Consider the following 72,089-nt stretch of genomic DNA (forward strand, 5'->3'; position numbering starts at 1 on the left):
GCGCGGCGAGGCCCGGGCCATCCGCTAGAGGGGGGTCTCGCCATGCCGATCCCGGCCCCGCCGCGCCCCGGGCCGAGCCCCGGCCTCGGGCGGGCGAGGTGGAATTAACCGTGCAGATGAAACCGCCTCTGCACCGCCCGAGTCCCGGCAGACACCAGCGGGATAATCGAGTGCCGCTCCTGGCAGCCCCCCACCACCCCGGCCAGGCAGGGAGAACATCTCCGCGCCCCCCGCGAGTGGCGCACACCGCCCCCTTCCCAAAGCACAACCCCTGAGGAACTTCTGCAAAAACCCCAAACTGCAGCGTGCAACAGGAAGAAAACCGCAAAAGTCACAAGTACCGCGAAGTTCTCAGACCGGCCAGAGCAAGAAACGTGCCGTTTCGAAATGCTCAGATGATCCTGGAAATTGGCCTTGGGTACATACAACAGAGGAAGACAAGTAGTGTAGAAAAAGAAGCATGATCCACACCAGTCTGATCCGTGAAACACCTAAAAGGTCTGTTTTGCCACTGCACACGGACTTCTATGTCCTATTAACTGTCAGTCACAGCAGGGCAGCTGTTTACAAAATCTTCGACTGGCCAGCTTTGTGATCCATTAGCTTTGTGTCACCTATGGTGATTTGGCGGAGGGTAAAGAGGCACCGAAAGGAAGTTGAATCATCCTCTCTGGACCTTCCAGTGTATTAGCAAACCTGAAACATGGGGCGAAGACACCGCAAATACACATTTCATCCTACAGGGATTCCATTTCTTTATATCCCTTTTCTGGGAACGGCAGTACACGAGACACCCAACACCATTTTATTATCCAGTTTGGAGGATGACCTGGATGACTACGCTGCCGTACGGGCGCCCTGCCTTCAGACAGCCCAGGTGCCTTGCTTCTAGCTTCAAGGCTTTTCTAGCATCCACTCTTCTGAAACTAGAAACTTTCTAATTTCCAGTCTAAATGTATTCACTACAACTTATAGCCATTTGTTCTTTACCATTATTACCCTTCAGATTAAATAATTTTGCCTCTCTGATATCTACCTAAAATGTCCCTATAAATAGCAATCAGATCATCATCTCTCAGTCTTTCTGCTGGTTTTTAATCTTCTCTCTAAATAGGTTTCCATTCTTCCAGCATCCTCTATACCTTCTACCCTGTGTGCACTGTTCTAAACCAGGTCTCAACAACTGCCTTGCACAATGATATTAATACTGTGCCATCTACTGAAAACACCTCACTCGATGCATCCCAGAATACATTAGCATTTTTAAGACCATATTACAGTGGCATCGTAGTTACCCTACAACCAATAACGTACCTGGATTCCTCTCTTCATAATCTCGCGTTTCATGAACCTCTGAGCTTACTCGCAGTTATTCTAATTAATCTTTAAGTGCATGACTTCTTGCTGTTATATTCCATCCCATTTCTGGTACTCCAGGCAATAGATCATCTTCAGCAATTGTGCTAATGCAGTTTAAGAAGATACTATGCCTTAAAAAATGCATCTTGTCCTATTTTTAAGATTATTTACCATCCAGCCTGCTCAGGTTTCCCCTCTTCCACGGCAGCTCACTCTGCACAACCCGTCCGCACCTTTGGCCATGTCAGAAGAGTGGCAAACACACGGCTCCTGTAAAGCGCTCGGCTCCTGAGCCTCTGTGAAACTTCCTGGCTCAAGGCTACCCACAAATTTCTCAGTATGCTCCATTTCTTCAGCCAAAACTACCATTGGCAACATGCTACTCTCCAAGAACCACAATGGTTCACCTGTTTCCCTACAACTTCTTACTATATTTTGGCACTTGTTTTTGTTTTGATGCAGACTCTGTTAGGCCATTTCTTTTACAAAATTAAACCTGAATGCTTCATGCAAAATAAGCCACATGTCTTTTAGGATCATCAGCCTCCCAATCATTAAAAACTTGTTTTTCTTGTTTACATTAAGTGGTTAAAGAGGGTTTCTAAATTTTCTCTATATCCTCAGTACTTGAATCATTAAGTCACATTCATTGTTAGCATCACACCACCTTTTCCTTCTGTCACTCCCTCATATTAAGGAAAACCTTTTCTGAAGCTAAGTTTTCAAGCTGTGTGAAGAGCATTAGATGATCGGTACCCAGGTGTGTCAGCCAGTGTCCCCTAAGCAGGATTCTCTGCTCCTTTCAGTGAAACATTCAGCTTGGCTTTGTTTTGCTACATTAATTAGGACCACGCTCCTATAGCCTGCAAGTGCCAAGAAGTCCCTCTGACTGCACTGAACTTTTGAGTGCACAGACAGCAGGCTCAAGCCGTACATCCTTGTGCTGAGAACAGCACTAGTGTGGGTTTGCAATCCTTTGCTTGTACTCAAACATAACCCATGGAGCAGAGCGTTCCCCTTTCATGAAGTGAGCATAATTCAGTTACAGGAACATCACAAGTGCCTGCGGGAGCAAAACGCAGAGGCGATTGCTTTAAGTTACAGATATATTAATTCAAATTAGATACAAGTTGGTTAAAACTTTTTGTCTCTACTTCTAGAGCAGAAGATTTGCTTGAGTAAAGATTGTGAGATTGGATCTAGTGTAGACATATGAGTACCATATACTGGTCTTACTGCAATCGCTATTTGTACCTTACGTGGGGAATCCAAGTGTGCTTCTGAAATCCTGGAACCTCTTGAGACCCTCATCTGCAACCCAACCCCTTAATGGGGCAAAAGTTGGTGTTTGTGAAGGAAACAGGGGCATTACAAGAGCTGCAGGGCAATCCAACATGGCCCAGGATGCCCAAAGTGGAGCTGAGACCAAGACGAGTTAGTCTAACTCTCTGCTCCACAGGCAGCTCAACACAGTGATTTGAACTCATTAAGTTTTCCCTGACTATAGGGACTTTATCAGCAAATGCTGTTGATGTTTAGCTGTTAGCTTAGAACTGCATGGCTTATTTGAAAATATACAGTATTTTAGTACATGCTAAAGAATAAAAATTGCTAAAGATTTTTTAACATTCAGTGCTCTCCACCATTCCCATGGGCATCAATGCTCAGCTCATACTTTTGGGCTAATAACTGGAGATACATGTTGAAGTATTTGCAGTTGCCATTTCTGTGGGCAATGAATCAGACTAACTCTGCCCCAGAAGATAATCTCCTGTGGGTGACTGAGTGACATCCCTGGACTTCTGCTTTGCTCTTCCTCTTTTCAGGCTTTGTTTAGTCTGAAAATTATGTCAGTTTTAAAGTTGGTGAAAGGCTCAGCTGATGGCCCTGTGAAAGACAATCTGTTCATCCCCAAAGGAACCATAATACAGACACAAGAGAAGAGCCACTTGGACTCCTCCCTTTGCTGTTGCAGAAACACGCTGGTGGCACACAAGGTAAGTGCAGTTCAGACCATCCATCTCCTTCAGTGGTCCTGTTAAAGATGCACCCCCCATTAGCAGCAGGTGCCAGATGTGCCAGTAACTTACGGTGTGGACATTGGGGATGTTAATAGTTATTGAGGCAATACTTTCCTTTGTTTCAAATGTTCAAGACAGCTCTCTTTAAAAGGCATTTCATTGGCATGCAGATATGCTTGGTCAGGTTCAGCTGTAGGATGGAAGGAAGAAACAGATCCGAGTGGTTTGCTCCATACCTTCCCTTCCCCACCTGCCTGCTTTCTGGTTTCGAGACTCCAGACTTGGCACAAGCAGGCTTCAGGGCCCATGTAGTTCCCTTATCAGTCATTTTAGTAAGTGACAACAAAGGCTACAGGGCCTTTAGTTAGATGCTCAGCTGGCAGCAGCAGTAGAAGTATCTGTAAACTGGTCCCCGCAGCATAGGACACCCACCTTCCACCTTCTCTCCAGCTTCTAGGCATGATCTTTTATGCTTGACTGCTTTTTCCACCTGCATTTTTGCTCTTTCTCATTTCACCCAACTTTTATTATTTCCTATTAATATCTATTGTACCTGTTGTTTGGTTTATTTTACACTACAGAGTAATTCCCAACATTGTAAGGAAAACAAGTTCATGAAAGAAACCTGGCTTTTACCAGCCATGATGCTGTTCACTTTACAAATGTCTAATTTTCCCCTGCCCTTTGTTTAGTCTATTTAGACTTAGCTTTTCAGAGAGGTTTTGCTTTAATCTGTACTTGTGCAACAGCTCCCCATATATGAGGTCCAGTGTTAGCTGCGTTCCCCAGGCTCATACAGTAATAATTAACAGAGATAACTGACATGAAGTAGACTCCTTCACAGCTTTTCTTGAACAATGGGAGAAAGTTGAACCCTTCACCCATAAAGGAAACGAGTCACCGATGAAGTGATGCAAGCCTCAAGCTGAGCCTTATGAGAGTTCAGTATTTCACATCTGGAATCTAAGTCCCCCTGCACACAGGTGCACACAGTCTTTCACACAGCTTAAATGCTATTTGGCAAAGGGGCATGTATAAATATTTTCTCCCTCCAGGCTACTAGCAGAAGAAGGCACTTTGAAGCTATCTTTGGAAGTTTTATGTTAATGTTGCCCCTATTAGGAGACACTGGCCACAGAAAGCAGTGCCATGCCATCCTACACCTTTCCCAGGGCATGGTCTCTCCTTATCCTTCCTATGACTGGATGTTAGGATACTTGCCAGGTTTTCATTGTTTTTTCATATTTAAACAGTTGAAGACTTTGCATGGGTAAGGCACATTATATAGGTCACAACAGAGAGGGAAAAACTTTTCAGGCTAAAGCCTGGGAGAGCTGGGGGAAGAAACTGCAAGTAATCTTGTACTTTTCCCCAAGTTACTTACAGGCAGATGTGGTTGATGCCCTTTCCCCAGTTCCCTATGTGTACCAAGTAGGAAATTATTGCTTACTTTGCAGATCTGTGATGCGTGATAAAATACAAGAAGATACAGCAAACCCTGTTCCTCCACTCTAGTTCCTTCCAGTCCTTCCTTTATTTTTCTTTTCTTTTTTCTTTTTTGGTAACTAATCTCCAGAATGTCATCAGGCCTCCTTCCATCTCCTGCTGCCTGTGGAAGCTCTCTCAGATGGTGCAGGTGAAACACTTCATCACATAAGAAACAGTGAAGCAGTCCCAAAGAGATCCTAGCAATGACCTGACGAGAAGCCATCGCCCATCTCTGAAGGTACAGCTGCATTGCGAGCACTTCCTTTAGTCCTTAAGTACTCTGCTGGCACAGGCTGTTCAAAACCCCAAACCCATGTAATGTTTTGAGCACATTACAGCACAAATGGAAGCTGTTTGCTTCATACATGGACTACATGCTGACATGCAGTAGGCTTTGTTTCTGGTCAAAGGTAAACTATTCTTCAGCAATTCGAGCTGATGCTTTTGACATTGTGCAGGTAAGAAGATGGTCATGTCACCCAAGTACTGCACAAGTATCACCTGCGTTTAACAGTTGTGAGAGTGCTGCTAGTTATCTAATGGATGTGTGAACTGCCACAAAATGCTTATTGACTGCAGCGAGAGATATTAAGATGCTCTTGGTCACCACAGCACAAACTTCATATGCAGAGTAGGGTTGGTGGCTGTGCTTAGAGTAAGCTAATCCAAAGCATTAAAAGCCGCCCAAGAATGGCCACTAGTATCAAGAAGATTTATTCAACCCCTCCAGCAGCCATTCACAAGGTATGGTTGAGGCTGTGTTGCTCTCATTAGAAGAAACCTACTCACATGAAACAAAAGTTCATTAGTTAATGAAGAAAATATTATTTTTTTTTGCTGTAAGAATAATATGTTATGTAATAGATTTGTTTCGTTTCACCATAAGGTCAGGCTTCCTGGAGAGGCTGGATAGATTTGGATTCTAATATTACAATCAGATTGCACTTCTCATTAACTCCTTGAGTTTGCTTTCTTGATTTGTTTTTAATTATCAACTGATTAAACAGGGTCGGATTTCACTGAGTGATGTTCACTTTGGACTTCTGCAAGGTTTATAATTCCTCCAGTTTCTGTGAGAGAAGTTCAGTCAACAAGTGATGTTAGCACAACAGGCAAATGAAGGAGAAGGATCATATTCTAGTGTATGTGTCAGTGTTTACCTTTCTTTTTCTATGGCATCAAGAGGATGAGAATATTCCAGAGGAGAAGGGGGAATTTCCTAACTATTACCTTCTCCCAGTACAATTTTTGTAGCAGGCACCTGTGTGAATATAGCAGAGGACCAAAATACTATCTGTGCTTGTGGCAGGCAGCACACATGAACATTTGAACATTCGGACACCACTTGCTCCCTCATGTCCCCCATGGCTCTTGCGTTTCTGTAGTGCGGGCCATCTCTGTATGCACACTACTCTAACAGAACCAATATTGGCTTCAGAGCAAATCAGATCCAGGCCCAATAAACTCAGAATAAAAAAATGAAATAGAGGGAAAACAAGTATGGTCACAAATGAGTGAAAAGTTGAGTATATAAATACTTTGTATAGAAGATACTATAAGAACTAGAATATTCATCCATAGAAAAGCAAAGCCCCTCTTTTTATATGATATTAATTTTGCTCTTTTATGGTTCCCCTCTTAACATTTCTATCTACTTTCCAGCTTCTCATACAATTCAACTTAAGATCTGTACAAGATAGTTACCATCAACACCCAATACTGAAGTACCCTCGAGTTCAATAAGGGCATACCCTTGCTAAAATTAACTTACAAATACTGCCTTTTATTGTCAGTATTTTGCTGTATTTGACTATGATCTTGCCAATACTGATTAGCAAGTATTGGCAGGAAGAGATACAGGGAATGTTTTGGGTTTTTTTAAGATACAGATGGAAAAGAGAGGCAGACAACATGCTTTTAATGCTAAAGTTTAGATACCACCATGAGATTGTGCAAAAACAATATTGTAATTTACCTAAGAACAAATACCCAATTTATTTGTTTCAATTTATGGGCAAGGTGATTTTTCCTCCCAGATTAGAAATGTGTATGTAGTTTTTGAAAATCCTGATCAGCCCAAGCACAGGAAACCAGATTAAGAAGACAGTTTATAAACAGCAGTAAAGCAGCCCATCTCGTTTCATTATGCAAGCCAAATGAAACACAGAAATTAAACTAAGAGCGGGAAAACAACTAAGACTTAAAACTGTGTTGGGAATACTCCAAAGACTCATTAACAGATGAAAAAGTATCATTATCTTATTAGGAGTACTACCACCCATACAGAAGCTCTGATCAAAACAATAATTAAACCACCAATAACAATCTCTCTGCATCATTAAATACTTTTGTACAAATAAATTAACTCTGCCAGCCAGAAACATCAAATGGAGATAATTTACCTCAACCAACTAATAAATCCAAACAGTCAGAAAGGCTCTCACATTCTTACCTGGGAACGTGCTATCATTCTTCTTCCAAAAAAAGCTTTTAAATAAATGATCTTGACAGCGCCCCTATAAATTTCTGTATTTACACCACCACTGATAAATCAATGAACCATGTGGCTTGAGATAACAACCTGTCCCTTTGCCAGTGGTGAAAACTGATTCTCTTCCAACTAACACATGCAGCTGGGTAGGAATATTTATTTCTGAGCAAAGTAAATGGACACTGAAGTGCAATTGTTGATATGCAGAATCTGGCAACAAATCAATATCGACTTTAAATAACCAATTTATGCCATTACTTTTTAATACCTATGAATCTTGTTAAAATCCCATAGCATGCTGTCCTGAAGCGGCAAAGCCTGCTTAATTTCTTTTGGTTTGTGGGTTTATTGAATTTGAGGCTTTAAGAATCCTGTTATTGGTGAGTGTCAGTTTCTAGCTTTTCTCCTTTATTGGCTTCCTTTGAAATATCTCCCAAGCTCTTATATCTCCACTTCAATTTGATTTTTTTTCCTGTGTTTGAGAAGGGTGCAGGTCTGAAGTTGGCATGTGTGTATTACTGCCTTGACTCTACAGAAGCAACCAGTACCAGTATTATTTGGGGTTTCAGGGGCGTAGATTAAAGCAGATATACCGAGCCTTTATTTATGTTCCTTTAAGCAATCTAAAGAAGTGTAATAAGCATATTAGACAATTTGCCAGATCATGCAAAACTGCATTCTTGAGCTACATAAATAGCAGTGCTCATGTATATATCATCTTGTAGCCTAATTATAAAAAATCAAAGATCAGGATTAAGAAAAATCCCAAGATTCCTGAGGTCAGAGTCAAAATTTAGACACAGAAATACAATGCAGAAACCAGGGGTTGAAATTCCTATAAAGCAAAAACTAACCTTCCCAGATACACCTCCAAGAATGGGTCAGGGCTGAGATACATCAGCAAAGCAGCACTTGTTTAGGGACCTTCATCCACTGCAGCCGTGCTGTACCTATTTAGGGGAAAGCAGAGTAATACAGTCTCAAAGGTGTGTTACTCTGGAAACTTTTACTAGAAGAAAGCTCAAAAGGGTGTAAAATTTCTGGTTTGAAGTAGATTAGAACTGAGGAGCCATATGTTAGCATGACGGCTTAATATGCATTTTTAGGAGCACCTCACAAGACAAGTTCAGCCTGTTCATGGAAGTGAGGAGACAGGAAAATGCATTGGAAGAACTGCAGAGAAAGAGAACTTTGTTTTCTAATGTGCTAGACTCTACATATTCTTTGACTAGCTACTGTTTTAGCCTTGATTTGTGAATATATTAAGCAATTGAACAGGTTTACATGTTTATTCATTTTCTCCCTTAATTCAACGGGAAGTTGTACAACAAATCTAACTGTACTGTCGTAGGGAAAAATACAGGCTGTGTCCCACAACAGATGCAGTGATCAGCACAGCCATGAGCATCTGCATTATATCTGGGTTCTTTAAGAAATGCCACCTAATCTTTGGAGCACTTGTGCATAATACAGTGAGAATCAGACCTCATGCCTACTGGTGTAACACAATTATTGCTACACTGTCAGAAAGCAGGCCAGTCCCTTGAAGTGACACTGAACAGTGAGCTATTTTGGGGCTTACTTTGTCTTCTTGTGTGTCATCCATCAGGAACTATCTCTGGAGAGAGGACAGTAGACCAGGAGGACCAGTCTGATCCATTCTAACAAACCCAATATTCCTAAATCATGCTCTTTAGTTTCCCAAATTAACTTACTTCATGGTAATACCCTTTGTGCCTAGAAAGATTTATTGTTTTTATTCAACCTGAAAATCTGCTGGCATTAGATATATTAGGATACCCACAGGTGGTTCTTTTGTCATCCTATCACTGCAGTGGGAAGATAGTAAAATAAATCAATAAAAACAATGTCTTGGTTGATGCTTGGGGAAACCAATCTGTGTTTGAATATATAGCTCAGCGACAGAGTGCCCCGTGTGCAGACAGCACTAGGTACCATGGCTTCCACTCGCTGGAGATCTCATATAAGGATTCGGGGTTTTATTTAGCTTTTTCTCACCACTCAGGTTTCTATCTACTTCTGTGCTGTTTTTAAAATAACAGTTTCTTATCTTTTTTGTTGTTGTTGTTGTTCAGATATATGCTAGATTGAGGGTTATTTTTCCACAAGGTCGTGTTTTCTGTCTTTGACTTGAACACAACATTTGCAGCAAGAGCCTAATATAAAGCTGATTTTCAGTTGCCACTATCCGATGTTTGTTTTCAAAGACTGTATGCAAATCATGCCAGTGCTGCCTTCTGCACTTCCTCCATTTTATTTTCTATTGAGACTGAATGTGAAGAGCTGCAGTCTATTTAGAAGATCATGGTTGTTGCAGCAGAAAACCAAAGCTATTTTCAAAAGTGAAATTTCTTAGAATCAGTGTATTTTCTTTGTGTAACAGAAACAAGTATGAGCACTCTGAATCTTTAGTTATCCTCCCAGGTCTGAGAAGATGTGAGGAGAAGCAGAGTGGGTATGGAAAGAAAAGCAGTTGTTTAGTAAATCCATTTATTTATGCTCTGTTAAGGAAGCAGAGTGGAGACTGCTGGGGTGAAGTGAAACATAAGAGAAACAAGTGGCAATTCTATAGCTGCATTCTCCAAATTATTTTTTCCTGAGAGCACGGTGGACATTAGTAGGCACAGGTACAGTCAGCCAGCTTCTGCAGAGAACAGCCTCCAGTTGAACTCGGTACCCCGAGAACCACACAGCTCCAGGGCATGCAGGGCAAGTTGTTGTTGCCCACCCTGCTTGTATGGGGGGAGTCATTCCCCACCACCTACAAAAACCATGCAACATGCCTTACACAGACATATATAGATATATTGCCTTGGATTATGTGTGTCTTCTGGACTCTAGACTAACTGCCAGAGGAGCATTATCAGACCTTGAGCTAACCCGAGAAGGAATGAAGCACTGTTTGTCAGGACCTAGCTATCTCCGTGCCCTCAGAAGAAGGGGGCTTTGTCCTACCCCTGTCAAGCCAATATTGAGTTCAACTCAAAGCCATTGATAACTCAAACCTGATAAAGCCATAAGTGAATCCATTTAATAATTGAAGCCACTGAAGGACCTCTACTGGGAAGCACAGCTTTGTTTCCTGGTATCCTATTAAGGGAAGGCTGGCACTGCATGTGCTGCAGATCTGGTTGATAAATTTCTGGTTTTATCTTGAATACAGCATGCAAGTGTATATCCAAAAAGCGAAATACATAGGGAACAAACAAAGGCTGTTTCCTACAGGCTGCTATGCCTACTCTACAGAATATTTTTCACCTCGTCAATCAAATATAGGAGGTATCCAATGGAGGTAGTTACACAGTAGAAAAGGGCATCCTGTTTTCCAGAGTTCTCAGGTCTAAATTCCCTGTGCTGCAGAGCCAGTTGCTCCTTCGTGTTTTTGTTACAGAAGTGAAGCTCTGCATCTCACTGTTAAGGAGACCATTTGTTAATTGTTTCCAAAAAGCCAAGAGTGAATATATAGCTATATAGCTAAATAGCTATACAGCTAAAACACACAATATTGTGTGCCCTACACAATATTCAGTGCTATCAGCTGCAGCACAAGATGCTTGTGAGGCAAGAACAGTTATGCCAGATGTTGGGTGTGAACCCGCTTGTTCCCACTGCATTTCCACTGTGTAGAGTTGTTCTAACTGTGACAGTTGTGCAGAGACCTTGCTGAGGCAGTAAAAGCCTGCCGATGTCCCAGCATATCTGAGACCTCCCCCAGGACCAGAGCCTTTGTGCTTTGTTTGCATCCAACATGAATGGTCAGGAAGCCTTACAGTGGGACTAGGAGCCAAGACTTGGTCACCTTATTTATGAGAAAGTCAATGCAGTTATGCAATTACTACTGTGAAGAAAGAAAAATACATTTTTCTTTAAAATTCACAATTTGCTTTAGTAAGAAAGAGTGTGGGGGTTTGATTACCAAAATCGATGATTAACGTTTCCTTTGCTCTTTTATGTCACCTGTATAGTCCGATTTCTAATTTTTTTGGTTCAAAAACTGGACAGCAGAGGGTGCCAAACCCCCAAGAGGGAGAGCACCCAGGCCCACTGAGCTCTCATACATCACCTTAATTCCCCCGCGTTGATAGCTCTACTCCAGCACGAGTGGTCAGGCCACATCGAGACACTTCAGAGCCACATGTTCCATCTGTGCTGATAGCTGTACTGGAGTGTATTATCTCATTTGGTTGTGTCAGCACTTCCATTACAGTTTATAACCTCTTACTTTGTGGATCAATCTAGGCTATTGCAAGCCAAGTTATTTTCTCTCTGATGTGCAATTGGCACTCAATGTTATCTCAGGAATCTGAAGCCATGTTTTGTTATCAGGATGTTGCAGAGACGACTCACTAAATTAAAAGCAAGCACTTGATCATACAGAGCCGAGCATAAACCCTCCCCCACCTTTAACATGTGGTACAAATATGACACAGCCATTGATGAACTAGATCTGTTTAACTTAACATCATTTGTATGCAGCTTTTTACTTTGGACAAAGAAACATGAGATTAAAACATCAACAGCTCTGAAATCCCGTTCTCATCCTACAGTGAATTATGAAATGAAGTGGTATTATATTAGCAGGCATTTCTTCTTGTTCTAATAAAAAGATACACATTCTACATTTTCTGCAAACACTACTCATGGGAATGAGATGGAAATTGGTCCTCGAGTAGTAACTAGTTACAATAGCTTCTAAAAGAGCCTACAAGTTATTCTGATTGTATTTAGGAGCCAAATCCAGAAACCTCTATTGTATTCAGATTCTTGTTCTTTGCTGGAGTCAAAAATTGCTGCACTTGGTCCAAAGGGCATTTGTTTCTCTTCTATTTCTTGCCAAATCCTGTCCTGAAGATGAGCATTGTCAGATGGTTCACGTACCTGATACATGTAATCACTGGCCCATTATTTCTACACAGGAATGGGATCCATCATTCCTAATTGAAAATTTTGCAGATAACAATTGATAATTTGTAAACACTTATTCACTTTGAATGAGTTATGTAGGCTCTGTTTACTTAATCTAGCTATTTGTCAGCTTTATCAGTCACTTATCAACAGAAGCAGAAAGCAGGCCACATATTACCCATTCATCATCCCTTCCTGTCTCTGGAACACGCGCAATATATATTGCACATGCCACAGCAGTGGTGAAATAGCTCATAATATAACATTGCCAGCAGAATTAAGTATAATAGTTACTTTCTCAACGCCAAAAACTTGTAGGGTGCTTCACAGTGGCAGTAATGTTTTCATTCAGTCCCAACACTTAGGCCTAACAAATTAAGTTATTGCAAATACGTCGCTGTTGCTGGCAGTTAAGAGAGGAGGTGGTGCAATGGGTTTCAGGCTGGACTGGGAACACCTGACACCCCTGTGCAGTAATGGGGGAGGACATCTTCTGAACGGGGAAAAGTGCAGGAAAGAAGACGCAGCTAGAGAGGTCCTGTGGTCCCTCAGGGTATATGGAGGTACAATTTTTAACATCTTTGTGTAGTAGCACATGATACTGAAGTCAATTTGTGTAGAAAGCAACCATTCTGAACGCATATTGTCACAAAAATAGCCTGTAATTGCTTGCTGTACAGGTAGTGTGATGCCCTCGGCCTGTAGTCAGCAGTACCCAGGACTGTACTCCCCTCAGGGGAGCAAAACTCAGTAACTTTTACATCTCAATTAAATTAAGAAAACTGAGACACCAGCACCATCTCACCTTTCCAGGTCTCCAGGCCTCACTAATCCTGTCGGTGCTCCAAGCTGCAGGGAAGCGCTTTGAGAGAAATGTGACTTTCACCCCAACTATGGCTTCTCCCTGCAGATATGGCCTCTGGGTGTCTGGCAGCCTCTCACTGGACTCCGTCGCTCCCTGCCACTCTGCCGAGCAGAGAAGGCTGCCTGAGATGGGCAGGCGGTGCCGAGGAGCCGCAGCCTGCACCACCCCACTGAGGGACGTGCTGAGGAGAAGATTTTGGAAAGGGACACGGGCTCTGCTCTCAGCGGTTGCCAACGGATACACCTCAGGCCTTTGAGGCCAAGATGGCTGCCTCCGACCTCCTCACCTCCTAAGGTAACAATTCCTCTCCCTCAATGTTCTTCCTCACAGACTGGCTCCCTTGCCCCTCTTCTCTACCTCATATTTAACCCTATGCATTTCTTTTCACCTCTCAGATGTCCCCTCCTTGCCCTCCCCTTGTCCTCACTGCTGGCAGGGCCTGGCTGGGGCTTCGTTCAGCCCAGAAACTCAGTACAGGTGCTTCTGTCACGGTTTCAATCAAACCAAAATTATTGTATGCCTTAACAAAAAGGACTTGCTGGAAAATCAAGGTTAGAAAATCACCAACTCTGCCCTTAATCCAGCAGTAAATAGTTCACTGCTAAAAAAAGACACACCACCAGCAAAACAAAGGCATTTGGCTCAGTACACAAACATGAGTAAAACACCAGAAAAGCAGTATTGTCACTCTGTAACCTTTTAAGTAAAGTCTGGCAGGAAGATGAAGACTTAGAAGAGCTTTAAAAAAAGAAGCCCTTTCTACTGGCTCTTTACAGGGAAGGTGGGAAGCTGTTGTAAGGATTTCAGATGTACTATGGCATAAAAACATTTCTGTGTGAAAAAAATCATGGACACACATTTTAAAAAGTTACTATTTTGTAGTTTCCACAAATTCACCATTACCTATCAGTTAAATATTTGCTGCTGCTTACTTTCCCCCCAAGATGTTCCTTTGTTTCTTCCTTTGATTTGGGGAGGGTAGTTGTGTGGATTACTACTGTGATTAGCAATTTTCTTTCCAAGGGAAAATGTGTTATTTTTAAATCCATGAATCCAAATGCCCGTTGTGATCTGGAAAAATAAAAGCTTACAAATAATTCAATAGTATCTTCAAATTTAGATAAGTCATTCAAAAATGAGCTAGTGATTGCATAGAAGATGACAAGCTGAATTGGCTCTGCTGGTCATTCACCAGTAGCCCCACAGTTAATCAGGAAAGGGGAGGAGGGTGTCTTGCAAATCTCCCTTGGGTATGTGTCTCCCAGGAACCCTCCTTTGGGTAGCCAGAACCGCCTAAAACTGATGCTCTTCAGGACACTGCCAAAGGGAATGTGGAACAATGTTAAAAATCACGGTTAATGCAGGCATGCAATCACTGATCCTTAGCTCAGTTCAGACACTGCAGTGTAGATGAGCCCTTTGGAGAGCTTAATACGTTAAGAGAATCCATTACTTTTTTCTGATTTATTTTATAATGGCTCATTTACATGCACTAAGAAACGGTATTTTTATACTACTAGAAAGGTACAGATTGCCTCTTTGCAGTCGTACAGATTTTCAATTTTAGACAAGATCTTTGAAAAATTGACAGTATTATGAAGTTCCAAGAAGCTTTTCAAAGTCACTTAGGTTTCTAAAATCTATTACGGTTATTTTTTCCTTCGTATTCCAAAGGTTGTATTGTTGGACTCATGGTACTAACGAATCCTGTTGTATATGTTGAGCAATATGAAAAATAGGGCACTAATGTTTTAAAGTCTCTAAAACATTTCTCAAATTGACTGTAAAATGTGGCATTTCTACAACACACGATTGTTTGGCAGGATATAAAAGCTTACTGGTTCTCATTTGGGTGATTTGCATAACTTGTTCATGGCATCATTTGTAAATATTATGCCTATCCCAAGCTGCCGCTGATAAAAGAATAAGATTGCTTTTGCCAAAGCACATCATACTATAGAGGAGAAAAAAACCTTCCTGTCTAAAAAGAGTAAAGCTATACAAAGTGAGTTAAAATTTTATACTGCACTAATCTCAGGAAATCACTTTTGACGTCTGTTAGAGAACATAAAAGTGAAAAAAAAATATTTTCTTTCATTATATGAAGTGGTTCTATGAGGACTGGGCAAGCCAAGGAGCAGTGGCTATTCCCAAGGAGCTGTTTTTTGTGAGCATGCTTCATACCAGCACCCAGGAAGTCCCTTTGCCCGTGCAGCAGAGAAGATAGGATGAGAAGGGTTTTTCTGATTCCCCAGGCTCACTGCCAATTAAGATGTAGTCAGCAATTCTGTTTCACGCAGACAGATGACAATTCAGTTTGCTCACTGACCTGTGTTGACTCTTTGGTACTAACAAAACCAAAACACTGCTACAAATCTATTTCACCCAAAGAGACTGAATACAGAGGAAAAGCTCATTTACTTAGCAAGGCGGGACAACATCCATATAATCATTTTAGAGTGTGATTTAATATTCATGACTATCCTAGAAGGTGGCAATTTTGACTCATGCTACAGAGTTCACTGGCCTGTGCTTGCTTAGGAAAGGTCCTTCAAGGGATGTTGCATTTCTTACAGAAAAATGCTGTGGTGAACATGATGCTGTCAGTCTTTGGAGGCTCCGTCACAGTCACCAAATAGATGGACACCTGGAAAGCACGCATGTTTGGTCCCCTTCACAGTCAAGAATATGTCACTGTGCCTGTTGTCGTGACCTCCCCGATTAAAAAGCTCAGATGAAGATTTTTGTCTCTATAATTATTTAGTGGGAAGGAAGAAGAGTAACTAGGATGCAGAGTGTAACTACGTCTGACTGTTTCTTAGAGTATCAAACTCACTATATTAGCAGCTGTGCCAACACCCTTGTGCTAATTTTTATGCAAGTAGTTGAATTGGCTCTTATAAACTTTTAGGAAATACACCAGGCACTGAGAGATGCTAATATCTCTTGATGCAAAGGTAACAATTTAACAAGGTACCATTTATACATGATCTGCGGCAGAGCTCTGAAGTTACTAGCATGCTGCTGGGCAGGGCGGGTAATATACTGCTCAACCTCACTAAACCTGACAGCTGGCTTAACTAAAGCGTTTTTCTCCCCTGCAAGGGCTATAACAGAGCAAATAGCGCAAAAAGATGCTGCGACTTCTTAAATCAGGGAAATTTAATGGCTTGATTTGGATAGTGCTTTTCCTCCTCACCTTGCATTTTTCTACTTCTTAAATTTAGCAAACCACAAATGAATGGCTTTTTTCAATCAGACCTTAAACTAGGAAAAAAAAAAAAAATTGTAAGTCAGCAGCCAAGGCAAAGGAATCCCCAGAGAAAGTGCTTGGCATTATTTCCTGTGGTGAATCTTTGCCTGCCAGGTTGAATTTGGGAAGAGGCAGAAAAGAAAGTTAGAATTTGCTTTCATCATGAAAGATGGAAAAAAAAGGGTAAGTGACTAATTACATCTATAAGATATACATATTCTATTCCTTTAGTATATAGATGCCAGTAATAACCTCAGGTATAGGAATACTTCTAAAGTACAGTGTTGGCACTTTAGCAGATAACAGCAAAAGAAAAGTATTATAGATTGTATTCTTTCCATCTCAATTGCAACAAGATTAAAACAAGATTTCAAGCCATTAAAAACACATTGTTTTGCCAAAGTAAGATTGGAAATAACTTCTAGGAACATAATACTGGATATACCTTTCTTATTTGCTACAAACCAAGATTATCTCAGGTAATGAATTTACACTGGTGAGTGGAGTTCAAAGCCACTGATTTTTGAAAGTAGATCTGACTACCTGGGCAGAAAACTTGAAAGTATGAAAAAAAATCTTCTTTTTAAAACAGCGTTCCTAATCAATAATGCTACATTTGAGTCCAGAAGGTGCAATTAACTTTTCAACCTGATTCTTGGAGCTCTGTATGGGTGATTTTTAGGCCATATTACAAGATTCCGTTGTTCTCTCTGCAGTAACAAGCAAAGCTTTTCTTTAAAAGCTGTGGAAAAAATGAGGTTTCAGTTGTGAAAGTATGAATTAATGAAAGATAAGGATTTGTATTTTAGAGTTTGCAAATACCATTGCAATATCTATACATTTATCCACTCTAAAGTCTGCTCTACAACAGAGCAGGAAAATGCTTTCATCTGCACAAATATTTGAGATTTGAGAACATTTTTGCCCCAATCTGCATTAAATACACAAATTCTTCCAAAATAGTCTATGTAAAATAAGATCATAAAAGACTGGTGTCTCCCCAGCAGACCCAACATGATTAGAAAATATTTTGTGTGCAGAGAATCTGGATTCAAGTTCCTGGTCCACTCATCTTAAAGAGGAAATTGAACCCAAGACCTTTACCTTAAATATCAGCAACTGGTTACTCAGAAGGTTGATCAAGCTCTCTAGGTTTAATCAGAATTGAACCGAAGAAATTATTCTTAAAAATCTGTACCTTCCCACAAACACTGGCTTTGATGAGTCCACATTCTTAATGAAAAAGCAGGATTATAAAAATGCTTCTTAATAACTTTGCTCTGGATTATACAAACAAATTTACTTCATGATCCCTACTTAATTACTGCTATATATGCGTATCAGCACTAGGTCCAGAAAACTCACCAAACAGATTTTTTTTTAAAAAAATGAATACTTAGCATTTGGCATGTCCAGAATCTAAACTAGCTGAGGGAATAAGTCAGCCAAAGCATCACTTCTGTTAAGCGATCTTGAGTAAAACCAAGCAACAGAAAAGCATGGAACCAACAGTGCTACAGCATAGTCTGTACCGTGCATTTCTGAACCATGAAATAGCTCAACAAGACACAAAAGGTTACTGCTAGTGCACAGCAACAGCCATACAGAACAGAAGTGATCCCAAGCATGATTATTTTCCAAAGGACATTTTCTGTGTGCTGGAACTAGCTCAGCAGATCGCTTCTCCTTCACAGTTTGAGCACCAGTGTTGGATTCAGTCCTTCACCAAGCCTGGGAAGATGACACAGCTGCAGAAAGGAATACCACCCTGAGCTGTCTGCACCTCAGATAGCTGCAGCTTTCAGGAGAGCTCTGAAACTTGTCACAGAGCCTCTGGGAAGAAAGTCTTAAAACAATTAGTCACTGACAGAAAAGCCCCTGCATATAGTTGCAAAGCCCGAGCTTATTGTGCTTTGACCATAACAAAATGCCATGACTGGTCACAGGACTTGGCTGGAAATATGGCAAGATAAAAGAGTTAGTAAAACCAGCTGAAGCTGTTGGTAACCTGGACTGGCTGACAGCACATAGCATTTACCTAGTAAACAATTTGATGCAACAGAAATGAGGAGTCGACTATTCAACAAAAAGCAGAAAAGAGCTGGAGCTCACAGTGGTTAGCAGGTATTGCAATGGCATACAGACATATCCTGGAAAACAAATACATTACTCTCCACCCAGTTCCTTCCCAGCAAAACTTAGTCTAAGCAGGCAGCTCAGAACAGAGCCATCCTCGGAGATAAAGTACCCAGTTTGATCAGGGCTGCCATCCTTATTAAGTGACCATGACATGAAAGACAAGGCTGACCAGGTGGAATGAATGATGAGATGATCATGGCTCCAGCACAAAGCGACAGTCATGTTTTTGAAAGACTTAATGAACTTTGAGCCATTCACAAGGAACAGGCATGGACCCTTCATTTGACTAAATCTCCCTCTGCAGCAAGGCTTAGGTGAAAAGGCAGCGGCTGAAAATCAATAGATTGGACTACCAGCAGGAGGAAGATAAACATAAATTGCACCTTCTGAAAGACAGTGTTGTGCATGTGTTAATCCCCTTCCAGTATATAAATCCAGGAGCTGTTGTGATTATCATGCTGAACAAGGAAAACCAAAAAATGTGATGGCAGAAGAGGCCCAAGAATCTGCTAGATGCTCCAATGAGATTTTTTTAAGGAGTCCCTCATTTTAATCTTTTTCTTTCTGAACATAGGATGGGATCTGATTATTTAAACACTGGCCAGAATGGAGCCCTAAATTAAGGAAGGAGAAGGAAGCACTGCATCACATCTGATGCTCTACCATCTTAAATCAGCTGCAAACACTGCATTTCTGTAATGCTCATTGGTGTTCACTAACCTTTGGGTTGACTGAGGGACCAAATAAATTGGTGAGCTGTGCTGTGGATGAAAGGAGAGGGATTAATCCTTTGAGCACGCCTAGAATCCCCTGCAGGTCTGTTGTGACAGAGTGGCTCAAAGCCCTGGGCATAACACTCTGTTGAAGAACAATACAACCTGAATTTTTTTTGAAATTTCCTTCTTATCCTCAAAATAGTTTGAAACAACAAAAGAAACTATAAGCATGTGAAAGCTAGGCTGGAAAGTCTGATTTCAGTAGAGCAATATTTGCTACCCTGACAGTTATAACACCACAGGTTATATTTTTATTATATTTGATTTTTCTGTTTTCAAAGGACTGACCACAAAATAAACCTTGACATAGCCAAAATTGGATGTTGCTAATGAAGCACCCAAGAGGACAACACGCTGTTCCTCTGTGTTAGCAGCAAATGATTGGTAATTAAATAGCTGTCAGTGGGGGGTGCCTGATGTATTTTTATTAACTTTTTTGTGTATATTGCATACATGCTCCAGAGTGACCAGCTAAGGTAGGTTACATGGCATTTGAAGCTGAATTTCCTGAGGTGGAAACCTAATAACCTGACAGAGCACAATATTGTAAGTGCTTCAACCTGCTCACTTTCTCATGGTGGGTGCACAATTAATTTTTGATCTGGAGAAGGCTGACTGACATTTACAGGCATTGCAGACACCTGCTTTAGAGCAGGGATTGCTTTCTGTTTCTATAAAGTGCAATACACAATTCAGCTAATATCAGATAAATAAGGTTTATAGAAAAGGTTGCAGCTGCTTAGTGGTCTGAAGCCATTTTTTTTCCTTTGATAGCAGAAAATGAATGTACCTAATACAAAAAGTTTTTGGTTTGGGAATTTTCTCAAGTGAGAGTGTTGTGTAGTACAAATGAGTTTTACAGATAAATGCCATAATACTTGATGCTGAAATCCAGAGATTAGCTGAGCCCAACCTGAAGGATGCACAGTTAAGGAGTGAACATTAAGAAAAAACCCTCATGTATTTCAGTTTTGTTTTATTACTGCTTAGTAGAAAGCATAAAATGATCCAAGAGAACAAAATGGGCGCACACTGTTTTAAAGACTTTAAGCTGTTAAGCAAGCTGATTTCAAGGGAAGATTGCAGGAGACAGACTGACTTTTAAAGGAAAAGAGCAACTATTAACATAATAGCAAGTAAGCAGAGATTGTGATGATTCACGAAATATCCTCAACATGAAACAGCAAATCATGTCATATTTAAAATAACATTTGATGAGTAAGGACTTGTAATCCCTGTAGGAACATGATCAGATATATAGGTAGGGTTGACATGCATAAGGAATCCCTTGAACACTGTGGCAAGGCCTGTGGGCTTTATTAGAAGTGCCGAAGGGAATATTGAGCATATGGTCCTTTCGACAAATGCTCTACTGATATCCTCCTCTTTCAACAAAAAGAAAGAAGCCACAGAGAGCACTAAATTCAGATTTTGTCAGTACTTCTCAAAGGACTGCTGAACTTGGTTTGTCGTTTATCCTGAAAGAGGACACAGTTTCCATTGGCCTGATTGTTCTAACGGATTGAAGGGGTGGCTTTCTTCAAGTCCTCCTGCTGCTGTGGCGTCACGGGAGGGCGGGCGCTGCCTGCTGCTGTGAAAGGATTGCTCTCAAGGAGTGCAAGGGAGTGGACAGCTCTTTGGGAAGTACTTTGTATGTCGTAGGCAATATATCGGCACCGCACTGTGCAATTTAATAATCTAATATTCCACTACCAAGCTGCCACATTTTCAACAAATCCTTGGAGAAATGTAGGAATCCTATCAAAACTGCAGCCTTATCACTCCTTGGAAATTTTCTGACGTGCAGCAGAGCAGAGGGCATGTCTTATATTGAAAATAAGATCAGACATTTCCTTTGTCTGACAGCCAACTGTGGTTAATGGGATTCTAATTTAATCAGAGTACAGAATGGGGCAGATGTAACATTGATAAATTATAACAGGGATCAACATGCAAGGGTAGTGCAGGTAGGAGTTGCTGTGGAGAGTGACAACTGCTGGAGAAACTAGAAGTATCCAAAAAGGATTTTGCATACAGCAGTAGGTCAGTCCCACAGCATAACAAATTGAAACACACCTGGATTTTAAAACTGCTCAGTATTATCTTACGTACTGTACTCTGACCAGCCCTACCCGAACATTCACATAATTTCTCAAAGGCGGCTGAGTTGTTTCAAATAACATCACAAGTGCACTTATTTTTAAAGCAGACTAAGCTGCAAACACATGGAGCAGACTAGTGCTCATCCAAAACCTTGTTTCTTGCTTCCCAGCTACAGTTTGCTCACCGAACATGAGTTATGCCTGCTTTCAAGGCTTGCTGTGTGGACATCTCCTTTATGTGCCTCCGAAAGCAGCCCGAAGAGTTCAGTAAGAGTTGCTCTACACCTTCCACTGTGTAATCCCTCTCCCAGAACTAATGCTTCAGGCAGACAACCAGGATAAACTGGAAGAAGATCCTTGCCACATCATTGGACCTCCTTGCCACTGGAGATTGTAAATGCTTAAGGGATTGTTGTAAATGTTTAAGGGATTCAAAACTTACTGGACAGATTAATGGAAGAAAATTCGGTCAAGACTCTTCAAAACAGGGACCATCACTGGTTTAGGAAATATTTATGCTGCAGATGACTGAAGACTGGGAGAGTATTTTGAGTAGGATCACCATATGCTTGCCCTGTCTTTATGCTGTTCACCCAGCATTTGCTACAGGCCGGAGACAGATTATAGTAGATGGGTCTTTTGCCTGATGATGCTTTATTATTTTCTGCAGTGATAGTAAATGTCCCTGTCCAAAGAACTCGGTGTTTTACAGTAAACATCTGGATCTGTTTTCTTCGCAGTGATTATTAGCTGACTCAGCTGCATAAATTAACCTAGCCAAACAGCAAAGGCATGCTGAGTGCTGTGTGGGTACCTGAGAGGTTCAGTGCTGCTGGGATGTTCAGGGATGTCTAGTTGTTAGACTTTAGCAAGGCATATTTAATATATGTAAATAGGCTTTTTACAATGAGTAATGTTGCCAAATTTTCCAGATTGCTAGCACTGTCCTCCATTAAACTTGGAGGACAAATTCACAAAAGACATTATTAGGGGAGGTAACAGTAATGCTAGTGAGTAAATTTGGTGATGCTCTTAATCTTGGGAAACAGAATGGATATCCTTGCTTCTTAGCAAGGTCGATGTTATATATTGTCATACTGCTAGAAATAGTCCATGGTATTGTTCTGTTTCAACAGAATTAGTCAGAATACACAAAATTAAGTAAAACCCAAAGAACAATATCATAAGTGCCAAAATAAAATATTCTACACAACTAAAACTGAAATTATGTTTCTTACAGGATAATGCAAGTGATCTAAGTCAGAATTCAAATTTCTCTTAAAATAAATATTTAAGTATTAAATAATGCAAAGACTTAAATCTACCATGAAGAGAACAAAACACTAAAAGGCCCACATCCCTAATGTAATTTATTCTAATCTGGCAACAAAATCTCAACCATCTTAAATATGTGTGGTGTGACTTCACAGAGCAGAGTTAAATTTCTTTAGATGCAAGAATTATGTATCTTAGAAGCCATCCTATATGGTCACTCCCCTTCAATTTCAAGTTGGTAAAAGATGAAAATTTAGAAGAAACTTTTCCATGGCAGTGTACATATTTGAATGGATCAAGCAGTTTCAGTTAGTAGCGTGTGAAGAAGGCAGTTCTAGAGAATTAATACTATGAGCATTAGCCGAAACAGATTTTGGATCTTCTCTCAACATTCCATTCATCTTGCTTAATATATTTCATGTTTTATTCATGATTTTTTGAGTTTGGTTACAATGCTTAACTAAATTGGTACGTTGCTAACAGACCTTTTAAAAATCCTCATGAACTCTTTCTCATGGCGGTATGATGCAAAATGTTATTGAAAAATAGCTGTTTTATAAACCTTGGGAAAGCTGTTTAATAACTGCAATAACACACTCAAATGTAATAACACACTCTATTGATTTGATTATCACCAGATAAACACACTTCTTGGTTGGCTGAATGTGCCAGGCATAATGCACGCACTGCAAGGAACTTGGAGATTTCAGGGTATGTTGTCTAAGTGCGCTTTGTGACCACATTACTTCAGAGTCTACTTCTGTAATTACCACCCTGTGCAATTTTTTGCTACAACAGGATAACTTTATAAGAGCACCAGAATCATCTACTTCAGCATATCTTTCACTTCAAATAAATGACCGTCAACAGATAGCCTAAAACTCAAGCTGGGCTCAATCAGGGTAGAGGGTGGCATTTCTAGTTTGAGGATCTCTCATCCTCACTTTTGGATTAGGATTCTGTGCAGAAGACATGCAGTAGTTGAGTAGGCAAAGTATTGTGGGATGGCAGAGCTGGAGGACCACCAAAGTAGTCCACAGTGCAGAAGTGCGCACTTAAAACATACCTTGACAGGCAGTTAACTCATTACTGCTACAGAATAGGAGCCCAGAGTCCCACCCTCTCCCCAGAGACTTGGAGAAAGACAAGGCCTTCAGGAAGGATCATGCTGGTGCAAGTCATTTCATGGAATGGAACCTCAAACTGAGTGTGAATCAAAACTTCTGCCTCATAAGCCTGAAGGCTGGCCTGGTCTCCAAAAGTAGCCATATTCTTAATCCCATTGAACAAGGCATGCCGGGGGATGGGCTGGTCCCAAGGAAGGAATTTGGCAGAGTCCTCAAAACGGACAGCTGTGTCAGCACACAGAGTGATGGGCTTTGCCTTTGTAACTACCAGTGAAGAAAGAAATCTTGGCATTCTGACAGACAGTGCCAGCTCAGTGCTCAGGAACAATCCAGATATTGGGATTTACTAGGAAAGGAACAGCCACAATGTGTCTGCATCTTGACAACCATGAGCTGTTCTGGTCACCACCCCTCTCAGAAAGGATTTACTAGAAGTAGAAAGGGCATGAAGATGGCCAATAATCATAGTTGTGGAATGGATTCTGATTGTTGAATGACTAAATGAGCTAGGACTGCTAATGCTGAGACTGAAGGGGACTTCTTCACCCAGTGCATAGTTAAGCTGTGAAGCCTATTGCTGGCTGTCGCAGAGGCTAAATTGGATATGAGTTCAAACAAAACAAGGCAAATTAATAGAAAAAAGTCACTAAGCAGATAAACACACAGATACCATCTTTGATCCAGGAAAGCAGAGCTGCAGCTACTTGGGCACAGGGAGAGTATTACTGATGCTTCTGCATTCCTGTAATCTTCCCTATGGACCCTGCTGTCAGTCTCCAGTCACAACAGGTACTGACCTGGATGGGCTTTTTTTTTACGTATTCTGGCTGGTTTTATGTTCTACTTGCAGCCTTTGTGCATAAAGCTCCACGATCACATGCTAAAATATGCCTTTACTCAGTTGCTTTACACCTGGCGAGTGGCAGAATAACCAACCACTAGGGAAGAAACATCCCCCCAGGCACTTCAGCTGTACATCAAAATGCAGATCATCTTCCCTGCTCAAAAACTTGACAACCAAGAGTAGCGCAAGGGGGCAATCTGGTGTGTGCACTGAGTTTCCCCAGAAGCAGCCCCGCAGTGGCAAAGACCTGCTGTACTCGATGGAGACCAACATTATAGTCCCTGACAGAGAGAAGAACGTTTGAGCCCAGGAGAGGAGAATGAGGTTCAGGAGGCTGTAGCATATGGGCTGGTGTTCTGAATCTCTCCTACCAATTTGTATAGCAAACCTGCAATTTCTGTGGTAGCCATGGAAACTAAGGTACTGGAGTACAATGAAACACATGTATGAATGCCGTTGCCACCACTGAGCGTACATCAGTCAGCATTTCTCAACAGCAAGGGCAAAAAGAAGCATATTTGTGTAATCACAGTTCAGTTGTGGCCACTGAAATCTAGATCAGGCTGCACAGATATCAGACCACAGCAGCTCTTCTGCTCTGAGCAGGGAGTAGGATGGTTGCTGGGATGCAAGGCCAGTGTCAAGGAAGACAACCTTGTCCACTCCAGAAAAAAAACCAAGGAATGAATGGGAAGAAATGTTTCCCGGCGAGCTGTACATAAAAGATAGAAATCTGCCTCATTTTGTCTCCCTTCACATTGCTAGTAATCTCTATGCCCATAAAAGTTTGCTTCCTGATGATTTTTCAGTCAGTGAGCTACAGAAGTCAATGGAGTCATCTCACCTGGAGTGACAAGCAAAAAATATGCTCCTGCCAGTCAATTTTCTTGTGAAAGAAATGTCTAGAAGCTTGTGAAGGACTCTCATTCAATGTACAGCACAAAGCTGTAAAGAACTGCAAACTAGGAGTCTAATTCTGTAAAATATTTAAAAAAAAATATTATTTCCCTCAGATAAGTTGTCTGTAGATCGCTTGCTTTTGTTTAACCACTGTTATTCAGGCTAGTGCTATGCTTCTGCCCAGACACATCAGGTGTGTTGGTTTTTGAGTGGGCTGTGTTGCATAAGATTTTAAAATTGCATAAATCAGGTCAGAGTTTGGCCAAAGGTTGCCCTCCCTTGGGATCTGAGGCAGACCTGAAAATGGAGATGTTAGCTTCTCAGGATGGTTTACACCAAGGAACTTGAGCTGTAAAATCTGGATAAGAATTTCAACAGAGAACAAACACTGATAACCCTTCAAACAAGTTGGATTAAAGCAAAAAAGACCCCAAACCGTATTGCTTAAATACCAAAAGAGACCATGTGCAGTTAAGTGACAAAGGGGCTTTGAAATAGGGCAAAGCATAAAAGATTCCTTGTAATTTGCAGCAGTCACTTGGCTTGCACCTATAGGAAAGCTGACATAAAAAGGTGTCTAACAGAGAGGTGATGCAGACTAAAACGCTGAGAGCGGACTGTCTGAGAAGGGAGGTGAGCAGGGACCAACAGCGAGGCAGCTCAAGGGTCAGAGCGGCCAAGAGCAGACAGCTGTGCTCAGCACTCCCAGCCCCACAGTCCACAGCCTTGTGGCACCTTCTCTGAAACAGAACAATTAAGATTTCTAATATTAAGAGGTTCTTAACATTCATCAAACTGAAGTAAGAGCTGAATGCTGTGGCAGGGATGCCAGGTCCTTGGCAGGGGAACCCATGCATCATAACTGTGTCTCCTAATTAGGGACTCCTGAGTTCACATTTTTAATGGGCACAAGCATTGTTACCTACTTAAATCCTAAAGATCAAAACTTAGCATTAAGGTAGACCTGTAGAAAGAAACTGCTATGTGCTCAGTTTTCATTTTTATCTTTTAAAAGGAAAGATCTCTGCCACTGATGCCCTCCTGTAAAATCTAAATCCTGGAGTCTGGATGTGACATTTTTTCAAGCATAAGTGTCACTGCACTCTGTATCTGTTCTCTAGCCAGTATGTATTTATATATTATATATTAACTGTACCTATACAGATGCCCTATAGGATATCAGTCTCACCAGTTGCCTGATGGATATCTGCAGCTTAAGAATGAAGACATTGTCTGATTTAGGATGCCAAATTTGCAAACATGACAGCTCTATGACTGGATGGTCTCTCCAGCCCAGCTGCCTTAGCAAACCGAGCCAGAGGTAGCATGGCGTGGTGGCCAGTGAAGGGACCCTGACTGGAGATTAATTTGACAGGCTTACAGAAGTGGTAAATCTGGACACCAAAGTATTCAATATGGGATCTCTAAGTCATGACAGACTCCTCCAAATGACTTTATTTCCACCAACAGTAATATTCCTGAAGCCAAGGTTTAAGTTCATAAACAGAACTGAAATGTCACTTATCTTCTAAATTCTGTTCCCTTTGCTTTTGCCTTTCTTCCTCTCAACACTCATTTAGCTGAGCTTTTACACCCTTGAGTACAATACCTGCAATATTTGGGGGGTTGAAGATTGTCTCATTCCCCAGAAGCACTTGCCCCATGAGATCCTGATTCCTGCCTGGCATTTCCAGAGATGTGTAATATTAAACAGCTGCACAGAGGACCAAGGCTTTGCCATAGGTTACAAAAAAATGACTCTGAATTTGTACGAGCCAAACTCTCAGCTGTGCTGAAGGGACAAGGAAAAACTACGGTAAATATTCACCGGCAGTTGAGGAAGAAAACTGAGCATTTAGTTCACTGGTCTAAGCAGAGAAGCAGAAGCAAGAATCACAGGTTAATTCTGCTCTGAACTTGAAAGTCACAGAAGCAAAAGGGATCATGGATCCCTTGTTAATCTTCTCGTTTACAGCTAAAATGCTGTGTGGTTGTAGCAGGAGGTATGTGCTTATTGATATCCAGGTTAGACATTTTAAGAACTACTTGGAAGAGCAATGGTGGGAGGGAATTACATGAAAACAAGTTCCTAATTGCTGTTCCTTTTCTGGTTGAGGATCATGCAGTGTTCGTGAGCAAATTAAAGTTAAGATTTTAGCAAATGCATAGCCCCATTGCAAATGTCCCATAATTTCTAAAGTGGAATAAATAATTTCCAGTGAATAACTCAGTTGCATTCTGCCTATGAAGCACATACAGATCACTCTGTCCTCAAATTATTCCTGGTCAATTAAACTTCACAAGTTTGACTTTACAAGCTGTGAATATTTGAAATTTGAGCTGCTGCTCAGGGGTGATATTGATTCTCTTCTCTCCCTGGTTGAGTGAACAAGCTTCTCTATGAACACTTGTATTTAACAACTGAAAATTCATCTTCTACAAGTACACAGGTGTAACTGAAATTTGTTTCCTTCATAAATTTTGGCTACTAAAATTCAATTACTGAATTTAGGGCTTAATTTGATTTTATTTTTGTATTACACAAGCACCTAGAGTCAAGTCCAGCCAAGGTTAAGGTACTCTAGGTACTACTGAAGCAGTCTGTATTTTGCAAATAAATGTCCTAGAGCTGCATAAACATTTCAGAAATGGAAATACGTTTATACCCAAAAGAAGTTGCAGAATTTTGGGGAAGTTGCATTTCTTCACATATTTTTATGGCTACTGAATAGTCACAGGAAGATTTTGCATACCTTGGGAGACTAATAAATTACAACACATGACACAGACTCTCTTCACAAAAGTCTGTTATGCAGTGTTCAATAGTAATTCAAGCCTCTGCTTAAGCATCTCAGCCCTCAGAAATGGGAACAATATTTTGTTACTTCAGGTAACCAGTTAGACATTTTAAATAGAAAATATGAGCTCAAATGAGCTGCAGCTGACCAAACTGGGTGTTTGTGACATTCAGCGAGTACTTCTGCAGTGAGGCTACAAAAGTGAGAAGCAGATTAACTAATGAAAATAGGACAACAGCACATGTGGTGTTAGCGGTACCTGGTTGCAGCATTAGCAGATCTCATGGGCTTGTAGCCAGCGGGTTGGACGTGCAGCATCTCGGGAAAGCACGGAGCTGGTACAAGCTCAGGTGAGCAGCTCAGCAGTGATTTATTGCTTGCAGGGACTCAGACACAGCTCTTGTTACATCTCTTGGACATGCCATCTCAGCTGAAGACAGGAGGCTTGCAACGTGCCTGCTGGATTTTCTGGAAGGAGGGTCCCCCTCCGGCGACCAGGCACACTATTTCAGGGTACAGATGCAGATGCAGCTGGGAGCTATGAGCACCACAGGAGTGATGCCAAGGACTGTAGCGTTTCTCAGGCTGGAAATTTCTGCGTTTGGAGTCAAATTCTGCAAATGGTATTATGTACAACGGGAATGTAAAGTCTAGACCCTTGGCATGTTTCTTTGTTATACCCTATACTTCCACTGCCAAGAAAGAACCCTGTGCCACCAGACTCCCAACTCCAACCCGATCCACTTCAGCTGGCTGACATGGTAAAGGCAATGCTTAATTTCAGCTGTAGTAAGTTTCAGCTAACCTCTTCTTCGACCTAAGCCTCCTAACTTTGAAACCTCTTCTCTAAACAAAAAAACCTTCAATCTTTGTAAATCCTACCTCTTTTATTCAGAATTAAGAGTTTTTGAGTTACTGAATGCAGCTGTTTCTGTCCTTGGCTTTCTAGTGACGTCAGAAATTTACCACACGGAAAGGCTACTTAATGCAGACTGTTTATAAGCTTAAAAATGGGATTTTGAGCAGCAGAAACATTGAGCTTTGGACAAAGAAATGCAGCTGAGAGAGTGCAAAGTGCTTGTATTTTAATTCTTTATTTAGATTCCTTCACTAAACAGTAAATGGAAGATGCAAACAGGTCTGGAGGTACATTAAGAAAAAAGAGAGCTCTTTAAGCAATAGGGTTTTTTGTTTGTGGAAGTGGCAGTTCAGTCATCATGTACTTGGTTCTGACAACAGTGAAATTTAAGATCAATGAGACCTGACTTACCAGGAAGACAAAGCAAGAATGAATCCCTGTGATGCACACAAGATACACGATATGGCTCTATTAACCGACCTCTACAGCTAGCTGGCTTAATCTATGATTACCAAAACAGCTAATGAACTGATAAACTCTTCCTATCCCATAGTCTGGAACACAGAGGTCAGTGTAAAAATTTGTGAAAGAAAGAAATAAACCAAGAAATAAACCAAGAAACCAAGAAAGCCCACAACACTACTTCTTTAATCCACCTCAGCTGGGAACTACTAGAGTAACTGCTGACATAACCAAGGTGCAGACATCATATGAGGCCCAAACATCACAGCAACTTTATCTGCATTGCTCTGAGACCCCATGAATCCCTGGCACAGAAGCTCTTTCTGCTCATGTTGAAATGCATTTGGTTTGTCTTTCCTTCCTTTCTCCAGAAATTTCTTCTTTGTTTAAGTTAGATAAAGGCAACAGGCTTGAAAGTACAACTAAAAGATACAGTCACTTGTTATACATATCATGCAGGAGCTAATCCAGACATGCTGTAACATAGCCTCGTGTTTCCTTTCACACTCCCTGACTTTAAAGCTTCCACAAATATTGTCACATAATCTTTGTGGCATTCAGTGTTTGTACCCACCGAGGTCACCAGTCCTTTAAAGCACTGCAACGAGCAGAGGCATTTCCTTCTTATTTCAAGTTATAGACAGGATTGGGCAGGACTTTCTTAGGTGGGACGGTCTCAGTAATCTCAGTAATATCCCCTGCCATAAGGATACAACAAAACTTCCTGGGAGCAAACCTGCAGCCCTCTGCTTCCAGTTGAACCCTTGCTGCTTCTGTTAAACTGAGGAGAAGCTCAGGCTCTGACAGGCTCTGAGCTCTCCCTTTAAAACACTCTGAAGGAGGTAACATATAGCAGAAGTATTATGGTCTTCTTGAATTCTCTCAGAAGAAAACCTATCTCTGCAGAGAAGTAGCATGAAAAAAAAAGCCACTTATACTTTATTTCTTATTTCTTACTTTCTTATTTCTTTCTTTCAACTCATACTTTATTTCTTCCCAATATCCATGTTCTTTAGCCTGCCAAAAAATCTCTTGGCAGCATCTTTCAGTCAAATGTACATCACAGCTTCCCTGTCACTGTTTTTTGGCCTCATTTAGGTAGTGCACGTGTCCGAGCCCAGGACAGTCCCTGCAGAAGGGGAATCCTGATTCAGTTCTGATGTGCTGCTCTTCTGCTTCCAAGTGTGCAGCTGATGTCATCCTGTCCTCATACAAGCCCTGCAATTTCACTCACATCTGTTTTGATTAAATTCACCAGATAGCCAAAACTCTTCTGCCCTTTGAATGTTATTGCCTCCCAATAACCTAATAAAAGAAACATCTGGAAATCTTTAGAAGTTTAGATATGTCCTATTTGATTTACTGTATGAAGGGATGAGGAACAGGACTGAAACAATAGGGGAGATTGAAAACAAATACATGGTTCAAACTTGAGAACTGTAAAGCCCTGCTAATAACACTGTGTCTGAGAAGTATTAACACTGAAGTGGCTCTGTGGTAAATGAGATTAATATAAATTTTCTATCCATTAGCATCTCCCATCTTTTTTTCTCCAGACTACATAGGACATCGCTGCTCACCACACCCTCACCTATATGCAAAAACTAAGCAGCTTCTTTACCGTACAAAATCATCCATGTGCATTTAATGCTACATCCAAATTTTTGAAACCTGGCCTCTGTAATGATTAAGCAAAACAAGTTTATGGGACTGGCTGCTCCATTATGAATGAGACACCAGCTCAGAAGTGCTCACTACACTTGATCTGGAAGGTAGGGACTCCTGACAGCAAACAGAGCTGCAGAGGAGATTTCTGCAGAAAAATGCATTCTAGCACTGTTTGAGAGCTAGATTAGGAAACACTAGACTGTACAATCCTGTGCGTGTGCACACACACATCTGTGCTGTAAAGGTTCTATAGTTAGTGAAATTTTCTGTCCTTACCTCTGCCCTTACCTCCTGGTTTTTTATAATTATTTTTTAATAGTTCTCAGTGAGGGAAGCTTTAGCAACGATTTGTTCCTTTAGTCTTTTATTAGTTTTCCCTACATCAGCTTGTTTTCCAGATTCACTCAGCCCTGCAGTTACTGCGCACTCTGAAAGTCCATAAAATCTTGCATAGGTTCCCACAAATGTGGTCTTTGTGATGTTTTTCTATCCTAATATTAAAGATGCTTCACTTTTAAACATTTTCCCTGTTTGGTCTGGGAATGGTCAGGTTAACATCCTGACTGCTTCATTCTTGCTCGCTTATCTTTTAGTTTCCCACTTGAATGAGCTTTTGCACATACCAATGCAAGGAGTAAAGATAGGAAAAGTAGTTAAACTTGAATTTTAAAAAATATTGTAGTACATTTCCTTCAGTGGAGCTACTATTCAAACACAGCTAGGTTTGCAAAGCTGTGCGGCAAGATGCCAGCAGCATGCTCCAGCTTCACACGTGAGTAGGAAAATGCTTTACTCAGAGATTCCCAGTTAACTTCACAGCTTGAAGGACTCTTTTCCCTCTTTAATTCAAGTACAGCTGCAACCTTCTAATCTGCACTGTAGCAGGTTGTGGTATTTTTAGTCATCAGGAGTAAAATAATTCTGAGCTTTTTTCCTAATTCATAAGCAGGAGCTTTTTTTGCTAATGTGTGGAACAAATAAGGTGATAATATATATTCTCTGAACACCAGCAACAGAGCTTTGGAAAAAATTTGTGCAGCAGTAAGGTTGACAAGAACAGTGGCTTTGCTTTAGTAATAACTGAACTGTTCTGAAGTGTGGCGGAGATTCAGTTAAAACAAAGCATGATGTGGTATGAGCTAAGTAAAACTAATATATCTCAGAAATTGAAACCTTATCATATTTTTATACCAAAAGTAATTAACTTCTAGTACCTTAATTTTCAAAATCTGAGTTTGAAACCCCAATGGGCTCAATTTTGAAGTGCAGAGCAATTGCCCATAGCAAAATCACTTTAATATGTCATAGGTTGGGAACTTAAGTCAACAGATATTTTGGAGAAGCTAATCAATAAAGCTATACCAACCTTTAGACCAAGAAGAAATTATTCTAGCTGAGAGATCAACTTATATCTTTCTTCCCATGAAGACTTAGCAATTTTATTTAAGTGCAACGTGAAGAGACAGACTCCCTGCAACTGAAGGAAAGGGGGTTAGATTTTGTTACACTGGGATAAGTCTAAGAGGAACTCCTATCAAATTCACCAAATAAACTTTAGCCAGGGATTAATAATGAAAGAGGAGATGTGGCAGATGGTGGTGCTCATGGAGTAACGTGGTCCTATTTACATTTTCTTCCCCTGAAAGGAAGCATTCAACAATAAAAAAATTAAGGCTCCTGGCAATGAATTTGGAAACTTCTTAGAATAATCTATTTAATACAGGAGATACAGAAGATTTATTTCCAAACTGGGATTTGACATTTACACTAGCAGGAATAATATCTCTAGTAATACTAGGGAGTTTGAAGATACAAGAGCTGTTAATATTTCCATTTCAGTACATAAACTTGTCATCAACTGGGGGTAAAGAAATCTGTTCCTCCATGGCATCTCACCACACTTAATTAAACAAATTAGGGGAAGGATACAAGGGAAAGAAAAAGGGGGAGGGGACAGGGAATGAATTATTCTTTTTTTCCCTGAGTCCATCCATCACTGGTTACAGTTAGCAACAAAAAATCAAATTAGTTGCACCAGTGGTCTGTTCAAACCTGACAATTTCTGTATTTCGAGTTTAAATTAGAGTAGAATCAATGGAAGTTTTACAAAGGTAAGTTAACGGCAAAGCTTACAACACACAGCATTCAATCTGCCTGCCAAGGCAAGGTTTAGCCTTACAGGAGTCATTAAGGTTAATGCAATCTATACTGATGTGATGGTAAAATGCTCTATTTTCATTACACCAGAAAGAAGCTCTGATTCACTGTGGTTAGGGCTAATTGACAGTTTCCAAATCACACAGTAGTAATTGTTTACAGTTGTAGAAAGGGAGTATATTGTTTTCACTGCTGGTTTACTTGATATATTTATCCACTTAATCCCTCTTCACTTAATTCTCTTTGATAGGTGGAAATAAGAAATAATTGAATTCTAGTATCTTTTGACATTCACTTTTCAGCTAAGAACCTGTTTTGCTTTTCAGCCAGGAATTCAGGTCAGGGCAAGAGCTTGAACATGACTGCCTCTTTCTTCTGAGAACAACCACCTAGTCCAGCTCACCCAGCTTCTTGATTTGGTTTGAACAAATCAAAAGCATGTTCACTGGCTCCAGAAAGTTAGAAGATGCATTCAGAGTGTCACAAGTTTTCTTACTAACAAAAGCAAAGTGTGTACTCCACCTGCTGCAGATCTGACTCAACTCTTCTGTCTCCTCATCCTGTTCTTCACATACTTGCTTGTAGCAGCCTCTATATTATGTACTCTCATCATCCATTGTTCTCCTTGGAAGAAGTCTGGTACTCTGTTGCCATTGCTGAGCGTTAGAAAACCCTGTACATACAGAAGAGCTACTTCAGGGCAGCTCTGATGTGGGACTTGGAGGAGGCGGTGGGTGAGTTGAGGAAAGAACCACAGCAGAGGCAGCCTCAAGATCCTGCATGGCTGAGGTATGGCATGAGAAACTTCCGTGAACAAGCCCAGTTTCCATGCAGGATATGGATCTAGGGTGATCAGCACTCAGGGGCTTTGTCCAGTCATTCCTTGCACTTGCAATGCGGTAGCTCCAGGACCGTACTGAGGCAATGCAGCTTGAGTAGGTCTCTAAGCAAGCTTCAAAAACCAGCAGTTTAGAAACCATTCTTCTCTGCCAAGCTCACACAGGACATTTTATAACATAGTTCTAGTTAGAGCAGCTTTCCATGCAGAGCAGAGAAATTCTTTCAAAGGACTGGGCCAGAAAGTTTTCACAGACAGGGACATCCTAAGGGACCAACAGAGCTGGTTATTTAAATGCCCCACTCCATAGAGGTTTTCTAATCTGATCTGGAGATCCTGCTGACAGCACTTGCTCGATGAGAGGCTGCTTCCTAAGGGTGGTCTGTTCCAGGGGCTTCAACAGGTATACACAGTGCATGCTTAACAAAGTTCATTTTCTGCAAGGGAAGCATGGGGGCATGCCTTTGCCTCCAGGGCAAATAAGATGATTACAAAAATAGGAAGGGAGGAAGGGAGGGAGGGAGGAAGGAAGGAAGGAAGGAAGGAAGGAAGGAAGGAAGGAAGGAAGGAAGGAAGGAAGGAAGGAAGGAAGGAAGGAAGGAAGGAAGGAAGGAAGGAAGGAAGGAAGGAAGGAAGGATCAATTTATATATTAATAGCCAACAACACCTATGTGACAGGGAAATAAGATTGTTATGGCTTGGCAAGGCTGTGGTAGATACGTGAACATTGCTAATACAGAAAGGAACCTTTAAAAAATATATAGGAGTTATCATCTATAGAGTCAAATATATTTATTTAACTAGTATAAAATCAAATTCTCATATGAATATAATGAATTCCGCATGAACTAAATGAAAAGCAAACATGTTATAAGTGCCGTGAGTCAACCTGGATGCTTCATGGTTTGTAAAACTGACCATATTGATATTCAATGTGATGGTGATCACAAATTCTGACTCACATTTTGATACCAAGCGATGCTGTGATGCTTTAGGATGCATAAGCCTGTGGTTGATCACATCTCCTAATTTGCTTAGGGCTTTTTATGAACTTTGAAATTAATTCAGGAAACATCAGCTACTGAGGAAGGCACCATGTGATACTACACCTGTTGAGCCAGGTATTTCATGCTGTAATAAATCCCATCTAGAGTCAGATGTTTCTAAATTGAAAAACAAAGGGGTAAAATGAAGTGCATAAAGTCAGGTCTGTTAGCTACTACCCTATGTGTCCAGGGTGCAATATTAAGAAAACAATAAATTGTCAGATACTGGACGTTAAAAGACGAACAGTCACAGGGCCCAGCCACTAAATCTAGTGAGAGTTCCTGAAAGAGATGATTAGTTTGGGGGAAGGTGCTTAGATGTCATAGGCTCAATTCTACAAAAAAGTCACCCCAGCAGGTGTTTCAGTAGCATTCGTGATGGCAGTGAAGTAGTTAAGTGAACCAGTGCTGAAGGAGAAAGTTAATTCTGCTTCTAAGTCTGTGAGTTAAGGTGTTGTCTGTTTGCACAAGAAGTCCCTGAAGCATCTGTACACACTTCCTCCAGCTACTGCTTTATGAATCCTGCAATTTTCTCTCCACGTGAGGCTGCAAACCTCTGTAACTCAGTCTTTCCCTACACGTGTGAGTTCAGCAACTTCTCCTCTCTTAGAGACAGTGATGGGGTTTGCCAGGGAAATTCAGCTCTCTTAAAGCACAGAATTGCTTCTTCCAAACACAGGCATTTTCAGAGTAATGGAGATGGTAGTGGGTCCAAATCATTTCAGAACCCCCCAAAATCAACATCTTGTGGCCACATTCCCACAGCTGCAGGGTCTCAGGCTGTACCTGTCCATCACGAGTCTGTCATTTAACACTGGGTTATTTGCCTGTTGTTTTAGGACCCCTGAATCAATGACTCTTTCAGAAGGCTGTAATGTATAAAACTTCAAAAAGTGTAAACCCACTCAGTTTCAGTACCCAGGACTGACAATAACTTCCTTCCTTTGATTATGGTTCTTAGTCTCTTATTTGACTCACTTAGCAAAGAACATGGTGACTAATGCATCCTTTCAATCTTCCACCACATCACATCTCTCAGCCTAATTACTGAGGACTCCCAAAAGCTTAAGGCAGCAGCCACTGAAAGATATGAGAAAAACAGTTCTTCATCAGCCAAGAAAACAAGTATCTAAGGACTCCTGTCTATTGCTGCCTGCATTACAGAAATTGATCTGGTCTAAGGTGAAGAGTTTTCCGTGGACAAGCTGTCAGGTCCCTTCTTGCACACGTTGGGCTTGAGCTGAGGGCACTGCTGATGCCTTTGCTCAACGGCATTTGGCTTTACGTACCAAGCTGGTTGCAGCCTACACAAACATGACAGAATGGACTCTCCCTGGAAGTGCCACCCCAGATATGCATTTGCTGTTTTTTTATTTTACTGTTAGCAAATTGAAAGAAGCAGAAAAAACTCCTTCTCTTAGCATTTCACCTTTATTTGCCTGAAGGAGAGGAGGGATTCCCATAGTGTCCTACAAAATTCAGCCCATGCAACAGAGGACAGCAAAGCAGACAAGGTGCAATGCTTTGTACATCCTCCCTTGGCCATACGGCACCTTCCACCATTCTTTCTTTAGACATCTTCAGCCTGGGAGTGTCTTGAGTGTGTGCAGTTAGTTACTAACATGAAGGGGCTGCTGGAGCTGTTATGGGATTGTTAGTAGTACTGAAAACAAAATAACTCACATCAGTAATTAATGAAGAAGGCACTGAACAGATATACCTGAAGTATTATTTCCAGACTCCACGTCATAGCCTGGATGGAAAGTTATGTCAGACTTTCAGTTTAACTGAAGTGCTGTAGGAGATTTGCATGTTTGTGCAACAGCATTCTCCTGGGATTACTTGGTCATGCATTATTATACTATCCTGAGCAGACAATATTGAAAGATATTTGATACCGTCAGGTTGCTTTTTTTCTATAAAGTTTTATTGTTATATAAAGGAAGCATTTGTTTTCCCTTCCCTAACACATTTTCCTTACTGCTCCAATTTGGTTAATTGAATGTTACCATTTTATTTGTAGCTGGTTTTAGAATGTCAACAAAATATCTGATATCTGTCAGAAAAACTCTGACTGTTCTCACAAATCACTACTTCTGTGAGATATTATCAGTGATATGTTCTCTGCCTTGCTAAGCTTCCAGGTAAAAACTACACATTTATGGAAGCTTTTGGGGTCTTTGATATTGTCCCACGCTAAAATACAGCCATCTGGAGGTAATTAGACCTGTCAATAATTCCTGGAGCTGAGTGAACTGGGAAGATGTAAACAGAGGCTTGTAAACGCCTCCTCTATTTGTCACAGCAAAGTAACATGTAGATATCTCGGCTCCACAGAGGCAAGTGAATGGCAGTACTTTCCTGTCAAGAATTAGCTGTTTAACTTGGTTCAGTGCCTGGCTGACCCGCAGGGTCTGCTCCCAGATCTGTGCTGTGTGGTGGCCGCAGCGCCTCTGCGGTGTCCAAGACCCCCAGCCTTCTAACTATAATCATGGTGATACTATAACCATTTTTAAAAAAAGCCTGTAAGGATGCTCTGGCTCACTGAAGAGACGCTGCTGTAGCTTCCCAGCTTTGGAGGACTCCCCAGCATGACAGATCCTCAAGGGAGCAGTTACACCAGCTGGAACTCAGCTGTTTGCAAATATCGGAGCCATATAACTTCCCGCACACAGGTGGCAATCAGGAGCACGGGAGCCTCTGTACAGCTGTGGGTACCGGGCAGCCGAGGGCGACAAACAGCACCGGGGGGGTGTGTGTGACACTAGCTGGCCAGTGGCACTGTCCCAAACCTGCTGGGAGGCTGGAGAGGGTGATGATGGATAAAGAGATTGTGTATGGCTGCACTGCTTTCAGGGGCAAAGGCGCTCCACTGTTCATCTAAAGCTTGGATGAACAGGACAAAGCCTGACAGCTCTGGATTTTGAGGGCATGTCTTGAGTCAGAGCCAAACAATGGAAAATGGAAAGCTGGAATTCAGACTCTTCCCATGTGTCCTCCCACCATAGAGAGGGAAGTTCCCAGCAGGGTGAACCCGAATGTCCTAGTTTCAGATGGAGGGGTAAAAACACAGGTTAAATTGTGATTTACTGAGGTCTGAAACACAACTTTGAGCTGAATACTCAAAATTTGATTAAAGTTTAAAAACTGAAGCCCTGGCCAGACTCTGCACCTTTAGTGGAGTGATTCAGTTAGTGGTTAAACAAACCTGATGGCAAAGCAAATAGCTGCAGATTTTTATATCATTTTGCCAGTAACTCTACAGCTTACTGGAGCAGTCCAACGCTCAGATACAGACAAGAGAGAAACAGTTCAGGCTTTGCAGGTTCATCATATCCTCCCCAAATCTCTCAGGCCTGAGATTTGTTAATCTTGTGTTGCTCAACACGTATGTGAGATCTGCAGTGGCTGCTATAGCTCAGATGAGCATTTCAGCAGCTCATCTTCCTCCCAAATGATGTAAAACTTTCCAAGCTTGAGCAATTTTCAAAATTCATCTCAGGTCTAGCTAAACACAACGTGCCACATTTTCATTTTGACACCACCAGATGCCTGGCCCTGATACACTACAAGATGAAACTGCTTTTCCGAGTAGAGTTTCACTCTGAATTTTTGCAGGTGGAGACTCAAGTATATTTTTACACAGTGGAAACTAAATAAATTAGAGTCTTAAGGGTGAGTCTGCTGGGTTTTGCACAGCTCCAGTGTGCCTTGATGTTTAATGCTTTCACTGTCATTATTCAAAGAAACTTGTGCTGCAAATTCCAGCTAATCCAATGCAAATGCAGAGTATATACATGGACCATCTCTAACCTTAATAAGCAAAGTATAGACTGCAGGGACTTTTATAACCTTGGGCAAAAAAGTGTGTATGAAATGCTGCAGCAAAGAGCTCCCGCCATTGAAAAGGCCTCATTGGCAAAGCCCATGATCTGATCTGCCTCATATACAAACCAGCAATCTCAGCTGGGCATTACAAGCACTGTCTGCTCATGAGAAAGAGCAAAGCTGCCTCTTGTGTGAATCCCTTTGATAAATCCTTTTTGATTCAGTCCTCTAGGAAGTGAGTACCTCTAAACAATTTGCTTACACTGTTTTGTCAGCGAGACTCTCAGTGTGGTTATGGAAATTTCAACTTTCAATCAATAAAATAAGACTTGCTTATCTTTGAAAAAGAATGAACTCAAAAGCAAATCATACCATACTCAACTAACTAAAGGTATTTGTGTTGGATCTCATGTAATACTATCAGCAAAAACAAATGTGCAGAGAAATACAAGAGGTGAGGATTGTTATAATTTCTTAAGATATTTCTAATGCACAGATACTTTTGTTGGAAGCTTCTTTAACAGGCTGAGAAAAAAGATGAATAAAACTCAACATTGACAGCTGAGACACCAGTGTTAATACAATCTGGCTGATGGGAGTGTGCAAGGCTACATCATGCATCTAATGCATGGTCTATATTCCTCTGCGTGCATGTGAGGAAAGGCTTTCAGGCTCTCTCACAGCAGAGCTTATCTGTGCAGCCACAAAACAGAGTGAGAAAAGACCCAGACTGATACCACTTTTAAAGAGAAAGATACATATACTGAAAAGACCATCAGATAATCAATGTGAAAATGAATCCTATAAGATTCCAATCAATGATCTTTACTCTTTTTCTCTAGTCATACTGGCCTTTATTTAAAACCCTTCCACTCCAGAACACGCAGTATCCATATAAGCTAAATACTTACCTTTGCTTGTGTCCCCCTTCCCCTTCCAAAATGCAGCACACTGATTAATAATGGGCCCTCCAGCTCTCTATCGATGTAAAGAACAACTTTGTAGTAGCTTCAAATCTAAAATACAAGTTTTTGAAAAACCTAGAGTGTTTGCATAAAATTCTGCAAAAAACCCCTGCCATATACTTAGTGTCACCTCTTGAAAATATCAGTCAAACCTGAAAATACAGATAATTGGAGACTCTTCTCAGCCTGGAAAGCAGCACCCACACACACGGGAGGTTCAGCTTCCTGGATGGTGAGACTCACATCATCTTTGCTCGCTTCACCGATGAGCTTCAGTTGTGCATCCCCGACACCTCACGCAGGTCCCGCTAGTGATGGTTATTTTCTTCCTGTTTCAAGGTTGACTGAGATTTTTAAAACAAGAAAATAATAAAGAAAAAATATTTATACGCAAATGCTTGCATACATATATACATTTACATGTTTGTACAAGAGGAGTTGTTTCCTGTATGAATTAAAAACCTTGTAAACAGACATTGAATATTATCATAACGGAGAAATGCTTCAAACAGGGTTAATCTCAGTATAAATTTATATAACTAAAGGACATTATTTTTCAGGAGGTGGTGAAAAAGAAATGCCAACTCCTTTAAATCAAACATTTAAACCATTCCTCATCAGAAACCTGCACTAAAAAACATTCAGCCTAAGTATTGTTAAAACCTAGCACTTTCATTTTGACCCTTCCTATCTAACTGATAAGTAATGCCTGCAGATTAATATCCACCGTAAATGCAAGAGTACCATATAGGTCTGCAGGTAGCTAATACCCCATATGTGCTTTTTCCCTCTCCTCTGTAGCCCTCTCTGCTTTGAACATGGTTTTTGTTATTGCTCTGTGAGCGCTTTGCACCAAAGCATTGGCGTACACTTGTTCTCTGAGCTTGGCATGGCCCCACTGATTATATTAAAACCCTTACAATTTACAAAGTGTTTGGATTCATTTGGTCGATCCATTTTTGCTGCCCAACAAAAGAGCTGAAATGAATGAATCAATTTTTAAAACAAATAGGACTTGACAGCAGAGACACAGATTTGTGTGAATGGCAAAAGGTGCCTAATTAAGAGCTCTAGGGATGACGAGGCTTTCATTTCTCTAATGAAAAGGAGCTTTGTGAGCTTCCAAGTGTTATCCAGCTCCAGCAGAATGGATCTCTTCTCCAGGGAGAAAAAGACAATTCATTTTTCATGCCTCCACTTAGTTACTGTTACTCATTTTGCTTTCTGTGTGAAACTTGGGTCAAAGCTTTCAGGTGACCATTGGTTTCCAAATGCTGAAACAGAAACCTGGAAGGGATGTTTTCAATTTCCAGGCAACACAGAGTGACCATTTCTAAAATCAAACTTACTCACTGTGTCCCCTAACAGCCTGCCTAAAACACTTGGTACTTTCTCTCTAAAAATGCAAAAGATCCCAGTTCTTTACTGTGTGTGTTCCAGTCATGATGGCAATACTATGGCTGGATATAAGTAAATCTGATTAACCAAGTACACTGGTCTCCCTATTGTCTTCCGTAATAAAAATATACAGAACATAAAATAAAAGGTTAATAGGCAGGATTGTGTCAACTATTTCACTGCTATTAGGAAACCAGCTAGGAGGTGGCTCTAACCAACAACAAAGCTTGCTCTGAACACTGCCGCTCATTTGAAGTCCCCCAAGGGGAAAAGTCAGGGTGTTTCCACATTTGATTACTCCCTGTACGATTAATCTGGGCTTGCTTAATCCTCACCCACAGTGCACTACATGCAACTGCTTTAGAAGTCCATTTCAGTATTTTAGAGGGTGCTAAAACTGAAGAAAGAGCCCTTAAAGCAGCAATTTACTTTTAAATTTTGTTGGTTTTTTATTTTAAATAAAGAAACAGGCCCTTATGTAAACTGGGGAGGACTTACGGCTGTTCCGGCCTACAGTCACAGTACTGTGCAGCAGCAATTACTGTGTTTGCATGGGGCTTGGGGCAGGCGCCAGGAAGAAGCCAAGCTGCTGGGTTTCCATCATCTTTGCAGTGCTTATAAAGACTTTTTGGAAATTGTAATAATACCAGCATCCAAACTGAGCCCGTGGTTTGCAGAAAGAATTTCGCTGTACTGTTCCATGAGCAGCATAACCCTGGGGGCAATGTTATTTACAGACCCTGGCTGAGGCTGGACTGCTTCTTAGCCCAAGAGAACACTCTGAAGTGCCTTCCTCAAGTTATTCAGAGTCTTTTAGCCGAGGCTGTTCTTTAACTCTCCATCATTCATCGATACTCTGTCTTCTCAATTCTTTTGCTTTAAAATGAGATTAGTCTAAAACAGCAAGACCCCTTTGTGTCTTAAATGTTCCTCGGGACTCAGCTGCTGAGGTGCATCTGGCACTGTTTTACCCAGGAACAGTGCTGCAGGGACCCACAGCAAAGGTTTCAGTGTGGCTGCACCCATGCTAAATCAGATAGGGCTGAGGAAACTAGGAGCAGAGTTAAAAATGCTTTTATTCTGCAGAAGAGCAACAATTTAGTGACGATCTGGGACAAGTTACAGATCTTGAGTAATGTCTGAGTTCGACCTGCCTACAGGAAAGCACCTTGCTCTTGTGTGAAACTAATCCTTGTGAAAGAGCCTCCCAAAGTGCATGTCGTCCACCATGGCACCAAGCAGCCAGCCAGCCTCAGGCAGATGACAAACAGGGCAGAGCCTCATGCAGAATATTTATGTGTTGTGGACACACTAGTCCATGCAGGTGAGCAACACTGGGCATTCTGCCCATCATAGCCAACAGGAAAGGTGACACACCTAACGCCACCTCCCACGTCTCTACAGGCATTAGGGAATCTGGACCAGTAAGCACAGACACCGTGTTTGTGCTTTAAGTCTGCCCTTATTCATGACCTAAGAGAGAAACATCTCAGTTGTGCCTAACCTTGAGAAGCAAAGAATAAAAGCAAGTGGGAGAAAAAAGCATTTCCCCCATATTTAAGCAGCACAGATGCTGAGGCTGCAAACCCAGAGCTAAATGAGAGGGTACAAATGAAACCTCTGTGAGAGTCTGTGCACGATGGTGGGTGCTCTGCATCCAAATAGGAGCAAAATGGCAACTTCTCGGACAAAGATACTTTCATCTGAGAGCTCAGTACATAGAAAACAGAGCATAGCTTGGTACCCACCTACTTATAAAGTATTAGAGGTAATGAACTTAAACAAAGCATCTTGTTTTTCCTGGCAAACAAAAAGGAAAATCGTTATAACTAAACTGGCTTAAGTGAAACATGAGGAGCTGCTGCCAGCAATCCAATTTAGGACTTTGCATTATTTTTTAGTTCATATGTACCCATTCACTTAGACTAACTTTCTGATGAGCAGGACTTTTTTTCACTAGCAGTCTTTAAAGCTCAGTGGGGAAAGTTTATATTTCTGACCATTTTCTTCAAGGTAAAAACACCCAGATGGGTGGAAATTTTGTAAAATGGAAGACGACAGACAGATTTGCTTTCTCAACTATATGTATGCACACACACTCCCTTGGTACCAAAAAATAAAGACAAAGGAACCTGCCTAAGATTCCATTCTTCATATGTAAGTTTGTCCTTAACTGGTTGGGAATAACAACAAATTAACTATGTGCCCTAAAAAAAATCCATAAAGATTAAGATTTGCTGTTTTGTGAGCTCAAATTACAGCATCCGTTTTGGCTGAGGGTAAACGTAGTACAGAACAGTATTTCTAAAATACAGCCTGACAACGGATGTTCAAAACCTTCCAAAAAAATATATTTTTGAAGATCTCAGTAAATATGTACACACAGAAATTTATTAGGAAGTAATACACCAACCTGACTCTGCAACCCAGGAATACATCTCTTACAGATATTACCATCACATCTTGGTTCTGAAATGTAGTCTGCAAAATAAAAATTACAGCCAGATTTTCATCTGTATATGTAAATACTTGTACTTTTAAGTTATGATCTGGAATTTTCATAAAAGCCTCCAAAGTAAAAAAGGTGGCAATCATATTAAATAGTATTATTATATGAACTATCTTCGTGTTGTGCTCAGAACACCAAATACGAATTTGATTTGAAATACATCTTGAAAAATTTCAAAATGGATTGAATGTTAAAAATGAAAACTTGAAAAAGCTTTGATTATGCTGAAAAGTATTATACTTGAGAGCAAGTGAAGCAATGGTCCGCTGGGTAAAACAGAGAGCAGCCTCAGCTTGCTCCTTTCAGGTTTTGTTATAACTATGAATCTCCACTTGTGCTGTCTGGAAGGCTTGATGAGACCTGCCAGTTTTTCAAAGCTAACATTGGTTAATTTATGGTTTCACACAGAACAGACTTTTTTGCATGCTTTGGCAAACAAGCGAGTCACATTTCAGTAGTGATGACTGAATTTATGATTTCTCAGGTTGATTCAAATTGAAATCCCTGAGTTCTGCTTTGATTTTCAAAGCATTTTTTTCAGAAGTCTGAAGGTTGTAAACCAACACCATTTTTTAAACGATACAAATCAGTCAGACCATTTCTCCTATAATTCCTGTATATCCTACCATCACAGCGACCTCCTCTAAGGAAGTTTATAGTGTCCTGTTTCAATTTTGCTGAAGTTACAGCAAACATGAAAACAATGGCATCAAAGGGAAGGAGAAAAGTGGCTGAACTGAAGTAGGACAGTTAATGTGAAATATGAAAGTGCCATGTGGAAGTTGGCACCAAAATAATTCGAATCCGTTTGGGTATTTAAATATGAGTTTGTGTGGGTTGTTTCTCTCATGAGGGAGGAGTGGTGCGAGCAGTCGTTGCTCGGTTAAATTATAATGCTTGGGAAGAGGCAAGTACTTTGTGTAGGTTCACCAAACCAACCAACACAACTGATTATTTCCAGTTTATAAGGTCAGGATGGCTCAGCACACCTAAATGAGGCTGGAGGCTGGCAGTCAGGTCTGACCAAGAGCCCAGATCATCAGGAAAACTCATGGTGACAAAGAAAGGTCCAAAGTGAAGTTGAGAAGGCAAACTGAGCTTGGGATCAGGTCCAGTGATGGTGACCAGAGCCAGATCGAGCCCAGTGATCCCTGGGGACAAGGCAGGGGAGCCGGGTCACCAGTCAGGGTTGGGATCAGCAGGGATCAATGTCTGGTCAGGGAAACGGCTGAGGTGGGCTAGGACCAGCCCTCCTATGAGCTCTGGGGAGACCTTGGGTGATGCTGGTAAGGGTCGTCAATGCCTGTTAGAGCCCTCTGGCCCTGAGAGAGGACTCTGCAGGCTGCAGAGAGCATTGCAACACACGGGCACCTTGCGAACAAGTCTCCTCCATGGGTTAGCCTCAAAAAAAAGATGCTTTGGACATCCTATCAAGTCAACTACTCCTCACAGTTATTCAAAAGGCTCAGCAGTAACTTGTGAAGCACCCACAATGCCTTCCTTGGTTTTTTTCCAGCATCACTGGGAATTCAGTTCACCAAAGACTGGTATTCTGAGAAAGACAGACAAAACACTGGGAAACAACACACAGCCGTTTAGGCTCATTTTACACAGCTGCAGATCTACTGAGTTAAATCCATGTAAACCACAGGCACAATATGCTGAATAACCTCATCCTTCTCCCGGTGTGCGTACAGCCGTTCCCACAGGGGCTCCTCCTGCCTTTAAGAGCCATTGAAGCGTGCAATTGAAGGGAGCTGATGAGACCGTCGGTGCTGCAGTCAGTAGATGGCAGTTACACCTCTGCAAAAGCCTAACCTTGAAAGAGAGCAGATATTAATCTACAAAAATGAGTTGATGGAAATGAAATAATGCTTAAAAATAATAAAAAAAAAAAAAAAAACAATGACTGAGTTTCCTTCTTTCAAACTGCTTTGATGCAGATGTCTTGGTTGGAATTTATCAGCTTGGCTAACAAACCATTTGCTCCTTCTGAATTTCTGCTTCTTCGGCACCAGCACAGCTCATCTAACCCCCATGGGAAACCCCACAGCTACTGAGCTTTCCAACTTCTATTTTTATTTAGGTCACCCAAAGAATTTTATTAATTTTAGACTTTGTAAAACTTAACTTTTGACCCTAAGGAGTTCTGGCTGCGTTCTGTGTACAACATATGGCAAAGTCTGACTTGTGTCTCTGAAGTAACCAGAACCTTTTAAGTCTGGAAAGAATGAGGTTTAAAAAAGGAAGACAAATCTCTTAGCTCACAGGTCATACCGAATCATAGAATGGTTTGGGTTCAAGGGGACGCTCAAGCTCATCTAGTCCCACCCCCCTGCCCTGGGCAGGGACACCTTCCACCAGCCCAGGTTGCCCAAAGCCCCGTCCAACCTGGCCTTGAACCCTTCCAGGGAGGGGGCAGCCACAGCTTCTCTGGGCAACCTGTGCCAGTGTCTCACCCCCCTCACAGTAAAGAATTTCTTCCTTCTATCTAATCTAAATCTACCCTCTTTCAGTTTAAAACCGTTACCCCTTGTCCTATCCCTACACCCCTGATCAAGAGTCCCCCCCCACCTTTCCTGTAGCCCCTTTAAGTACTGGCAGGCAGCTCTAAGGTCTCCCTGGAGCTTTCTCTTCTCCAGGCTGAACACCCCCAACTCTCTCAGCCTGTCCTCACAGGGGAGGTGCTCCAGCCCCCTGAGCATCTTCGTGGTCTCCTCTGGACCCTCTCGAGCAGGTCCATGTCCTGGGGACCTTAGAGCTGGACACAGCACTGCAGGGGGGGTCTCAAGAGAGCGGAGTAGAGGGGGAGGATCCCCTCCCTCACCCTGCTGCCCACACTTGGTGCAGCCCAGGACACAGTTGGCTTTCTGGACTGTGAGCACACATTGCTGGCTCACGGTCAGTTTTCCATCCACTAATACCCCCACGTCCTTCTCCTCAGGGCTGCTCTCAACCCACTCGCCTAGCCTGTATTTGTGCTTGGGATTGCCCTGACCTTGCACTTGGCCTTGTTGAACTTCATGAGGTTTGCACAGGCCTGCCTCTCAAGGACCAGGCAGGGACTAGGAGGTGCTTCCAGGAAAACCCAGAAGGGCCAAAAAGAAAAAGAAAAATAATGAGTGTAAAAAGAAACTATTTAGCTTCTTCTAATATCACAGAGTGTTTACTTCAGGCTCAGCAGGAGTCTTGGGCCAATATTAACAGAGAAAAGACATAGAACTTTTTATCTTAAGCAGGTTGCTTTTCCTTGGTTCTTCCCCTATACAATCATTTACGGATTTAAGAGCATAAAAAACACTCAAAAGGCTGAAGAGTAATAGTTACTATTTATTTGCTTCTGACTGAAATTAAGGACTATGGCCTTGCCTCCAAGGGCAGCATTTTCTTTGATTTTCTTTGATTTTAAATCCACACCCATTTAAACAGCTTTCCAAACAATATTTCACGAAGTTACAGGCACTGAGTAACGCTGTAATAAAATGAATGATTTTTAAACATTTGGCAGGCTTTCATTTTCTTCCTGGATTGCTAGAGGAGCAATAGCGGACCTCGCTCAGGCATCCATGAGAGCTGCTTCCTCAAGGGACTGTTTCTGCTCTCCAGATCCCGCAGCTGCTGAGTCTGCTGTCCCCTCTTACTCCTGATGGATAACACTTCCCCTTTGTTTACTTCTAGAGTAAAAAAATTGTGTAATATTGTAAGTTTGTGAATAGATTATTGCGCAAATTATTCATGAGCTATGCATTATGCATAGGGTGTTGTAATGGTAAAAAAGAGTAGCTTGTACTATCATATTTGCCTCACGCAGACATTTAATCTATACACAGCCTTATATACGGGCCACTTAGAGTCTGGTTTCTTGTATGAATAAAACACAGGCTTTCCGCAGCCTGTAGCAGGGAGAAGTTCTGTAACACTCATTGTCCTGCTGTAGGTGCAACCTGCTTCAGTCTCTTTCCTTTGTGGGGTTGAGCCAGCTCAGCTCATGACAGCACCGTCCTGCTGCACCAGCTCAGGCATCTGCAGTTTGGCCCCAAGCCCCGACTCCGCTGTCCTGTGTCGCAAATACCTTCCAAACAGTTTGCATCAATCAGAGGGAAGCAGCGGAGCTTCCTGCAGGTAACTCTGAGCAATTACTCATCTTTCCAGACCTTCCTTTAAGCTGTGGCATTCAGAGCACCTTACACAGCCTCGCGTGCAGATGTAGCAGTCGGGCACCCAAGGGGTCTGAGCATCAAGAACCACCAGCCATATGGCTCAGGAGAGTTGCAGCATGATATTTTCTTTCACCTGTATGTTATGCTGAGCTTTATTTCAGCATTTAGATGGAGGAACTTTTCTTAAAATGCATGGTAAAAGTGCTTTTTCTTTTGTTATTCTTTTCCAAGTATCTTTTACCAAGCGTGGTTACATGCTCACACAGTGTTGCAGGTAACCAAGAGCAGTAGCTGGAATTTCCCCTTGAATGCATAAAAGCAGTGATTGAGGAAGTAGCTAATCGCGATTGCAATATTGTCAGGGGAAACAAATCTTTTGGAAGTTTCTAAAGCAGTATTTCATGAGGCGTAGTCTTCATTTGCTCCTTGCACTTCAGCCCTGCTGGGTCAGAGAACACAAAGCTTCCTTCAGCTCTCACCAAAACACTTGAGTCTTTATTAAAACTCAACCCCCCAAGTCAAAGGCTTTTTCCTTTTCTCAGGAACTGTCATTTCTTGTGAAAAGCAGAAAGCACCCACAGAAGTTTGCATTTCAGTAAGAACTCCCTTTCCCATTGGAAAGAGCAGGTTTGAGCTGAATTTAAGCAACACTTTTCCCTTGGCAGTGATCTGATATGCTATAAACCCGCATTACTTGGGCTGTTTTTCTGTCAACAGTGAGAGATGAAAAAATGTTCTTCGGGGACATAGTCATCTTTTTCTGGGTAGAATTTCCAATAGTACAAACCCCTTTTGAGTGCTTATCTGTTTCAAGGATGTGTGGGGCTGCCCAATACTAACAGACCCTAATCTGTTCAGCACAGTCCAATTTCTCAAATCTGAGAAAGCAATCAATTTTATGGTAAAATATAGGAGTGCAAAAATCTGAGATTATGACATTTCATGCCTGTTCATGCTCCATTACTGGCAGACTGAAACAGTAAAAGCAAAAAGCTTTCCTTGCTGATCACCAGTCCTACAAATAAGGAGCAACATCTACCCACACAAGTCCAGCAGCACCAGTCTCCAAATGCATCTTAAGAACTAAGTAAACATTGTACTTTTCACCTTTCCATGCTAACTTTCTCTTCTGGGAACATGCAAAAGAGTTTTGCAGGTCTTGTTTCTAACACTGTAGCAAGAGAAATGGATAAACAGAGCAGAAAGCACCCCAAATGTAACCCTGGTTACATAGGCTTGACAGGCTAAAGAGGATCTACAGGAATAATTTAATATCTTGATCTAGTGATGAACCTTTGAATGTTGACAATGACTAGCAACGCTCATTAAAAACTGGTCATTCTTTAAGAATAGAAAGAAGGACAGTGGCAGCTTCTGCCTCTGGACCAACCCAAGGCATACAGCAATCCAGTAACGGTGAGGCTCTGGGACTCCTTCCCATGCCACTGTGAATGCAAGCAGCTTTATTCAGCTGTGGGGATGGCTTCAGGAAACAGGCACTTGGCTCCACTTTGTATAGCAGCAACTATAACACTGAAAGTGTTTTGTTTGTACAGTGTGAGCATATTTCTGTATCGATAAAGCAGTCCTTGGCTACGAAGTTGGTGACTTGAAACTGCGGGGCATTGCAGAGGGCTGGGAGAAAGGGAGGGGAGGGTTGTTCCAACAGAGCAGCACTGTGTGAGGCTAGCAGCCAAGAGAGCCGGGGGCTTTCTGAGGATAAACACATTCACTAATTAGAATTCACAATCCTTAGTGGCAAGAGGTAGTAAAAATTATTCACCACCTATTAACAGTGTGTATTTATATGTACACATATACACACACCTCTTAAACCCAATGCTTTCGGCTTCACAGCCCAAGCACACATGTTGGTAATTTGGTTAAAGCATCAGTCATAGGAGACTGTTGGTCTGTTAATGCTCCGATACCAGCAATGCTGGTATCTGATACTGGGTGGTATTGTCTTGTCACTTCTCTCACGAGTTATAGAGGCAGGAAACCTTTTAGAAAACTGCCTTTCATTCAGCTCTAGGTTTGCTCAACTCCGGCTGCAGCAGAATATTGCCTCAGCCCTGGACTCCTGCGTGGTCTGGGGATACAAATACAAGCTGGGACAGAGCCATTAGCAGCGCTCACCAGAATTCACATTTCTATTGTGGGAAGAATTGCGGACTACTTTTTATACAGAAGTCAATTTAAGTTTGCAATTCTGAATAACTTGATTTTGTATTTAAATAAACTAGCATTCTCCCTGCCAGTGATTCCCTATTCTCCAATATAATGTAAATAACACTTTATACATTTCATTTTTACAGTCTCTCTGATTGTATCTTATGCTTTCCTTCAACAACGAAAATTATTCATAAATAATAATACATTTTCCCAGTAAAAGAAAAATATTAAGATTATTTTTCCCTCCACCTTTTCAAATACCTTTACACTGTGTGACAATTACCCATTGAACTGGACTCCTGCTGCTGTAACAATTTTATTATTTTATTTCCTTGCACTTCTAAGGCTCAGAGAGAAAGAAACTCAATGCAACATATGGAACGCCCATGAACTCAGTTCTGCCAGCCACCAGTGAGGACAAGAGACCTGTGCATGGAAATCACACCAATACAGGCTCTTTCCCAGGGAATGCTGCATGCACAGAGCAGCACAACATTCAGAAATGAGTTTCCTGGCAGAGAAACTATCTCTTGTCCATGGGCTGTTATTGTGAATAATTATGAAATTTCAGGCCACTCCAAGCAGAAGAACTCCAATAGAAGAACTCTCTGTCCCCAATGGTCATGCATACCGTTTATCAGTACAGTGACTAAAAACATTCCCAGAGACAGATGTCACACAGACACCCCAAGGAAACGTAGGGTGGCAGCTTCAGCACATGAATGTCTATGCGTGCAAACATCTTACAATTGCATACAATTTTTGTGCTAGGAAGCATAAAATTAAGACAAAACTAGAAAGCACTGTGCTATTAGTCCCCATCCCAGTCATCATTAGCTTCTTTAAAATGCTTTAACACACCAACAGGCATTTTTAAATTTTAAATGATGGCAGATTTTCACACAAACGTACATAAAGTTTTAAGAAAGTCTTGTATTAGAGCACAATAATAAATTGTGCTGGAAGCTCCTCTGATCACTGCACAGAAACACTTTCATAGATACAAAAAGACAGACTTGAAAGCCAAAGCTTAACCACAGTAGGCAGGACTAAAAAAGCCTGTAAGAGTACATAATATAAAAGATGTACCAAAATGATGTGGGAGACACCACGATACCCCAGTCTCCCAGGCAAGATGGACAAGTGGCATTTACCTGTCAGTGGGACACTTAGTGACCCTAAAAATACTCTGTTGAGTCCTTGTGAGCCTCAAGTGACCAGCGTTCAGGGAGCTGAGTTGCATCTAATGGATGGGGTCTCGACAGCATGCACCAAAGCCTCCACAAAGAGTTTTATTTTCTCTCCATCTCTTGCTGCAGCACCTCTCTGGCAGAACAGATCTGAAAGAAAAAAGAAAAGAAAAGAAAAAGCTATGCTATTAGTGTAGCTATAGAGACATTTATAAACCCAGCACAGAAAGGGGAGCTTCTTTTGAAGCCTGTTGTCTCTTGCAGTACTGCCAAGAGAGAGGAATTGGAAAAGACTGATCATGTTTTCCACAAGGAAACCCCTCCCCACCTGGGACTGAGAGTCTTTCAGTGAAACCAGACATTTTCTACTGCCAATAATGAAGCTTACGTCTAATCAGACAGGAACAAGAGTAAAGGCTTTTCAATCATGTGATAGATGACCTGCACTCCTGTCACAGCCCAAACCGAGTGCTCTTGCTCTTCATAGCTCAGAAACACACCACAAACAGCAGCGGCGTGCGCAGAGCCGCGCTGGGGCATGGCATGGGGTGAGCCGGGCAGCGGCGGGGGGACAGGGCTGCCGGCTGGGCTGGGCACGGGGCGCTGCAAAGGGCAGGCGGCTGAGCTCAGAGCCGGAGACGTGTGCTGGCTCGACAGGGTGCCTCCATCCCAGCCTGGGCATTTATTCACTGCCTTGGAGAATTTTCTGCCTAATTAACAAACAAAGTGGGAGGTTTCTTTGTTTTCCAGACCACCAGGTCACACACCAAAAAAGCTTCCTTTGCTTCTCACCCTATTTCTGTGATCACTGCTATTCTCAGGAAAGCATCGGACATGTTATAATCATCCTCAAAGCTTTATTTATCCCCCAGTGCATACTGGCTTTACCCTGAGGTAGATGTTTTCTCTGGCTGAGCGGAGGATATGTCTGCACACATGAGCGTGTGACACGTGGCACAAACACCTGTGTGACGTGGCCTGTGCATGGAGGCGGGATGCTCACAGCTTGGGCTGAGGTTAGGGTCCACACACAGCTGCTGCATGGGCTTGAAGACTCAACGCAATAGTGCAAGCTCACTGTTTCTTCCTGCGTGCACATACCCTGAGACTGGTGAGCATCTTGGTTTGCAAAACTCCGTTTTGCAACTCCAGATTATGCATGTAAAGAAACTCGCACTGGCTCTTAATGCCCTGCAAACTGCTGTTGAGGCCTCTGCAACTTGCACCACAGGAGGGATTCAGTGTGTGTCACCAAACAGGCACCCACAGCAGCAGGTCACTAAGCCAGCGGTGGTGTGGGGAGTGTTGAGTGCTGGTATTTCCCCCCGGGGAAAGGCACAATTATAAGAAGGAGAGAGAAGCAGTTTGGAACACTTAGATCAGAGGAAAGACAGACACTGTGGGCAGCAGCTTCTTGTAAAATGGCCACACTGGGGCTGCAGATGCTTGTATCTGATGGACGAAAAGGACTACGACCAGAAAGGCACAATGGAAAAAATGCCTCTGGAAGAACACCGCTTTGCTGGAAAAACTGGGACCAGCTTCAGGTGCAGGAAGCCGCCTCGTGTGCAGGACTACAGATCACCCACTGAGGCTCTTCCCAGCCGATCCCTGCATGGAGAAGCACTACCAGCTGCCTGCCCATCCTGCCTCTGGTTGTGCTGCTGCCTGCTCCTTCAGGGACCCTGCGCACCCATCAATACTGAACAAGGCAAAAGGACCGCAGGCAAAAGGGATCACAGGTTAGCAGGAGAGCACCTGAAGAGCAACACAAAGGAATTCCAGCCCATAAGTCAACTTCATCAGGGGCACAACTTAAATGCCTCTGTGCAAATACATGTAGCAGGAGGAATAAAGAAGAGGCACTAGATGTGTGCACGCCTGCAGGGCTACAATCTTACTGGCATGACAGAGACATGGTGGGATGAATTCTATGAGTGGAATGTTGGGATGGAAGGATACAGGCTCTTTAGGAAGGACAGGCAGGGGAGACGAGGAGAGGGGGTCGCCCTCTATGTCAACGACCAGCTGGAGCGCATGGAGCTCTGCCTGGGGATGGGTGAGGAGCTGATGGGTCAGGATTAAAGGGAAGGCAGGGACAGGAGATGTTATAGTGGGGGTCTGCTACAGGCCACTGCACCAGGAACACGAAGTAGATGAAGCCCTCTACAGACAGATAGGAACAGCCTCACATTCACAAGCCGTGGTCCTCATGGGGGACTTCAACCACCCTGACATCTGCTGGAGGGACAATACTGCAGTGCATAAACAATCCAGGTGGTTCCTGGAATGCATTGATGATAACTTCCTTCTCCAAGCGATAGAGAAGACGATGAGAGGTGCTCTGCTGGACCTTGTTCTCACCAACAAGGAGGGTCTGGTGGTGAGTTTAAAGCTCAAGGGCAGCCTTCGCTGTAGCAACCATGAAATGGTAGAGTTTGAGATCCTTAGGGCAGCGAAGAGGGTGCACAGCAAGCTCGCTACCCTGGATTTCAGGAGAGCAGACTTTGGCCTCTTCAGGGATCTGCTTGGTAGAGTAACATGGGATGAAGCACTGGAGGGAAGAGGGGCCCAAGAAAGTGGGTTAATATTCAAGGATCACCTCTTCCAAGTGCAGGAGTGATGCATCCTGACAAAGAGGAAGTCAGGTAAGACCACCAAGAGTCTGCATGGATGAACAAGGAGCTCCTGGACAAGCTCAAACATAAAAAGGAAGCCTACAGACAGTGGAAGCAAGGACAAGTAGCCTGGGAGGAATACAGAGAAACTGCCTGAGCAGCCAGGGATCAGGTTAGGAAGGCCAAAGCCCTGATAGAATTAAATCTGCCAGGGATGTCAAGGACAACAAGAAAAGCTTTTACAGGTACCTCAGTGATAAAAAAAAAGAAGACTAAGGAAAACGGTCATTCCCAGAAGGAAACAGGAGACCTGGTTACCCAGGACATGGAGAAGACCAAAGTACTCAACGACATTTTTGCCCCAGTCTTCACTGGCAAGGGCTCCAGCCACACTGCCCAAGATACAGAAGACAAAGGCAGGGACAGGGAGAATTAAGAACTGCCCACTGTAGGAGAAGATCAAGTTTGAGACCATCTAAGGAACCTGAAGGTTCATAAATCCATGGGACCTGATGAGATACATCTGCAGGTCCTGACGGAATTGGCGAATGAAGTTGTTAAGACACTATCCATCATGTTTGAGAAGTCATGGCAGTCCAGTGAAGTTCCTGCTGACTGGAAAAGGGTAAATAAACATAACCCTCATGTTTAAAAAAGGAAAAAAGGAAGATGCAGGGAACTACAGGCCAATCAGTCTCACCTCTATGTCCAGCAAGATCATGGACTGGATCCTCCTGGAAACTCTGCTAGGGCACATGGAAAATGAGGTGATTAGTGACACCCAACATGGCATCACTAAGGGCAAATTGTGCCCGACCAATTTGGTGGCCTTCTACAATGGGGTTACAGTGCTGGTGGACAAGGGAAGAGCAACTGACATCATCTACACAGACTTGTGCAAAGTATTTGATACTGTCCGGCACGACATCTTTGTTTCTAAGTTGGAGAGAGGTTTGGCTGATGGATCACTCAGTGGATAAGGAATTGGCTGGGTGGTCACACTCAAATTGTTGAGGTCAACAGCTCAGTGTCCAAGTGGAGAGCGGTGACAAGCACCGTTCCTCAGGGGTCGGTGCTGGGACCGGTGCTGTTTAACATCTTTGTTGGTGACATGGCCAACGGGATTGAGCCGACGACACCAAGCTGTGTGGTGCGGGCGACACGCTGGAGGGCAGGGATGTGCCATCCAGAGGGACCTGGACAGGCTGGAGAGGTGGGACCATGTGAAGCTCATGGAGTTCAACAAGGCCAAGTGCAAGGTCCTGCACATGGGTCGGAGCAATCCCAAGCACAAATCCAGGCTGGGCGAGGAGTGAATTGAGAGCAGCCCCATGGAGAAGGACTTCGGGGGGTATCAGTGGATGGAAAACTGACCGTGACCCAGCAATGTGTGCTCATAGCCCAGAAAGCCAGCTATGTCCTGGGCTGCATCAAGAGCAGTGTGGCCAGCAGGTCAAGGGAGGTGATCCACCCCCGCTACTCCGCCCTCGCTGAGACCCCCCCCTGCAGTGCTGTGTCCAGCTCTGGGGCCCCCAATATAAGAAGGACATGGATCTGCACGAGTAGGTCCAGAGGAGGGTTGTGAAGATGATCGGGGGCTGGAGCACCTCCCTTGTGAAGACAGGCTGAGAGAGTTGGGGTTGTTCAGCCTGGAGAAGAAAAGGCTCCAGGGAGACCTTAGAGCAGCTTTATAGTACTTAAAGGGGCTACAGAAAAGGTGGGGGGGGGACTCTTGATCAGGGCGTGTAGGGATAGGACAAGGGGTAACAGTTTTAAACTGAAAGAGGGTAGATTTAGATTAGATAGAAGGAAGAAATTCTTTACTGTGAGGGTGGAGACACACTGGCACAGGTTGCCCAGAGAAGCTGTGGCTGCCCCGACCCTGGAAGGGTTCAAGGCCAGGTTGGACGGGGCTTTGGGCAACCTGGGCTGGTGGAAGGTGTCCCTGCCCATGGCAGGGCGTGGGACTAGATAATCTTGAAGGTCCCTTCCAACCCAAGCTATTCTATGATTTGATGATTTTATGACCAAGGGGTTAAAACCACACCAGCAGCAGCTCTGTTGGATAAAAACATGGAAGATGTTCTCACTTACATCAGTGTAAATCCACTGACAAAGAGGCAACGAAGTCTGTCTGGGTGAACAAGGCTGGAATCAAGCTGACAACAATTAGGACTCTCTCGCTATTTTTCGCCTCTGCTTGGGTTGTTTACCTCTGTCTCTCTGACTGCTCCCTGCTTTTGACATGTCAACTAAAATGTGTTTGTTCATAGTCTCATGAATCCTTTTTTCAGAACCTTCCTTGAAATGTTCAGATTTCAGATGGTCACAGGGTTTTGCCTTTAGATTTCAAGCTCCTCAGGGCAGAGACAATGTCAAAACTGTGAAGCATCATGCATACTAATGAGTCTATAGAAACAGTAACTGTACATATGGTTAACAAATCTTTTCTAATCCACATCCTTCAAGCATTTTGTAATCCAAACTGCCAAGAATCAAGGGCATAAAGAGCAGGGATGTCTTGCTCCTTCCATTAGATTTTACAGCTAATAAAGTATTTTTTCTGGTGTGCTACAGCATGTCCAACTCAAGCACAGCCATACATTGTGCTCTGTAATCAAGAGATCTTTTTTCCCCTCTGCCACACATCTTAAATCACTGGCTTCAGTGACTTACAATGTGCCGCTCCCTGGAAAGAGTTAATAAGACTCCATAAAAAGGCTGTATTATTACAACCTCTGGCAGTGGCCCATATATACCAATCACCTCAATACAGGATTTTTGGCAAGTATTTATGCTTAATTTTCTATTTAAATGGCTATTTTATTAAGAGTCCACATGTAGTTGCTTGACATTTCACTTTAGCATGGATGAACTTTGAGCAGACACACTCATGGACTCACTGCAGACACACAGGACGGTGGCATCTAGCACCCAGATACCACAACCTCCTACTCCAAAGGATGGAGAGCAGGAGGTTATCAGTGGGGCTACATGAAGTACATCCCAAAATTACATCAGGATTTCAGATAGATGTGATGAGGAATATTTCACTGAATGCTTCAGGATTTAGAGATGGGCAGCCAAAGACTGTCGTTCAGATGCCTTCCTGCCTCCCAGATGGCAGACATTGAGCAAGATCTTGTGCCACTGAGGTGACCTTTTCTGCTCCCCTGAGTTCATCCTCCCAGTTTCAAATGTTAGTGCTTTAATGTCAGAATCTAACATAAGCCAATAGTTCAAAGGTGAAAAGCATTTTACAACAGAATGAAAATCATAACAGTGTTCAGGAGGCTCAAAATGACTCATTTCCCAAGGGGAAATTATTGGTATTCTCTCTCCAGCAACTCTGCTGGTGTCAGTGTCATTAAAAAGAGGGAGTGGGAAGACAGATAAACAAAGTCTTAAAAAGCAAATATGTTCTAACTAGTGGTTATCACTGCACTTAATAATTAGGACACTAATTAAGAGGGTAAGTAACACACTAGCTATTAGCTTCTAGTAATTAGTGTTTTTCTCTAGATAATAACAAGCTGAAAAGAAAATAAAAAGACCTGAATCCATTTCGCCATTCACCCTGTCCACATCACGAAAACCTATTACACATATTAATATTAATCATTAGCACCACAAAGCAATACTTTCAGATTTCGCAGCATCTTGTAGCTCAGCATTTCAACATGTGTTTTTTGACATGCACAGACTGGACCTTCATGATGTCTAATGGGATTAGCATCATATGCAAAAGTCAATCCCTAAACCACCCAGCCTTAACACTGGCACGACAAGGTAGCTAAGAGATGCACACACACGCAGATGATCCAGAGCCATAATGCTACCATAGCAGGCAGAAAGCACAGAGAAAGTCTTTCTGAGAGCAGGGCAAACATTTTTCAGAGCAGTGTCCTCATAGGTGGGAGACCTGGATTTAAATGACCTGAATCTAAATCAGGCAGGGAGTGAGTCTGAGTTGTCTCATATACCTGTCAGTTTGTGCTCAGGGATAATTTACCCCATGATTTACAGTCCTTTCATCTGTGACACAGGGTTTTCCTGCCTTTCCCCTCAAACCATGGCCCTGCAAAGGCTCTAAGAAGTGGAGAGCAGTGCCCAGGTCCTGCTGTGTTAAGGCTGGAGGAGATGGGGTGGTTTTCTTGCAGGACTAAGCACAGACTGACCTGCCCCTGCCTTGTGGCTCTCCGTTTATGCACTTATAGTCTCAATGGTGACCAGACAGCAAAAACTGATCAAAAGTGATGTTTCTTGGTTATTCTTTCAAGTTGTGATGGGCAGGCCTACAAGCAGCTGGTATCCAGTGGGTGCATCTATGCCAGCCTTTTGGTTGTTATCAGGAGGGAGCAAACCTCCCCATCGCTCTCCACTTACTGTGCTTCAGTTCTCACTGCAGAGCAGTGTTAGAGCGTGACAGCTGCACCCCTTGGGGTTAAGCTAAACCTGAAAATGCACGTGAGCTGTGCACCTCATACGCTGGCCCCCAGGACCCTACCAGAGCTCGTGGGAAGCTGCCTCATAGGAACACGCATGGCGTGGATGTGGGTCCCCAGCACCTGTGGTCTCACCTCCACATCCATGGCGCCACAGTGCTCGCTGATGGAGACACAGCCAGTGATATATTTGCTCGAAAAGGACCACAACTTGGGAAAGCAATTAGCCATATGGTTGGTTTTGACTACTTCTGCAGAAAAGAAGATGCTTGAATTATGGGAATTGAGTTAAAAGTAACTAACAATGAAGAATTTGAAAATTCTTGCATTTCTGATTATATAGAGAAAAAATATCAGATGACTATTTGCTTGTACATGTTGCTTTTCTTTTGCTGATTTCAAGGGGTTTATTAAGATGATAAAAATACTTAATGCTGAGCTACATTCTGTCTGTTCACTTTTAAAATAAGTCTTTGTGTGGGTGTAATTTAGGCTGTGGGTAGATTAATACTCTCAGATTTGCCCATGGATGAGAATATCCATGCCGCTATATTAGTTACAACAAATCAATAATGTAAAATGTAATATTTTGCTAAAGCACTTTTTTTTCCTAAAAGATATGTCAAATTACTATGCCACTGGACACAACGTAGAGGTGTTAGATACCACTGAAATAGAGTCCTATCTAGGGTAAAAGACAACAGCCACTCTAGCTAGCTACATTACAGAACTGTCACGAAAGACAATAAAGAAAATATTACACCTTATGTTGCTTTTAGACTTACCTCGTACATTTATCTTCTCACACACTGCTAGAAAGCACAGGAATGGTTCTCGCACTGCTATTGTCTGGAATGAACTGGACTTTCCTTGACTTTTAGAAAAAAAAACCCCACACTTGAAACACTGAAATCGAGAGTTATTATCTGCTAAAGCTGCATTCCTATGCTCTCATACATTTCAGTACCGTTTTATGAGCAGACACACACACGTGCACACACATTGGTCCCATCGGGGAAACAGGGTTATTTAAAAAAGCCCCACATAACTAAGAGCAAATATGAGCTCCTTAGAATTTTTTTTTTTAATTTGTATTACTTAAAATGCATCAGTTGCTAAATTTTAAAATTCTTGGTAAGTAAACAGTAGGTAGCATTATAGAAAGCCACTCTTCATAAAATTCTAATTATCCCTTTCCTATTTGTTGTGACATTCCCTCACGCAGATTATGGGTTTGGACTGATGCCCAGTTTTCTACTTCAAAAATGCAAAGTAAGCACAAGAGCTTTGTATAACCTCTGCCTAGTTTTCTGTGCATGGTTAGGACATTTTGTGAAGCTGCTGCAAGTGAAGGTAGCTCAGGCTGTCTCACCTGCCTCTTCTCATCCTTTCCTCACCCCAGAGAAATCAGCATTTCTCCCCATTGCACGCTCTGCAGAGTGGAGCTCCTCCAGACACTTGTTGATGGGCCAGTGATGATTCCTACAGAAACACCCTCTAAAATCATTCATAAGAGGCATTACTCTCGATACACTCCATCAGTCCCCCTGGCAGAATCCCTTCACTCAGGCCTGATGCTGTCCACACAAGGTTGTTGGGTCAACGCAGCATTATTCAGTCACTGTCCTGCACTCTCATGGGAGCAGTTCCTGTTGATGTTCCCATCTGTGTCCTGGGATGTTGGAGGGTGAAATCAAAACACTCCTCAAGTCTTCCAAGTTTCAAGTGGGAAGACAAAACACCAGCGGGTTTGGGAGCATCCAAGTCACCAATGTTTAATTTAAATTAGCGTGGTTTTTTTGTGTCCCAGGTTTTTGTGTCTGAGTGCACAGGGTAAAAGACTTCCAAGTATGCTGTACAGACAACCTCCCCTCAACTCTGAGAGCCGGGGAAGCCCAACTCACAAACACAGTGGGTGCAGTGCACTGATCATCCTCCCAGCTCAGTGACTGGTGCAGTGTGATCAGCAGTAAGGATACAGGTGGCAATAACCACTATATCAGCTCTAACATACCGTATTGTGTATTTAACCTCAAGGCTATTACCATTATCCAGCTTAGCCAAATGAATGTAGTAGAAAAACATTTACAGTTGCCGGCGGATTAATCTTCTGAATGATGCATGGATTTTAGAGAAAATGCCTTTGATTTATATAATGCTATACTAGGGGATATAATTTCAATTAGTAATTGCTAATTTTGATTTAGTATGTTACATACTGGATATAGCAGGTTTATTATGGTTATCTAATTTATTATGATATATATTTACTGTAATGAAAATATATATTAATCAATAGATACACTGATTAGCTAGGGACTATTAACTACACTGTAACACTGGAATAACACAATCAAGCCAGTAACAGACACAGAGTATTGTCAGATGCTGTGAATTATATATCAAATTCTGATTTTTACCCTGGTATAAATACGAAAAATAGGCAATTATTATCAGGTTCAGAAATGAATATATCAGTTTTAACAGGCAGCATGTCAGATGTAGTAGCTAAGCTACCTGTCCATAGAGTCCAATTCTTCTCCAAGTCAATGATTTATATATTTTAATATGAAATGTATCACTCACCAAACAGTTTCTTTCAGTATGTGATATATACATTCCACCTGTCAAGTACATTTTGATACTGTAATATATCCCGTTGTCTTACTTCTTTTAGGGGAGTCTGTTTCTAATTCTTCACATGCTTCCTGTGTCAGAACGATATCAATAGCATCTTTCATAAGGTTAGTCTCATGATAGCTACATAAAACCTTTTCTTAGTGCTTTGCATAGAGGACTGTAAGCAGCTGAGGTGCCCTGGAGAAATCAGGACCTGGTAGTGCTTCCTTTCCTGCTCCGCTCCTGGGCATGCCCCGTGTTGCTGCCTGGCAGCATGGGAAGCTGCTAAAGAAATAGAGAGCTTTATCCACAATGACACTCTTTCCCCCCAGTCTGTGACGAAAGGTGTGGGAAGCTGTAAGACCGAAGCCAGAGGGACAGGACCTCTAACCCCCCTACAAGTCCTTAGGAAGGCTGCTCATGAGCTCGTTCCACTGTTATGCTTACAAAAACATGTACCAAGTTAATATGGGAATAAAGGCACTTTGGTTTGAAAGAATACCTGCAAAGCTTCCTACAGGGCTCTGGCTGTCTTTCCAAAGTTTAGTTTCAGTGGCACTCTGCTGCCTTGATGGACGGTGCTCCTACGCTGAGTGAACAAAAATGGAGAGCTGGAAAAGGCCTCCTGAGATCATCTAAGAATCTCCTCGGTGCAGAGGCAAGACAAGCATCCCTGGAATTTTTACACATGTAAGTCAAAACAGCAGGATGTTCCCAGCCGTCAGATGGAAGGAAACCAGCACCCCGCTGTAACAGCCATCAACAACTCCAGCCACAGCAGTAAGTGAAAGGTCATCCCCCTTTTGCCCTTCTTCCTCTAGTGACCTTCTTTCAGAGCTGCATTTCTCAGGCTGTTTTCTGCTCAGGACCATCCGCACGTCCACCCACTGGAGCTGTAGCCCTCTGTGGATCTCCAGCATCTACAGTTCCCCAGATGGAGACAGCCACTTTCCTCGGTCTGTAAGGACTCAAACAATGCCCCGTGATCCCAAAACCTGTTTGTTTAACTGGTTCTCCAAAATAACCACAACCTGCCTATGCAGCACACAGTTTGCTCTCTCAAACCCCGACAGTCAAGAAATGTCCACCTTGCATTTTCTTTGCTGCAAAATTTACATCCTTTTGTCTTGCTGTTATGGAGAGACAGGGGACGACAGGAAAATAGTCCCTTCACCTACGGGATGGCTACTGTCATAGCTGAGGCTTTTCTTTCCTGTGCTGAAACTCTGCTTTTGCTCACAGATCATTTTTTCTTACCGTTCCTCTTTCTTACTGCTGTCTTTCAGAATATCTCAGACTTGTCCATATCTTCCTCATCCCATGCTGCTCAGAACTGGAGGCAAAGTCAGACACAGACCTCATCAGTTTTAACTGAAACAAAATAATAACATTTTGTGACATAGATAGGATACATCCAACAGCACATCCCAGGATGACACATGCCACAATGCACCACATTGTTGGTCTATATTTAGTTTCTTAACTGGAGCTACAGGTCTTCTATTATTTTCGTGTCTAGCAGCATTACTCCATTTTGTGCTTTGGGGCTGATATATCACTTTTATCTCCCCAGACAGTTAACCTCAGCACCCTATGGACAGCATTGGTGCACCCTATCATGAGAAAAGGGATGCCAGTGAGGCAGCCAGGCTCTGAGGTACAGCCCAGATCAAGGTTCCTATGCTCCGTTCATATCCCATCAGCATCCCCACAGCAGCAGAGCAGCAACCCATATGCTCCTTTCCATGGTGGGTGCTGTGACGCGCACCCAGGTTATTTGGCTTCGGATGAGAGGGGAGAGCAGACATTTGGTTGATTGTTGGATGATAGACAACATGTAGAGGACCTAATGTACCAAAAGGGAAATGGAATTGTCACCTGTAGACATCAGTGGTTATAAATCATGTCAATGGCAGAGGGTCTCTGTCAACTGAGACCAAAAAAAGTACTTCCAGCTCAGTAAAAGTAATTGGAAAACTTCAGAGAAACGCAGGAGAGGGCAAATGGCTTTTTGATTACCAAAACCGAACCCTCAAGTCCTCTTCCCCAAAGCAGATCTAGAGAGCACAAAATGTATTAATCTACAGGATTTCCAGGGCCAAGTGCACCAGAAAAGCCACTGTTTGCAGAGTAAGCAAAAGCGCTATTTAGCATATGAAGAGCATATGCAGCAGAGGAAAACAGAGGCTAGTTCCAGCAATAAAAAAAAAAAAAAAAACACACCAAAACCAGAACAGCCCCAGAGTGTAGATTTGAAAACCATATGCAGGTTTCTAAGTAACCAGCTCAATTTTTCTGATGTGTTGAGGGCTGACTAGTTCCCACTGAAATCAATAGGAGATGTTGATTGCTTGGTACTTTTGAAAATCAGGCCAACTCTTCAGGAGCATAAGTAGGGGCCTGAAATGCCTGATTATATCCCATTTGAAGTCTGAGCCTCGATACACAGCAATGTGCCTGCTGTTCAGAAACATGCCTCACAACATGCACATCCTCTGCAAGGATGAAAGAGGAACCCTCCCTGCGACAATCAGGCTGGGGACAGAAACCTCTATTTCCACCACCACCACCACACAATCCACCCCCCACCCCCCCCCCCCTATAAAATTGAATATACTAGCTTCAGTTATGAAAGAAGAAAACCCCTTTTATAGATGCTGCAGCACATTATCAAACACTGTTATGTTATATAATACAGAGATAAAGTAACGGAAACTTAAATTTGCAGGAAAATAAAAGCCATGATGTGCATATAACTGGGATCTGTCCTAACCTACTCACAGGCAGAAAGTAAGCCAAGAGGTGAGGAAAGGGTGAGACAAACAGAAAGTTAAATACAAGCCTTACAGAATATATTTCCTAATTAAAAAATCCTCCAAATATTTGCTCTGAAGCTTTATCTTTCTAGTGCTGGCTACTGGTGTGCTTCAATAAGCACTTTGTCTGGGCTTGGGGCAGGTCGTGCGCTCAGCCGTTGTCTCCTTTATTACCGTTCAGTGCTTAATGGCTGCATTGGAAAACGCATCGCATCCTTCCATGAGCACCTTCCCACCTGATGCATGCTCTGGCATCTGTAAGTAGTGATTTACTGTTGACTCACACAACAAAACTGACTATATCCTTTATAAATTCATAAATCCTGAGTAGGACAGTTTTCCTATTATGGCTGCAGTATTGTTTCAGTGGTGTAACCCGCACGCTGAAGGAGAGACAATAAATCGTGAGACTGTGAAATCCATTGTAGTTATACATAAGGCTACTTTTGGTCTCCAATTCCTAGTCACAAATAAACTGAGATCTTTTGAGTTTGCCACAGGGATATTTATAGATTGCAAATGGTGACACATTAAATTAATTGGCTCCTATATTTTCTCCAGGATATTTTATTGTTTCCTGCAAGTCAATGAATATTTTCCCCATCCTACAGACTCTTTTCCATGTGGAGAAAGTCTGGATGAGCTTAGGCTTTCTTCACACTCTTCCTTTACACTTACAAGGCTGTGATTTATACGTGTACAACCATGCCCTTCTTGCAGCAGACAGAAGCAGCATGAGAAACTATTTTTATTATATGGCTTTTTTGTTTGTCACTTTTCTGTCTTCTACCTACTAATGCCCCTCCTTAAAGTTGTTTATATAACATAATCACAGAAATCCCTATTATACCATTTATAATAATGATTAGTCAAAGTATGTTTTGAGAGTTTTTGGCTGTATCATTGTATCTAGGATGTGGTCCTGGCCCAGGACCAGAGGTGCTAGACACAGTCCCATCACAAAATAAGGATTTTCTCAAGTCCAGTTGCCATACAGTAGAAACTAAAACACAGGAGCTGCAGCCAGATGGTGATATGCTCTCCTCTGGTCCTCAGAAGTTAAATACCAATAGTTTTGGAGGACCACACTAGGGAACATCTACCACTATAAAATCCTCAAAAACTTAAGAAGAAAATTAAGCCCATAAACCTTACCTGAGCTGTGTGCCAGCTGAGGGAAGGAAACTTCTCTCTTTCTAAAACAAATCAACAAGTGCGCTGGGGAATGAAGTCATTCTGTAAATTTAAAAGCAGACAAAGATAAAAAATAACATAGAGTGTATCAGTAGCTAACTTGATGGAAACAACAGCAAAATAAATTAATATCTTTTCTTCTTTTATCTCCTGCCAACTGTGTCTTTAAGTAGTGGACATGCAAAAGGCAGGATCTATCTGTACACTGTAAGTGCTTTGGGACACTGACATAATTGTCAGGTAGTGTGCATGGACTAGTCTGTGGTACTGTGGGACATATTCAGGTTCCCAAAGAACAACAAAAAAAGCAACTTCTGTTCCTTTATTTTCTTCCTTGGTGTGGCTATGCTTCCAAAAGTGCATATCAGGATTTTCTTTAAGCTCAGCTCCACACCAAGGAAGTTTTGGAGAAATCCTGTCAACAGCAGCTATATCAGCAAGACTAATTCACTGGGTGCTGATGAAAAGCTAGCGTTTGGAAAGTGGTGATTCTTTTTTTTCTTTTTATTCACGTGTTCAAAATGGCAGTAAAGATCCAGGATTTTTATTTTTTACTGTTAAAGTAAATACATTTATGCTAAAAGACTTGAAAGAAATTCTGCTTACTGCTGAAATAGCTTTATGTTCAAATTATTGAAATACGAGAAATGGGTTGTTGAATATTGTAGCTTATCCTTCTGCTTTGACTTATTTACTACTTTTCTGCAGTAGTTAGTAAACCTTACAAATAATTCTATAACTCTCTGTGATCATATTTCTACAGTGAATTTTGGTCCTCAGATCTTGCCTTTTCTGTATATAGGCCTAAGCAGGATGGCTAAAAAATATCTAGAGCCCCAACATAGATATATCTGTTAAAAAATATGGCAAAAAGCACTATAACTTCCTCTGCATCAGTCAAAACCAAAGCTCCATGTTACACAGGACACCAGTGACAAGAGCAGGAGGAGAAATATAGAGTACAGTATGTGCTTAGGTTAAGTGAGAAGTGATTAACATGTTTTCCCAGTCAGATTTTGACTAGTTTGAAGCTCTAGTATTTAATTGATCCTTTTATTTCTAGAGCAATGGTTGTAAAGATCAGAATTTAAACAGGTCTAGAAATGATGTAAGACTAGCAGGCCTCTAACTCATCATATAAAGGATAAGCTGTCAACATGGTATAAATAGGTGTAGTGACACAAGAGGCTAAGAAAGCCTGAAGATACTGACAGGGAGCAGCAGCACCCATCCAAGCTCCAGCAGCCATTGTGCCATGGCAGCAGGGTGCAGAGGGCTCCCCTTTCCTGGCCAGAGGTTCCCAGCTCTGCTGGGAACACAGCACGGTGCCAGGAGGTGGAATAAAACTCTTCCCCACGGCAGGTGGTTAAGGCCAAGGCTGCAGCACAGAACTGGGGCTCACAGTGGTGCTGCCTCTGCCAGCACAGAGCAGCAGGGGAGCCCAGCTACAGACATCTTCACTCTTTAGAGACTAAAACCTATTTTGTTATTAAAAGCCAGCACAGTTCACCAATGGAACACCCTGAAAGATGCTCAGGAATTAATAAGATCAGGAAAGTTCCTCTTACTGTAACCTAACAATGCAGATTTAGGCACCTCCCTGTCTGAGGGCTCACCAGTCCCATCATTCTCACACCCTAGTGCTCTGCTGACCTTCCAGCAGTTCCTACGGCAAGAAGCTGGAGAAGATGTTGCCAACTAAAATGATCAGAAACTGATTTGGACTTAAATATAAATCCCAAACATTTCTCCTACTTCTAAAAAAAACAATCTGCTGCTGTTAATCTTCTTCTTGAAGAGCAGGACTTTGCAGATCTTACCCCTAGCTCAATAAAGTTCTCATTAAAATTTAAATTGTTACAAAAGATCTTTTGAGTCCTTACTCTGTTTTATCATCATCCATCCCAAACACACACATGTTTTGTAGCATGTAGTAGGCTCGGGGAAAGATAAGCAGAGAGCAGCGGTAAAGTTGTTGCTGTAAGCATGATATAGTTCCTTAACACAGAAGAAACTGGAGGGCCCTAAAATAGCTCTGTATGCTATTTCAGAAGGACATAAACCCAATGGTCCCTGCCTGCCCCCTGCGCACCACAGCAATGGGTATTTAGGGTTCGGGGAAGCAAGGTGAGTTGAAGTCATTGAAGAATGAGAATGAATAGCACATTCAGTCTCCTTCCAAAATAGCTGTATTACTTGTAAGAAAAGGTGTGATGTTTCTGTCGTTGTCTACACAAAAACTTTGCTTTAGTTTTAACCAAATTAATGGAAACAATTTAGTCAGTGTGAAGGCCAAGCTGGCTTGCCATTTTAAAGGTTTATCTTTTGCTGAAGTCATCTTTCTGCCTGCTGACATATCAAACAGGTCAACAGTATCAGCAGAGGATGTCCTGGAGGAGACAAAAGAGAACTGCCAGAGGAGACAGCATGGGAAGATAGAAGAGAGCATCATGAAGGTTAACAGATGATGAGAGAGAAGCTGGGTAGTGGGTAAGAGCCTTAAAAATTCTAACAAAATACAAGGCAGTAGATAAACATACAGGAGAAAAAAAACAGACAGCAGAAAAAAAGAGGAAAAAGAATAAAGGGAAAGTTGAAACAGATTTACCAAGTGGTGTTCATGCTGTAGACAATACAGCTGTGCTGTAGATTAGTTTAGCCTTGGACATAAAATGCAGCGGAAGTCACAGAAGATTGTTCAGAGGCTGATTGGTTTCGAGTATCCAGCAAGAAGCCACGAGTATCTGGACACATTGCATTCCTTTCTAAAAAACCAATGGCCTCCAGGACAGTTGGAAAGTTAGTGCCAGTCCAGCAATAATTCAAACTGATTCAATCTCTCTTGCCTACTCCCAGTGAGCTCCCAGACACACAGCAGAGCAGAATTCCCGTCTACAATGAAAAAGAGATAGACATCTACATGGGAAGTTTTAACTTCAGTTGGTGTATTTTACAAAAACAAACCAAAAAGTAAATCAACAAAAATCGTGTCCAGTGTGCTGCAAGAACAAATTCAGTCCCTCCTGCCTAGTTTGGAGGCTCAGTTCTTCCTCCTAAACATGTTCTGACTCCCAGGGCTGCCTCCCATCTGCTGCAACCACCTTCCTTCCTGCATGGCCCAGCACTCCCAGTAAGTGTCAGAAGTGTAAGGACAGCTGTTCTTTTTAGTTTCCTGCTTCTCTCCAAAGTGCACATAGAAATGTGCAGGCAGCAGGGGCTCAGCACCTCTGCTTCCCCTGTATCTTTTGGCTCTCCATCTGTCAGGGAATCTCCAGCTGCAGCAGACACAGACAGTAAATTCTAGGCCCAGAAAGGGGCAGGCAAAATGAATGCAGTTTGAATTTCAGACTGGCTTTTTGGCCATGTCCTTCCCAGAGACAGTGCAGGCACCTTCACATTGTCTTCTAATTGCAGACCTAAAACCCCTAATCTCACATCCCCATAGTCAAGTGAAATTAGCTACTCTGTAAAGCTCCAAAATGCAGCAATTAGACTGAAGTCACTTTTAAAGTCCCTGTTAGCAACTGATCTCTGCAGGAAAAGTACTTGTATTTCACTCTCATTTTCAGGTATTTGAAGGGTACAACAATAGAAGATGAAAGACACAGGTACTTTGTACCAAAAATACTTTGCACATGGACCATTGTGTTCAGCTCACATGGAAATTTCATGTTTAGATAAAGATGTTTTGATAAAGAGGCAAAATGATCTGTTGCAGGTAGAGAAACAAACTGCTGAAAACCCAGGGAAATGATAGAGCCAAGTCTCCTGCACTGTAGTGCTGTGCTTGAAGCAAGACCTCTTTGCGAAACAGAGCAGGGGAAAGGTTGCTTTCCTTACACTACCTCGAAGCAGCTGATTTGAACACCACCGTATCTTTTCAAATGGACAAAAAATTAGGTCAAAACTTTCTAGGAAATTTCTGCCATCTATTTTAGAACATGGTTCAAAAGATCAAAGGAGAGAAATTCTATAGAAACTCGTATGCAATCTCATGTGGAAATGAAACATTAACAGGAAGAAATCTTGTGACTGAATACCGCTGAGCTGACATCCAGGGGCTTACCTTTTTAAAAACCTCAGTACAGCTCTGCAGCAGCAGAATGTAAGGCAAAGAAAGAGAGTAAACTTAAAACAACCCTTCCATCAGCACCCACCCCAAGGACAGGAACACTATTCATTTTGTTAACATTATGGCATCGTTTCTCCCTGCTCCCATCTCCACCAGCAGCTTGGCTGCAAAGAGCCACTTTAGTCTTTTACCAACAGTAACAAATCTTATCCGAGCAGTGGAGTTTTTATCAGTAGTTAGAGCTCCTCGTTCATGTTTGGTATTAAAGTGTTCTTCCTTCTAAAGCACTATTTTGCTTAGATGATCTCTTCCCTGAGGAAAAAAAAAACCCAAAACACTTAGGGCCAGATTTTTAAAAAGCTATTAGGCTCCTGCTTAATTTAAATGCATAACAGCAGGCAACTCAGCCTAATTCTCTACTTGAGCACACAGTTTCCTGATTTATACACACAAGTGGAATAGCTTTTGCGGATGCATATTTTGCCTCTTATTTTATCCTTCTTGTGTTTTAATAACTTACCTTTACTTATGACTTTCTTAATTCGGACTTAAATTACACAATCAATCATTTAGCGCACAAATTGCATTGACCAATTTCCTCCCGCTGCTTTGAAAATAGAGTTCACTAGCCTTGTTTTATCCCAAGTCATGTTGTGGTGCAGGAGTTTTGGGCCAGTCCTACATTTAAGAAAGAAACCTGGGTCTTGTTGCGAGTCATGGAGGGGAGGGGGAAAGAGCAGAGGGTTTAACTCCACACATCATTAACTCCTCCCAAACAGCCAGAGGGAACACTGAATCTCACAGTAAGACGACTTTTATCACTGATATATCTTCCTGCAATTTCCACACTGATCTCTCCATAGGTTCCTTTGATTTATGAGGTCATTTGTCTGTTGACAATTGATTGAATTAACTACTCTAGAAGAGCATTTCTGTCCCAGAGCAGGAAAGGGCTTTTTTAACCCTTTTTTGTTAGCTGTAAAGTAAGTGGTTAGACATGCAGCTCATCTCTATTTGATAGTTAAATTTCAAAACATTCCAGAGACTTACAACTTTGTTTAGAAGATTCAAAAGAAACAAAGATCTCCTTGGTCAATGAATAGTGTTTTTTTGCACAGAACAGAAGAGCAAGTTGCAGAATGTAACATTAGATAATATTTCCTAAACATATAATTACTGCTGATTGTAATTTATACTGGAATACAGCTTGGCTAGCATCAGTTTCCAAAACATTTCTTCCCAATCATGCAATTCTTCCTAAAAGGACACTGGAAGATTAAGCTCCTACTGAGAATGAGATTGTCACTTGAGGACAGTGTAAACATACAAAATAACATGGATCGGACACTAATCCCGCAGACTTAGTGCTGCACAGACCCTAAGCCACAGATAAAAACTCTACTAGGGCTGTGAAACCTGAGTAGAGGCAATTCCTAATACTGTGGGCAAGGAGGGACTGGGCATCACAGAAGTGCCAAAGGGGATGTCCTAATGCCAAGAAACTTGCATACAACTTTGTGTGGATTGCTTCATAGGCTTACAACCCTAGCTAGGTGTTGGGGAAGAGGACTCAAAAGAAATGGTTAGAGATGAGAGTAGGAAGTACAAACTTTCCATGTGCACAGCTACCGTTGACCACAGACCACCACCAGTGTGGTTTAGGCAACCGCTGACTACGCAACCAAGGCTAAGGGTTACATCTAGTCTTCACTTACCATATTTTCAGGAACTCATGGACTGGATAATAAAAGAAAAGGTCAGCCCAGAGCAACTTTATCTGGTAAGACCCTTGTTCACACAGGGGTCCCCACCAGTGTGGCAACAAGACCTCTACTTCCTTGAAACTCAGCAACTTGCCCTTGAACAAGACTTGTCCTTGCAGGACGGATTCTTAATTGCCATGGTATTACTGTTTCTTAATGCCCTTAAACTTACCAGAATTTCAACACTCACATTCTTTTCTTTCATCTATTTCTGTAAAATTACACTAAGTTTTTCTTTCATGCAATATTTTATTACCTCTTTTGAGACATCAGTTGTACTCCATCGTTAATATTTTCAGTGTGTTTTTTTCTTTAGAAACAGTCCTTTGGACTATCTTGTTTTTTCTGGCATTGATACTCTGTTTTTTTGGGGTTTTTTTTTCTGGTTCACAGCTCACTTCTCAAGGCCAAAACTCCACAGGCAGGGTTTCTATCAATTTTAGTTGGAGTTCTCACCTGATTAGAAGCTGCAGCAGAAAGTTTTATGATCGCACCCCGAGCATGAGGTTTCAAGCTTCTCCTGACACATCACTATTTCCAGATTTGATTCCAGTCCAATGTGTGCATTGCAAGAAGGAATTAAAACCCATTTAATTTTCAAAATTCCCTATAAAGGAGAAGACACCGAAATAAAAATGGTAAAAAATTTTTCCCCCCGGATTAATACTGAGGTAACTTGAAACACTGTTTTTTATTTAATTGTTTATGTTTCTTGTTTGACCTGACTGTATGACACAACAGTAACAATATTATTATTTTCTAATCACAGCATCTAATCATAGTATAAAAATATTTCTTGGTAATGTGTAACAGTTTTTCTGAGCTGAAAATAAAATGTAATGTTCATCTGCCTACAATATTTGAAGTAAATAAAAATGAAATACACTATTGGGATTACACCATATGCGATGACTGGAAATGCTGGCGTGATTTGACATGTAAC

General features: G+C 42.0%; 1 long non-coding RNA gene across 1 annotated transcript; it reads left to right on the forward strand.

The window, feature by feature from the left end:
• Positions 1 to 4,714: 4,714 nt before the first annotated feature.
• Positions 4,715 to 15,744, forward strand: LOC141947977 (uncharacterized). The gene is made up of 3 exons (XR_012630325.1): positions 4,715 to 5,106; positions 13,196 to 13,444; positions 15,727 to 15,744. It is a non-coding gene; the product is annotated as an uncharacterized LOC141947977 (long non-coding RNA).
• The last annotated feature ends 56,345 nt before the right edge of the window (positions 15,745 to 72,089 follow it).

This window comes from Strix uralensis, chromosome 10, assembly GCF_047716275.1.
Source record: "Strix uralensis isolate ZFMK-TIS-50842 chromosome 10, bStrUra1, whole genome shotgun sequence".
Taxonomy (NCBI): domain Eukaryota; kingdom Metazoa; phylum Chordata; class Aves; order Strigiformes; family Strigidae; genus Strix; species Strix uralensis.